At 32.7% G+C, this 60,948-nt stretch overlaps 4 protein-coding genes across 6 annotated transcripts; 1 reads left to right on the top strand and 3 right to left on the bottom strand.

Moving 5' to 3' along the window:
- The first annotated feature begins 1,510 nt into the window (after window positions 1-1,510).
- LOC132269258 (uncharacterized) lies at window positions 1,511-9,157 on the top strand. 2 transcript variants are annotated; one of them, XM_059770393.1, is made up of 8 exons: window positions 1,511-1,818; window positions 2,687-3,440; window positions 4,007-4,473; window positions 6,982-7,169; window positions 7,282-7,348; window positions 7,463-7,588; window positions 7,673-7,708; window positions 7,791-9,157. In XM_059770393.1, the coding sequence occupies exons 2-6, from the start codon at window positions 2,768-2,770 to the stop codon at window positions 7,502-7,504; spliced, it is 1,437 nt and encodes a 478-aa protein (XP_059626376.1). In that variant the 5' UTR covers window positions 1,511-1,818; window positions 2,687-2,767; the 3' UTR covers window positions 7,505-7,588; window positions 7,673-7,708; window positions 7,791-9,157. The 2 variants fall into 2 exon arrangements, with proteins under 2 accessions (XP_059626376.1, XP_059626375.1); XM_059770392.1 differs by having other exon boundaries at window positions 7,673-9,157.
- Window positions 9,158-10,955: 1,798 nt separating this feature from the next.
- LOC132269259 (transcription factor RF2b-like) lies at window positions 10,956-15,056 on the bottom strand. The gene is made up of 4 exons (XM_059770394.1): window positions 13,396-15,056; window positions 12,464-12,596; window positions 12,212-12,296; window positions 10,956-11,615 (listed from the first exon to the last, which is right to left on the bottom strand). The coding sequence occupies exons 1-4, from the start codon at window positions 13,932-13,934 to the stop codon at window positions 11,245-11,247; spliced, it is 1,128 nt and encodes a 375-aa protein (XP_059626377.1). The 5' UTR covers window positions 13,935-15,056; the 3' UTR covers window positions 10,956-11,244.
- Window positions 15,057-15,251: 195 nt separating this feature from the next.
- LOC132269260 (RING-H2 finger protein ATL74-like) lies at window positions 15,252-16,794 on the bottom strand. Of its 2 annotated transcripts, none has more exons than XM_059770395.1 (2): window positions 16,712-16,794; window positions 15,252-16,237 (listed from the first exon to the last, which is right to left on the bottom strand). In XM_059770395.1, exon 2 carries the CDS (start codon window positions 16,128-16,130, stop codon window positions 15,585-15,587), a length of 546 nt encoding a protein of 181 aa, XP_059626378.1. In that variant the 5' UTR covers window positions 16,131-16,237; window positions 16,712-16,794; the 3' UTR covers window positions 15,252-15,584. The 2 variants fall into 2 exon arrangements, with proteins under 2 accessions (XP_059626378.1, XP_059626379.1); XM_059770396.1 differs by lacking the exon at window positions 16,712-16,794 and adding an exon at window positions 16,397-16,701.
- Window positions 16,795-41,784: 24,990 nt separating this feature from the next.
- Window positions 41,785-43,552, bottom strand: LOC132269257 (cytochrome P450 71B10-like). The gene is made up of 2 exons (XM_059770391.1): window positions 42,635-43,552; window positions 41,785-42,493 (listed from the first exon to the last, which is right to left on the bottom strand). The coding sequence occupies exons 1-2, from the start codon at window positions 43,535-43,537 to the stop codon at window positions 41,879-41,881; spliced, it is 1,518 nt and encodes a 505-aa protein (XP_059626374.1). The 5' UTR covers window positions 43,538-43,552; the 3' UTR covers window positions 41,785-41,878.
- Between the last annotated feature and the right edge of the window lie 17,396 nt (window positions 43,553-60,948).

Raw genomic sequence — 60,948 nt, 5'->3', positions numbered from 1 at the left:
GTAGTACTTACTGTATTAGTTATTACTACTTCCTCTTTAAATTTAAATCCAAAAGAATAAAAAGGAATTAATTGAGGAATCTCATTCAGTGGGAAAAAATCCTCTCCAAGTACTCTCTCACGATGACATTCAGTGAGTGTCTAAAGGGAGGAACTAGTAATGGGCTAACCTAGGCTATAGCCCAGGTCCAATTGAAAAAAAAAAATTTAGTACTATTGTTCCCATAAGCCCATGTACTGCTAATTCTCTTCCTATCAGCCTAACCCAATCTATAGTATTTCTATAAATAAAAAGAGTTATAAAATTTACAAAGGCCAAAGCCCAACAAATCAAACACATTATTAGTCTATGGAAGAAGACTGAAACTCTTTGTGTGTAAGGCACTAAGGCATAGGTGGATGAATATCCTGGCTTATTATTGTTAATCCAGTGAAATATTGAATTTTATTTTTGTTTAAAAAAAAAAGGGCTTTGTTGATGATTTGATAATTTCTTATTAAATTGGGTAAATTTACTAAATAATGGATTAATAACTAGTCAGGGGTGGAGCACATAGGTCTTACTTTCTAATGTGAATTTATTGATAAGGAACATATATATCTTGCATTCTTGTAGTTGTTTGTTTTAATACTTGTATGAAACAAACTTCAATGGATTTTTTATTGTGAAAATATGTTAGAATTTGGAAGTGTAAATGCATGATAATTATGTATTTAGTGCATGGATGACATACTAAGTAATCATGAGTTTAATTATTTTTAGCCCTCCCCACTGTGCAATCCTGGCTCCGCCCCTGTGTTTAACAGTGATGATTAACACCACCTCCCTAACATAGTTTTATGATCACTATCACTAAGTTAGCGCCAAATCAACAAGTCAAGAGAAAAAAGAAAAAACTTTTGTTTTATTATATGTATTAATATCACTCTATAAATTATATTTTATATAATATAATATATAAAGTATATATTACGGAATATTATACAATTCAACTTTACGTTTAAATCCTTTGATTGAAATTAAAATACAAAATAAACATAAACATGCTTTAAAATAATTAAAAATAAAAAAATAAAAAATATATATAGAAAGTGCCACTCAAACAAAATTACAAGAAATAAAAAATTATAAAATTATGAGTTACGAAGCGAGTATATCACACTATTCTCAAAACTTCTTCAAAGCTGGAATAGTCAGTCCCGGTGGTCTTTTCCGAATTCCAAGATTAGGGTTATTACTTGGGATTTTTACATATAAATAAGGTTAAGCCCACATATTTACTCATTGATTATAGTTTAAAAAAATGAATTTGAGTGAAAAGATGACTTGGCATTAGAAATTTTACTGTTTTAAATTTGTGTCGTCTAAAATATCCTTTTTAATATTAAGTACATTTACCTTATTACCCTTATTTCCTTGTCCATTTTACCTTCTTGCCACCCTCACATATAGGGCAAATCATTTCAGCCTCCCCCAACTCCGAACCATCTCTATTCTCGTTCTCACCTCTGAACTTCCCCCCCCCCCTCTTTCTCTGCAACAGCAAACTACAAAATCGACAAGAATTAGAAGTTCAAAACCCATATATTTCAGTTTATCAATTTGTCTGCAAGAATCAAAAGTTCAAAACCTATTACCTATATCAAAACCCATATTGGCATATCATTTCAGATTGATCAAAAAATCAAAACCCATATCTTTCAGTTCCAATCGCCCGCTGTTCCCGTTCGGGTTCGCCGTTCGCAAGCTTCAGCCGCTGGCCCGCTGTCTCTCAACTCTCAAGCTTGTCCCTCTCTCTCTCTCTGTAACTGCTAACTTGTATGTATGGGTTTTGTTTTAAATTTTTAATAAAATCAACTAATTAAGGTCTGTAATTCTTGTTTTGCAAACTAAATCCTATTTGGTGAAATTTTTGTGATCTTTTTTATATGATTTTTTTTTTTTTTTTTCAATATGAAGTAACAAAAATTGCATTGCATTTTGAGGTAATCACCTTAATATACATTTTATTTCAGCAAAACAAATAATAATTTTATTTTTTATTTTTTATTTCTATATTTGTTTTGTTTTGTTTTTGTTTTTTTTTTTTATTTTATATGGAAAGCAACAAATGGATTCTGCAGGTAATCACCGTAATCTACGTTAGAATCTAACCTGCAGAGATTGAATCTAAGGGTGAGGGCTCTGTACGAATGGATTAATGTGAGGGTTAGGGCTCCTCCAATAGCTTAAATTGGGTTAGGAAATAAAAAGGGTTTTGAACTTCTGATTCCGGTAGATTTTGCAGTTTGCAATTGGAGAGAGAGAGAGAGAGAGAGAGAGAGGGGGGGAGGGGGGAGGGGGGGGGGGGGGTTAAGTTCAGGGCTGAGAACGAGAATAGCGATGGAGGCTGAAATGATTTGCCCTAGATGTGAGGGTGGCAATAATGTAAAATGGATGAGGAAATAAGGGCAATAAGGTAAATGTACTTAATATTGAAAAAGGGTATTTTAGACTATACAATTTTAAAACAGTAAAACTTTATGTGCCCAGTCATTTGGTCCAATTAATTTTTTTAAAATTATAAAAGTTTGTAGGTATGGGTATTAATCTCATTTATATGTAAAAATTTCTTATTTTATTTTATTTGTTTATTTATTTTTTTTGCAAGTAAAAATCCCTTGTTACTTTCCTCTTTATCTAACAGACACGAGATGATAGCATGAAACCATAGTTTCCGTTTTACAAACGGATCAGGGTTTTCTGGGGTTCAGTTATTGAATCGACAATGGACATGGACATCGCTCGTTGGGTTCTCGAATTCCTCTTTAGGCAGTCCATCGATGACTGCTTACTGAATACTCTCGTTGGAGCCCTTCCTCTGTCCGACGACCATCCGAGTTTGAAGAAGACAATCCTTGTGCGAAGGATCGAGTCGGAGATCGAAAGCGTCTCGGTCTCGGAAAAAGTTCTCGAATTGCTCGAACTCATCGAACAGCTGGACTACGAAGAGGGAATTGCGGCTTCAGAGGCCATGAAAGCTGCATACTGCGCGGTGGCGGTGGACTGTACGGCGAGGTTTCTCGACGGCAACAAGGACGAAGAGTGGGGCTATTTTCACGCAGTCAAGAGAATCTGGAGGGATAGGTTCCGGGAGATAGAGAAATGGGAGAATATAGGGTTTGTGTCGGATGAACTTCGGAGTTGGAGGGATAAGCTAGAGGCTGCAATTTGGGATGCGAGTGTTCGTGAAAATCTGCGAAAGAGGAAGGAAGGGAACCATGCTGTGGAGGCTGTTCGAGTTTATGTCGCAGAAGTCTGGGCAAGCATGGGTCCTCCATTTCTTGAACTGGTTGCCCAAACAATGGGTTATGATAAACTGAAGGTGCTGGGCATGAACAAAGTTGGGGAGAGAGTGACAAGTTTGGCAGATGCAGACCACAACAAGAAGGGCGAGAAAGGTAATCCCATTTATATAAACTTATTTATTCAAAATTGTTACTGTTTTAGGGGTTAGTTTCAGCATTGTCTTAAATTTTACATTTTACACCATCAACTTGTATGATTATTGATGAATAATTCATTTGAGTCACACATAACATTATGTATGGCTGTGTTATGCCCTAGGTTGAATTCGTTATGGTCATATATATATAATTAAGAATCTCTTGAACTTCAATTATCTGTTGGATATATTATACTCTTTCTCTTTCTTATTATTTGGTTACCTGTGGGTTTTACTCTTTCATTGATCATTATATATTGCAAGGAAGTAAAGTAAAGTAAAATGCCACCTTCTTTGAAGGTTCATGCTTTTTTGTTTTATTCTCGTGTCAATCTGTTATGATGTCAAAGCAATCAATTTTCTGGCATGGAATGGTTAATTGTATGTCTTTACATAACACGATTGTGGTTGTGCTCCTGTGATTATTTTGTTGGTAAGAGTTTTATTTTACCAGGCTTCTTTCTAGAATTTATGAGTTTTGCATTTATATTTCTGAATTGAGGGTTCTTGTTCACTTTTCAGAAATGCAGAAGGGTAACACGCTTCATAAACGCAAGAATGCCACTGGTCGATGCTCTAGAGGACCAATCTCGAAAACAGCTAGAGGAGTTCATATTACTGATAATGTGGAATCAGACTCAGGGACGACATACAACAAATATGATTGCCCCCCTACCATTATAGTTAATAAGATACAAGAAGAGCTCAGATCCAGTTCTTTGCAGCTACAAGCTATGGTGAAAGACCCTCTTCCTGATGCATTAAAGCTTGCTGAAGCTATAATAATGCAAAGAGGAAAGATGAACCACAAGCCTATGGTAGAAAATCAGAATAAGGTTGATGTACATGCTGTGAATACCTCTGTTGACAAGAGTGCTGAAGTTGCTGAGGCCAATGAAGGTAACATTGGGAATCAGTGTTGCAGCCATCAGAATGAGGCGCCTAGGCCCAGCTTAATGTCACGGAATGGTACTGCTTGCACTTATGAGGTAATGTTTTCCTGTTTTTGTTCTTTTTGTTCTAAATTTGTTTTAAGTCTAATGGTAAGTGGGTCTTTTGAGCAAATTTTTGATAGCATGTATATATAGAAAATTAAAGATGAACAAAATGTTGCCTAGCTAAGAAACAACATATGCATAAAGTGTGTGTCAAGGAAATGTGAATGTTTAGATGGGTGTGTGCAAGACAAGAATGGTAGGTTTGAAATGAACACATCTGTGCAATGGCTGAATTATTACCTTTGAAATAAAATGAGAAAAAAATGATTAAGCTGGTCCGGACATGTGCAAGGAAAATACCAATTAGGAAGAGTGATATGGTCCACCTTGAGGATTACATTTGGGTAATGGAAGACCAAAATTAACATGGGTAGAGTTAGCTAGTAAAGAATGGAAGAATAGGATTCTCATAATCGATCCCAAGTTGTTGGCAGAGATTTTATTGAGTTGATTTGAGTATGTTCATTAATATTACCTGTAATTTTCTGCTTGCTGCGTTATATTTTATGTCTTAGGTTGTTTATTTGGTTCTCAATTCTTCTAAATTCCATATAAGTTTTTAATGTTTATATTTTACACAATTATATGCTGAGCTGTTGATGGAGTTTATCTTTTGGGCTTTGGTTTGAGAATCTTTGTGAATCTCTGATTGTAGCTGCAAGCGTGTGTATGCAATAATCTGTCTTTGGCATGAGGGTGCATGTGTTAGTGAACAACGTGGAGTTCCATTTGCATGTGTTTGGGGAATTATGAGATCTCAAAATTAGCTCGTTTGCAGATTACAGTACCAATCCAAGAAACAAGCTGTTCACATCAGTTCCTCTAGAAGTATATACAATTTTTTTTTTTTTTTTTTGTATCTCAAAAGTCCAGAGTTTGCATGACAATTGACAGTGGTAGCATATGCAATCCAACAATAGAAGCAGCTTGGACTACGAGTCATCTGCATGGATTTATCATATATAATTCTAAAATTTTCTCAAAGCTCATAAAGCAACACTATTTTTAATTTTATTTTATTATGTTCGCAAAAGCAAAAGGCTTCTCTTGGATGTTGCTACCATAATCCGAGAAACCTCATATGTGGTTCATCCTTTTATGTGTACCAGGCTGATTTATAATCTGAACATCAGAAGATCAAGCCAAGACAATTTAACTACGGGACTGTTAACCTACACGTGAAACTAAAAGATGCCAAATGACACTGCTTAGGCTTAAAAAGATTTAACAATATTAACAGAAGTCACTCCTTCCAAGACTTGAGATATCCACTAATCCTTCCCCAGCCTCACCCACCCCCTTAATAAAGATTTATTTTAAATCTGGCCTGTCTTCCCGGTTTAGATTTTACCTATGAGAGAGAAAGAGAGAAATTTCCTTTGTTTTGGAATCTAGTCTACTCATATGTTCCATCCTCCCACATGTTCAATTTTTTAAATTTGTGTGCCGTGAGCCTGTAATAAATATGCTGTAACCCTACTTCTCATTTTTACACAGTTATTTCCTGATCACCGATATCGTCTTACCAATATCAGTACTACCATGGGGAAATTTTGGTAATTCATTATGGTAACCAGCATGGTTCTTTATCGAAAGTAACAAGACAGTGTTTTCAATCATTAAGCATTACTTATTGCATTATCATACATTCAAAGCAACATAATAGCTAAGAACTCCATGTTACAATTTCTCGATACCTTCGTTATGAGCTTTACTCAATTTCAAATTGTCCCTGTCACAATAGCAGACAACTAGCATTAGATTTAGTCTGGATTCACTTGACTCAACACACTAACGGATCCACATATAAAGGTAGTACTCCGTAGTAGCTATTAATCAAGACAACGTCAATAGGGACAGGTTGATATTGGTGGATAAGATCCTTTCTATCTGATGTTTATGGTTTATTAGGTAGATTGTCTCGAATACTAGGCCTGCTATTTATTTCTCATGGCCATTTGTGCAACAATGATTATGAAATTGTGTATTTCAAGATTTTAGTAATAAATAGGTAGAATTTTTTTTTTCTACAGAAGGTAATAAGCCAAAATATGAAGTGTGAACAACATCCTGATGGCGGACAAAGCCTACAAAAGAGTAATTAAAGTACCCATGGTGATACTTGACATCTGATCTGATATGGTTTCCGTTTTTCTAATGCTTTCAGGAAGTTATATTGAAATATGTTGCATACATCTATGGATGAAAAGATAATCCGGTGCATGTTCCCTTGGGTAAAAAATCAACAATAACTGCGTGAACTAAACCTATGACACAGACGCACATGCACAAAAAATAAAAATAGAAATAGAAATAGAAATAGAAAATAGTTGTGTTGCACTTTCATGGTTGGGAATTTTGTTGGATCAGCTTTAATTTCAAGGATGTAGTGATTGCTGGGCATGTTTTCTCCTTTAAAAGGTTGCGTAACATCGGTTGTGTTAATTTATATAATATTGGAAATAAATATATATTAACACAATTTATTTATTTTTGCAGTGGGATGATTCTATTGACAATTTATCTGAAGGGTCACCTGATGGTCAGAATAGAGTTCACTTACCCAGCCCAAATAGAAGGATTGTTTCTCCTTTGAAGAAGTATGAAATGCCAAAATTATCGAAGAGGAGAAAAGCTAAGAAATGGAGTCTAGTAGAAGAAGACACATTGAGGACTGGTGTGGCGAAGTATGTGACTTACTTTTGTAAAAAAATTCTAGTAATGTTCTTTTGTTTTTGTTTTTTGTTTTTTTGAGTATGTTAATTTTAACACTCATTTGAGTATATGTTGTTTTTGAAGGTATGGTGTAGGAAACTGGGCGATCATCTTAAAATCCTATCCTGATGAATTTGAAGAGAGGACAGCGGTATAGAATTTCCTGTTTCGAACATTTGTATTTTTTTTTTTTGGTATTGAAATCCCTATATTTGCTTCAACATTTGTTTTTTATTGTACTAATATGAGAGGTTATTTTGTTCAGGTTGATTTGAAAGACAAGTGGAGGAACATGACTCGTTATTGACTCTTCTAATCATAGTCTCTAGCGTTTTGTATCTTTTTGTCTATGCTAAATTCCTATGTTGACAAATTTGAAGAGCGGACTGAGGTGAAAATTTTGGATGGTTTGCTTCAATAAATCATTTTTTTTCCCGTATAGTCGTGTACTAATATGAGAAGTTATTTTGTTCAGGTTGATTTGAAAGAGAAATGGAGAAAACATGACTCGGTATTGACTCTTCTAATCATGGTTTGCGTTTTTTGTTTATGGTCTGCAGCTTTTTATATGTTTTGTATATTTTTGTGTATAGGTCTGTTTTGCAATATCTCTTCTTTATCCCGCAACTCATTATGTATCGACAAGTTGTATAGATCTCAAACTTAGGGGCCTGTTCAGTCCACAGAGGTTCATTTCTTCCATTTCATACTGCCCGATGGACTTCTAACCTCCATGCCGTGAGAGAACCCATCACTCCACTATAGAACAACCTGAAGGCTCACATTAGAGGGTAAAGAATCCAGTCTGCAAAAATAACATTAAAAGCAACTCCAATGCTAATCCCCTCAACTGTGTGATGATTGACCGTCACTTGAATGAACGGCTCAGATTCAAGGGCTTTGTGTTGATGTTAAGGAGGAGTAGGAGAAATAGGACCTCTTCGGACCAGTTCAGAACTTTGTATTTTGTCTCCTCTAATATGTGTACAACCTATTGACCTTCTACCTCATGACCCTTCTGAAGAACTCTCTGTTAAATTAACATACTACTTTGGGGAAAAAAAAATGCACTAATTAGAGGAATGCTCTCGCTAGAGCTCCCTCATTAGAAGGGTCCTGAGTTCTTCATATTATTTAGGGCAAAGTGCTTACACTGCGTCTCGTACCCCACACGTGGAGAAAGTATCCCTGAAGTTTCACTTTGTGCAAATAGGTTCCATCCAAATTATCCTTTTACATATTAGTAGTATTTTTTAAAGAATTATTTTGTGAAATGATCAAAAAGGATAATATTATTTTAACTTGTTTTTTGTCAAAATAATATTTTAACATGAGCGCTGGGTCTGGTGCGGCACAAATCAGAGAGCTTTCAAGCATGGAGGTCCAGCGACCCACAGTTGCCGAAAACAGTGACCATGGTCGCCGACCTTTGGTCAGGCAGGGTTGCCACTATCTGACTATGGTCAGGCGGCGACCCTTCTGTCTTTCTTTTGCTCCATTTTTGTTCCTTTCCAAAAAAATTCTTCATCCTTACCTCACCTCAAACCTCCATTGATGGCCATAACCTCCAAACCACCTTTGGACCTCCATTGATGCTCAAAACAGTCTCAAAAAGCTTACAGGCTCAATGAATTGCAAGGATTCAAAAGAAATTGAATGAATTGCTAGGATATTGCAACAAACCTATATGCTCAATCCAACAAAAACCTCCAAAAATTAGTCTGAATCCTTCCCTAGAAAAATAATAATAATAATAATAAAAAAAATAGAATAATGAATTAGTGAATATCATACTTTGTAATCGTCATTTTATTGTATAATCCTTTCCATGACTGATACATTAATCTTCCCAAAAAAAAAAAATAAAAAAAATAAAATGTACCTTTGAATAAGTATGGACGCGTTTCCCTTTTGAACGCTCTTTTAATATATTTTATTTATCAAAAAAAAAAAAAAGAAAGTATGGAAATCATGTGATGATTTATCTATGAAAGTCCATCTGCTTGTTGCTTCCAAATATGTATAAGCAGCGGTGGGTTCATGAAAGTTGAGGAATGTTGTGTTCTGCTGGCTGTTTTAGTAGAGAACCTTCAACATTTTTGTTTAATTTTGAAGAGGTTGAAAATTTAATCAATGTCTGACTTATAACTGGCACAATCTTTTGTCCGTTTCATTTGGTGTTTCCGAAAAGTGGATTTTTATAGTCTCTTCTTGTCTTGATTTTTGCTTCTTTGCTTTCTGTACATACAAGGAACAATCTTTCTCTCATAATAGGATCAAATCTAGCCTTATTTCATGTAAATACCCAACAAAATGAAAAACGTAGCCACAAAACTTTTTAGATTAAGTTTAAGAAGTATAGGCTTAATGAATTAAACCACTGAGATTATTAATGTGCACATAACAACCTTCTACTATGTGATTATTAGCGTACACATCCTTTTGGACATTTTCAAAAGAGTAAAAGCATTGTAACATTATTTTATATTAGATTTGTGTTTAAACGGGTGTTTTCGTATAATGTTCAAAGAATAGGAAATTATTAGCACACTTTTAAAATAGGAGTTTTCTGCACTTCACCCTATTATTTATTTACTAAGTTGAGATAATTGTTTGATATTTTAAAAAATTTAAATAAATTATTTAGTACATCTCAATTCATTGGTCAAAATCGAACCTCAGGGAACCAAATAGTAGAGGGGTGAATATGATTGATTCTAAACGTTGGAAATAAGTAGCATTAGCTAGTTTCACACTTGTGACTTGTGAGTCGGATAGAAGCGGTTAGCCACACTAGGCGGTGGTTATAGGTAGCTAGGTCAAGAGGCTTTTTCGCTTAACTTGAGATTAGTTTGATCAACAAACAATTTCCTATGTAAAAAAAAAAAAAAACAAAAATACAATTTACCATATTTATCATAATAAAGATTACCTTATCAAAAAAAAAAGAGTTAAAATACGGTATAAGTATAGTAAAGTATGTGTTCACAATTCTCTTTTCTTGTTTCAAAAATGTTAAAAAAAAAGAGTATGTTCACATATAATATTGTTTTGTTTAAAAGCTGCCTTTTAAAAATTCAATGACACGTATATTTTCATTTCAATACTCTTTATTTTAAATTTCTCTTATGCTATATATATTTCCAAAAGAGATATAAATAATTCTAGAACATTGAAGAGTTCGTAAAAAATGATAAATTGGAGAAGATTGGAGAAGATTATAGAAGAGTAAGAGTTTGTAGATTTGAATATATTTAGGTGGGGAATTCTAGAAAATAAAACTCGGATACCTATATATAGGTAAGCATCCTTTTAAATTTTCGTAAACACTTTCATTAATACTCTTATAATAATAACATTAATGCCTGCTCGCTTCAGCACTTTCACTCTATACTCTAATTTGAACAATTGAAGACTAGTTTTTTCGAAAATTTGAAACGGTTCAATCATTACATAGTAGAGTGTGCATGTCTAAAGCAGAAAGAGCATGGTGAATTAATAGTTTTGTGGTTTAGATACATGGATAGTGGCACGAGTTAAAAACCAACTGATAATACTTTAAATTCAAATCTAAAAGGGAATTTTCGCAATGGGGTAACAATGAAACATACATCATCATTGTTGGAATGATCTATGATGGTTCAATACACTTCAACAAACCTCACAAAAGAACAATGGTAATTACATGAAGTTTACACACTCCAACAAGATATGTTGGGTTGGCATCATGTAAACGACTTTTGCTAGCTCAGTTCCAGAAAAAAAAAAAAACAAAATTCCATGTCAAATACGAAGAAAACTGGTGAGCGCAGTGAATAAAACTTAAGGACGCTTCCTTTCTTGTGAAAAACCCCAAGAATAAAAGAATTAAGAATTGATCCCAGCAAGATATACACGCAGAGCCAAAAAAAAATGATACAAAAGAATTGTACCTTCTCTATTTGTATTGATGCAAGCCTATAGACAGTTTTATTGTGAAGGCACCGCCTCGACCAATTGTTGGCTTTTTACTATGTGGTGGAGCTACTTTCACCAATTGTTGGCTTTTTACGATGTGGTGGAGCTACTTTCACTAGCAGAAAGTGAAGAACCTTCAGTCTCCGCGACTTGTGATCCTCTGTTACTGATATCTAGCCCCTGCAAGCAGCTGAGAGGATCGTTCTGTAAAATTTCGAGGGTCTGGGAATGTTCTGGATGCAGGTGGTGAGGTAGCACGACGTGCTGCTGGTCACTATGAAATGGCAGCAACTGGGAAAGAACAGGTGCTGGTTGTTGTGGAAGTGAGAAAAGGGTTGATGGTGAGGCTGAGGGGCTGTATTGCATGTGCATCCCCAAGTTCAATGATTCCGAGGGAGCAACTAATTCCCCAGTAGCTATCTTCAGCCGTTCAACTTCTTGCTTCAGTGCTTCATTCAGAGCTGTGTGCATAACAATTCATCATAATAATCAAAATTTCCCAGTAAAATCAATTAAAATGAACCAAAAATTTTATTTAAAAAATCTAACATCCATATGTTCATGAAGTTTGTCCAAAAAACAGATTGCTGGATAAAATTGCATGAACTCATCATGTTCAAGAAGCTGGTCAACATATATTAGACATTCAAATATCTATCTACCGCTGTAAAAGAGAACTGATGAGAGTCCACCACTGATATATAAGTTTGTTGTGCAAGACCAGAAGGTAAACCTCAATGTAATCACTAAATTAAAAAAAAAAATCAAATTAGAATGTCACTTTTCATAGTCATAATAGCAGTTCTAGATCTGCTTAATTAACAATGGAAGTAATAATAAAATAAATATAACATTAATCACATACATGCACACACAATGGAAGAGATGCTTATCTTCACCACTGGCAAGAACATAATAAAATGTTACTAACTTTCCATACAAAAGGAAATGCCCCTCGCAGACCAACACATGCACATTCAAGAAAAATGCAATAGGAAGCAACTGTTTTTTACTTTTTGTAATCTTCAAAATAGTACTGAAGTTTGCATGAACTTACCATCACGGAACCGAGCTTGATGCTCCATGGCTTGTAACCGAAGCTTAAGTTCTGTGTTTTCAGTAGTCAGGCCAGCCGTGTCTCTCTAAATGAGAAAGCAAGAATGCATCAACAGACGGAGCGTAGTGTGTGTATGTAAATCACAATTGAGGTAAAATAAAGTATTACAAATTCAGAATAAACTGCAATTTTCATAATGAAATAAACCAATTTTGGACAAACATATTACAAACTTAATCTGTCAAGACATACCTGGAATAATGTGAGTTGTGCAGTAAGTGTGGTGGCTTCTTCTTGAAGGGTCTGAACTTTTCTCTCGAGTTCTACAATATAACGAGCCTTCCTCTCTTTTGAGCGGGCAGCGGACTGTCGATTTGCCAAAATTCTGAATTTCACACACCAACACATGAGCAGAAACTCCAAAAATGCATGATATTCATATTAGCAAGTGATATGCTTTTATGAAGATCAATACATAAGCTTGCATATAAAGAATTTACTCTCATTCAACATATAATTAAAAATCCTATAACTTGTGTATGCTAGTTTTAGAGGTAGACAATGGTAGTAGAAACTACTTGTACAGTTGGACCTGATTCAAAACAGAAACTTTATTCCAAGCTAATACAAGTCATAAGATAAATAACTTTGTAGGTCAAATTTCACAAACAAGTGAAGTTTGTCTTGCATAGACAAGATTTGGAGCACATTCAACACAATTTCCCTTTATTATATCTCATTCTCTTCTTAAAAAATAGTCACTCAGAGCTATATTAATTAGGTTATTTCTAGCAACAATATTATAATACTAGATAATAAAAAAAATATATTGAATAAGAGCGTAAATTACAAATTGACCATAAATTGTATAACCATTTCAATGTGACCCACCAATAGGGATTTTCTGTTTTTTTTTGGGCTGATCTAATCCAGGTGCTTCTTTATCATCATCAAAGAATAGGATGATTCGGATAGTTATATATAATTATACAAGATTGAGGACAGAGGGATTCATTTTTTTTTTTTTTTGTCGTCAATAAAAAGTAAAAGCTACATTTGAACTTTAATGAATTTTTTTTTTTTGGTTTGGTTACATGTAATTTAAACATTACCATTGTTAATAATATTGTTAATTCCACAAAAATCTCAAACCAAATGAAAACTAAAAAAAAAAAAAATCCAACCTCTTTGCTCGCTTAGGATCGACTGACCAAAGCTGAGCCAATTGCTCAGGAGGAATTGCTTTCCTGGACTCCCTTATTTCACCAAACGCGCCCTGTCCTCTTTTCGACAACCCATCCACTGAATTGCCATGCTTCATGTGCCTACTCATATTTTTCTCTCCCTCACCACCACCGCCGCTGCAACCATTCCGCTCCGCCGAATTGCCGCTGCCGCTCCCTTCGGTTTCCCCAAGCTTCTCGACATCTATATACGTGGCAAACAGCTCGTCCACGGACCCGGCCTCCTCCACGCTGGCCGAGGAAGACCCATTGTAGGGTCGGCCGGAAAAACCCATCTCGTCGTCGGGAATCCGGTAATCGAGGTCGGAGTGAGTTCTCCGGTGTTGGGACCCTTTGAAGACGGCGGCATGGTGAATTGGGAATGGGGGTGCGGTAGCTGTAGTTGGTGATGGGTAATTGGAAGCGTGTTGAGAGGAGTTTGAATTGGAATTGGGGTTATTGAGGTTAGGGCTTGCTGGGTTTTGCATTTCCGTCGACATTGCCTAACCCATATGTCTATTATTTTCCTTCCTCATTGCAGTGATGAAACAGAGGACGGAATTGCCAATGAATTCTTTTTCCCCTGCTTCTTCCAGTTTCCACGGCGTAAAGGTAAAAAAAAAGATCAATTTTGAGTTTTCTGATAGAAATTACTTCCTTTCCTCATTGCAGAGAGGAGAGGAGAGGAGAGAGGGAGGGAGGGAGGGAGGGAAGGAATGGAAGGTCGGAATTGCAAATTCTTTCCCTTCTCTCCTTCCCGTTGCCACAGCCTAAATTGTAGAAAGATACGTTAAATGACACCTGATTGGACATGCAGGGTAATTCCCAAAAATGAAAAAAAAAAGAAAAAAAAAAAAAAAAGAGAGAAAAAAATAAATTAATAAAAGAAAATTGATTTAGGCCGAGTGAGCATGGGCTTGCACAAAAGCTAGATCACCGTACTCAAGTCATTACAGAGTTCAAGAGGATTAGATGTATTGGATCATATATATATATATATATATTATTTTCTTATTTTGAATGGTAACATTCATGTCACAATAAAATAATTTTACATATTTTGTATTTTAATAACTAAAAAAATAATAATCATAATCATGCACCATTTACCTGTTGGTAGAAGGATAGGAGTTCAAAAACTCCGTATTTTATATGAACATTTTTGTGACCAATGTAGTTTGATTTTTATTTTTCTTTTTCTTATGGACATTGTGAAATTGACTTTGAGTTCATTTAAATACATGTATTTTGTGAATTGAAAAATATCCGTCACCAATTTTTATTTGATATGTGAGATTCATTTATTAAAAGATTTAATATATATTTTTTCTTTGGGTTCAATTTTACTATTTAAATTCAGGTACTTGGGAGAAACACTTCATATATATACATATTTACCACCTTCATAGATGAAATGAGATTAATAAATTTACCCCAAATAATAACAAGATTATGAGACTGCCCAAAACAGAGCAAGCAAACAAGTTTAAACCCACAAAGACAGTCATTAATTCGAGATGGAATTGAGGTACTTGGGCAAATTGTCATCACTTAATGGGTCATTCGAAGTTGGAACAATTTTAGATCCTTTGATTGCCTGAAATATTCTGATCTGAGGCAGAGTTAGCCTGTCAATGGCCGATATATGTCTGGAAAATAAAAGCTCAGACTAGAGGAGTTGCTTTAAAGTATCAAAATTTTCATCTTCTATTGATGCAATTTTTTTTTTTTTTTTGGTCCTATAATTATTTATCAACGGTAAAGTCTTATGATTAATAAGGAATTGAAAGCCAAAAAAGAACAACAACAAAAAAAAAAAAAAAAAAAATGTATACAAGTGAACTAGTGACATGCTATAATGTATTTGGACATCTTTAACAAATCATCAACACACAAATTCTTCAATAAACAGAACTAAGCCTCTGCACTAAGGTTTTGCACATCTCCTATCAGCTAAATTTACTCACCTACGAACTCTGATCACCATAGCCAAGCTCAAATCCGACTGCAACTCAACTCAACTAATGTTTTGAAAGCATTGAATCGGAGGTTTAAATTTGTAACCGGAGAATTTCAATACACCGATCTAGCGCTTCCAAACGTGAAGTCTTTTCCTAACCATTTGGAATAGTCTAACAAACCGTCAATGACTAAATTCTGACACTCACCTCTATATTAGAACTCGATGGATGTTCAAACAACAATTGCCTACATGTTGGACACGATGAGTGTGACACTAACCATGTGTCTATGCACTTTACATGAAAACTGTGATTGCATTTGGGCAGGACTCTGACCTTCTCTCCTTCACCGAATTCTCCAAGGCAAATTGGGCAGTCTGTTGCCGCAATGTTGACTCCGGAATTATACACCACCACCGGAATCTGACCCACCGCATCCTTCTTCAGCCCCACCGACGCTAAACGGGCACCAACCTGATCTGGAGTCTCAAACCCAAACCTTGGGGTACACCGTAGAGCACAACGCACAATTGAGTTCAACCCAAGAGCACATATCAATGCACACAGCAAGGCTGCTAGAATTATGACCATGTTGTTGTCGAAGTTGTCATTTCCGGCGTATGGGCCCGCAGTCCGGCTTGATCTGTTGGTTGGCAGGGCCGACGATAGTTCGGAGTCCAGGAGGAGGCGATGCAGGTGGTATTGTTTCACCATCATGTAGACCACACAACACATAAATATGTTGAAACCAAATATGGAACTCAATACTGACGCCTTATTTCAGCTTGGACTTTACTCAATTGCGAACCAAATATGATTCTCTTCTCTTTTCACACCCTGAACTGTAAAATGGAAGTATTATGGATTTATGAAACTGAATCAGACTACATAATGGGGTTTACTATATCAAGAAAGATGTGCTTGCATCAAGATGTAGTATAGATATAAGATGCATATATATATATATATATATTGGACTATTTGTGGGAGAGAGAGATTACCATTTGGAATGTTTGTTTTTCTTTAGGTCTTAAGGACATTAGTGGATGGGAGGGAGAATTAATCTTTAATCCAAAAAATTAAAAAAGAAAAAAGAAAAAATGTTGGAAGGATTCCAACAAGATAGAAATATGTTGAAGGCATCAACTTGATCACAAAGGATAAGGGAGAGAATGAATAATGACTACTTTAGATTTGGTGTTATCATGAACATTTTGGGACCATAGAACACCAAATCAATTGGCCTCTTGATATAAAATGTGGTCCTCTCTTGGCCGAATTGAATTTTGAGAGAGAGAGAGAGAGTTTTCTCTTACCTCGTGTGCTCCACCATTGCTAAAGTTGAAGGTCCCAGGGGACTAAAGATCTACTCGTGGCCATCCACATATAATTACTTAAAAGAGTTCTGTGTGGCACACAAGAGATGTACAAATTGACAAATTAGATATTTTCTATTGGGGAAAGGTAGAGTAACATTTGGACCGTTTGGTTTGGTGAGCTTTCAATTCTTCAAATTATTTTAGGCATGGGACAAATGGAGTGGGATTCTTTACTATACAACATATATGTTGTATCGTATTAAACGAATCTAAACACGTGAATGTGTAAGTTGAGATTCGTCTAAGTAATATTATACTATAAAGAATTCTAGATATAATAGTATTTTGATTAATTACTGAAAAAAATGATCTTATCCTGCCCCTAATTAAATATTAGGGCTCTGGAAGCTTAGCTGCATGTCCTGCTCTATGATTTTTCAGACTGTTGAAAGTGATTGAATTGTAATTTGTGCTAATCTGCATCTTTCCATCTACATCAACGTGAAGAATACGTTATGTTCTATAGGGAATTATTGCTGATACTTTTTAACCATCTCCGTTTGCAAGTTACAAAACTAAGCTAAAGAATTGATCAATTTAGGTTGAATTCAATAAATAGTTTGGAAACTTTTTTATTAATGTGATTTTGTTTTTATTTTTAAATTCATGACTCAGTCTAAATGGCACCTTTTCAGTTCAAATGAAATGTGAGGGTTTGATTTTGTAATAAGACAAATAGAAAATAAACAAAATCAAAAATCAAAGCAAAGGATTCATTTTCATTTTGATAGGAAATGAGAAAATTAAATTTTATGTTAGCTTACATGTTTGAAGAGTTACTGAGATTCCAAATATAAATGATTTACGTGATTTAAATCTAAGTTCATATTTTAAAGTTAAGATTCATATTTGGTTAGATCTGCGTTTTATATATGAATTCGTGGGAGAAGATTTTATTCACGTCCACTCCATTTTAAAATTTGAATTCAAAATTAAAATATAAACCCGTTAAAAATAGACTTTAATTCAAATTTAATCTATATCAAACTCAGTCCACTTCAATTCATGTATAAAACTCAGTCAATCACGGCAATTCCAGTAAAAACAAACTTATTTTTGGAGAAGACAGCCATGGCAAAATTGCAAAGTCCAAGCCTCCAATGTCATTTAGTCCGCCGCTAGTATTGACATATGATTTGGCTGTCTTTTGGTTAAAATGACAGGCGTCATCACATTAGAGTGTCTCTATCCTTAGAACACGGCCACGTGGTACACTGATGGGCATATTGGGTTTGTGAGGGCAATGGACGTCCCATCACGAAGGAGATAGGTGGCCCACTTATGTCTCATCCGGACCAAAGTAATTGATTGCTAGTGGACCTTTCTCATATCCCTAACAAGTAGAGTAGACCCACTAGTTATTTATAGCCGCCCAAGGCCCAAGGCCCATTCCTCACATGAAACTTACTCCGTACATTAATTCTCCATTACATATGATTGTAACCTAGGAATAATACTAGTAGTTAGAAACTAATTCATATGTGTGTGTATATATATATATATACAGACATACATACATAACGGGATCCGAGCGAAAGTGAGAGTATTTTGACAAATGCGCGGAGCTTGAGTGTCACACATTAAGAAAAAATATGTGACTCAGGCTAAAACATGTATTATTAAAAAAAAGATAAAAAAACCAACATTATCAACATTTTTTATTTTTATTTTTGGAAATTTCTTTTTATGAAAATATTACACTTAAAAGGGAGGGCAATCAAAATTTTTATTTATTTATTGTTTTTAATAATAATTGTGGTGTGTGAATGTATTTTTAAAGGGTAATTATGTTATTTATTTATTTTTTGAAAAGATGAGTAAAGAAAGTGAAATATGAATCTCATTCTCCAATAAACAAAAATAGAGTTAATCTTGAGAAGGAAAAAAAGAAAAGAAAAAGATAGATATAATGGACATTTGAAATTTAAACTGTTGTAAACTCGTAGGTTGTTAATTAAAATGAAAAAGAAAAGAACTAGTGAATGCCATTAATCTATAAAAATAAGACAAGTTTCAATTTTAGTGGGAGTAATAATAAATTTTTATAAGTATATATATTAAAATAAAAAACTAATAGGGTATAATAGAAAAAAAAAAAAAAAATTAGTGGTGGCAATTGCCATTACTGAGAGTCACTCATAGTAGATCCGTAACTGTAACCATTGATCATTCACTAACTAGAACTTGGTACTCCTGAATATTTCTTTTTCAAAACAAGTGTACCTTTTTCTCATTAATTAATTAATAAATAAAGATAACATATAACAAGTAAAATCGAGCAACGACATTAATAATGGCCATATGAAATAATAATAATAAAAAAAATACTTGTCTGGAAACCAATGAGGAGGAACCTCCTCCACACCAATATTAAGGTAAATTACTTAAAAAGGGATAGGATGGTTAGTAGGAGAATGAGTCGAATAAGGTGAATTCATGACAAAAGATGGAGGACTGCTAGTAGCATGAGCCCTGGTGGGAGTTCTAGGGGTTATCGGACTCCTTGACCTTGATGACATCACGGTGCTCCGGCCATAACCCCGATCGCCGCTCCTCCTCGGCCCCTTCTCCGCCCACTTGAGCTCTTGCTGCTTCACCGTGCTAGGATACCTCATACAACAACCTACGTGTCCTGCTCTTTGTATGTACCTGCATGTTTTAGTGAACTACAAAAATAAGAAACTAGTAATATATATATATATATATACTCGTTCATTATTTTCAGGAGAATTTATATATATATACTCGTTCATTATTTTCAGGAGAATTTATTTAATCTTTTTTAATTTTTTTTATTTTATATATAGTTGTGGTTGTTCAGACAAATATAAATTTATTTAATACAAGGTATATAAGAATTTCAAATATATATTGTAACCTTTGTCGTCAAAGTAAAACATGTATGGGTTGGTGGTGACTGGTGAGGACCACGCATTAATGTTTGCCGGCTTTGGCCGGCCTATTCTTAATTTAATCATATTATTGAATCCTTAGCAGCCACGTGTACATGAATCGTTTAATCCAAGATACTAATTAATTGATAAAATCGTTAATGTTGACAAGACGTCGATTATCATTGTAATCGGAGAAATTCAAGACCTACTAGGCCAGGCCATCATGTCTAGAATAAACTAAGGAGATTCGAAAAGACCTAACTAAGCTCAATGAATTGTATCTAATACTATCATTTTAATTTAATCAATTGTATTAATTTATTCAAAATTCTGACCCGAGTTGGATTTTGGTCATGTATTCTTGACGTACACATCAGCTAGCTGATGCATCTCAAATTATCTTCTTTATGCATAATGTAACATGATTTGGTTTCTATTCTAAACCTTTGAAAATATTAATTAGAATGAGTCTGTTTTTGTAGTTACTTTAATAAATAGAATTTAATAAGTATTTTTGTCAATTTTTTAAAAGAATAATTTTTTTTTTTTAAATGTATATGATAATTATTAATTGTCACATGATTGTATAGTTCAGTAAAAATATTTATTTTATTTTCCTAATTAAAAGTGACAGAATACTCTAATCCATTCATTAAGCTGAAGCCATTAAGGCTTTTGATAGCGTGACCTGGGATCAAAACATAAACCATATTTGAAGCTAAAGTATTAAATAGGCTAAAATATTCGACCTTAAAATTATTATTTTTTATTAAATGTATTTGATAATGCAATTAAAAATGCTTAAATGTTACTGTAATTACTACCTTTGGCTGAATCTTCTCCCCAAACACTCGACGCACTTTCTTCCTTCCGGCATCTCTCCCATGCCTACGCTTACACATGTCCTGCAGTACACTCTTCCACATACCTGCACACAAGTAATTTTCAAATCACAATACATATATACACACACACACATTGAAGATATATGCTAGATATTATTCTATATATATATATATGTATGCATGCATGTACCAGGCATCGATGACCGAAGATATAGATATAGACACTACAGATGGTGCATATTTTGGAGTGAGGAATCCCAGGGCGGTGTCGTCCACCTCTCTCCTGAATTGTGTTCACGGAAACCGTGCTCATCACGCTAACGTCATCTGCATGTCCAAACCCGAAGTCCCTTCTGGGACTATACGGACTTCCATGATGATCACTACGATGATGGTGCGTGTAACGATGGCCGCCTTGCGCGCCATTGTCTCCACCCATATGGTGGTGCTGGTGGTGGTGATGGTTACCATCGTTGTTACCGTGGTGGTAGTGGTGATGTGTAGGTGTAGGCGGTTGTTCTAAGCCGTCTGATCTGCTGGTGTGGAAGCTAGTAAATTTGGTTAACGGCACTGATGGTTCTTCCCTCTTTGGATTGGTTTCGGAAATGGGGTCCATCTGGGACGTCCTTTTCTTTTCATGTAGTTGTTTGACATCAGCAAGGTCTTGAAAGGTGAGGTTCACTGAGTCATCTGGGACTCCCAGATACAATTCTTCTAGCTCTCTTCTCGCCTTTTCCAAAGTAGCCTTATCCCCCATTAATTAGTCCTCTGTAGATATAAAGAGAGAAAGCGAATGCACCTATTCCTACTCTAGTCTAGAGAGAGAGAGATTGTGAGAGAGAGAGAGGAGGAGTTGTAGAAAGAAGGAGAGGGGCCGTTTATCATTATGTAGAGGGAGTAGATTCGTTAATAAAAGGCCAAGATGGTCGGCCGGTCATACTATAAAAAGTAAAAATAAAATAAGAGTTTACTTACAGTTAGGCATCACATGTAAAAAATAAAAAATAATTAAAATTTAGTTTATGAGTACTCATCTTAACCTGTCACACCTTTAATTATATGAATTAAATGAAATTATGATCTCATTAAAGTTTATGTTGGGAGTTATGTTAAAAATGACTTCCTAAATTATAGGCTTTGTTTGGATAAACACTAGAGAAACAAAAAGAAAAATTAACATTAGTTATAAGAGAAAATAAAGCATATTAATATTTTGAATAAATTATGAGGAAAAAGAAAGAAAATAATAGTACTATTATTTGAAAAAGATAGAGAAGAGAAAAGAAACGAAAGGTTAAGAATTAAGTTACTATCATAATCCTTTTATAAAATGTTATACAAAATAGGGGTAAAATATTATAAGAAGGTAGTTTTGGTATTATGAAAATATTACTTATTCAGTATCCTTTCTTTTCTCTCTCAATTCTTTCTTTTCTCTTCACTAAAAGCTACCTAAACATGATTTTCAAAATCTTTTCTTTTTCTTTTATTTCCAAATCCCTTCTAATCATTCAATATAAACAAAGAATAAATGACGTAATAGAATTTGAATCATCGAATTGAAGTCTGTGAAATTCAAGAAACAGATGTGGCGGAAGAAAATCCAAATCCCTTTTGTGTAATCATTCAATTTTGAATCTTTTTTAATCCATGCAATTAACTCCCACATTTTATTTTTTTAAGAGACTCAAACTCCCTACATTTTAGATTTTAAAAAATGGAATCACCATTAGATCACAGACCTCCATGTTCAATTTTGTATCACTGAGTTTTGAATGCTTGGATTAGCTAATCCAATTTCGTAGAAACCAAATTTATAAAAATCTAATTTGGCCATGACGTGTCCAATGGTCTAATTTTTTTAATAATAAAAATAGAGTATTGGATACGTTAATCCTGGCGATAATGAATAATTTAAAACAATCTTTTCATTTTTTTCCTCCTGGCCAAACACAAAAAAGCAGGGTTTGTGACAACCCTTAACCTTAATTACTTAGCCAGTAAGCGGATTGAAAATTTGTCATGGCAGAGCTTAACGCGCGTTGAAAATTGTCTTATATTAAACGTGGATAGTATCAATCCGGCTAGAATAGGACAATGTCTGGCCGGACAATTATTAATAGTAAACTTTGATTTTCATGGTCAATTTTTTTGTCTTGTTTGGATAGGTAGAATCGATGAATATCTAAAAGGATATATTAAGATAATTTTAACTTAACCGTGTTTGCTCTCTCCCAATAGGTGACCAAAAGAATAATGCGTAAAAAGTTCACCTTGATACGACCTCAAATCAGAATTAAGTTGTAATCAACGAATTACGTACTTTCTTATTTTTAGAAGTCGAATTGAACATTTTAGTATGGAGCTAGATTAAATAGTTAGATCCCGTTTAATCAGATTAAGCCAATATCGTCTTTAAATTGCATGAATATAAACTTTTTCAGAGAGTACCATTCACGTTTTATAATAGAATATAATATTAGAAAAAGTTATGCTTGATGAGTAAGTCTGAACGTAACCCGAACAACTCTAACTCGGATAAAAAATAAAAAAAAAGGTTTTAGCCGTGAGCAAGTACTCTTCACTATAATTGAGATGAAACTTTGGAGTTGAATTTATTTTGAGAGAAATTTTTGGACAAAGATTTTACTAATCCAAACAACTCAAAATGCAAGAAAGTTTAATTTTTTATATGTATTGTTAATATAAAATAAAGTTAAAATTATATGATTTATCGTATCAATGTATCATAAATATTACCTTAAAGTTTGACATAATTGCTGCAGAATTTTAAAATAATATTATAAAGTTTAATTTTAGTTAAAAAAAAATAATAAAGAATATAAAATTTTGAGTTTCCACTAGGGATGTCAATTTTTACCGCCCCGCCGGGGCCCTGCCTCGTTAATAACGGATATGGGAACACTTGTTATACCGTTGGGACGGACATGGATACAAATTTTGTACCCGTCGAGGGTCACGGGGAGGGTAAGGGTTCAATATACATATTCTAGGGGCCCCGCCCCGCCCCGCCCCGCATATAACTATATTTAATATATATATATATATATATATTAATAAGTTATTTTAGCGGCTTACCTAATTACCCATCACTTACAATCCTAATTTGGGATGTAAACTTGGTATTAAATTTGCTTTTGTTTTGGTTATAGTAGAAGTTGGAGCTTAGAACTTCTTGTGATTTGGTTGTATTAAACTTTTATTTTTGCTTATTATGTTCTCTGAATTATGTTATGTGCATGTTATTTTTTTTATTTTTATTAGGATACATAATTTTATTTATGTTGTGTCATTCCTAGGCTTTGCATAAAGTGGGAGAAAAAAATTTGTTAGTAGGGCGGGCACGGGGGCACAGTATTTCCTAACGGGGCGGGGTTGGCTATGAAAATCCAACCCGTCGTGGGTCTCGGGGCGGGCATGGACTTGACAAAAATTAAAAGGGGCGGGGCGGGATTTAGGGAAACCCGCTCCAAACCCGCCCCGTTGCCGTCCTTAGTTCCCACGCCCCCATCCCCCAGTCAAAATTGTACAAAGAGGGCTTAGGGCCAAGACAGGGCAAGAAGCCCAACGGGCCCAAATGCAAGCGGAATGGAAAGGAATATTATTAACTCTAAATTTTTAATCAGCCAAAGTCTAAAGAAAAACCCTACTTCTTTCGTCGAAACTATACAAAGAGGGCTTAGGCCCAAGGCAGGGCAAGAAGCCTAACGGGCCCAAAGGCAAACAAAATAGAAAGGAATATTATTAACTCCTCTAAATTTTTAATCAACCAAAGTCTAAAGAAAAAAATACTTGTTTGGTGATTTGAGTAATTCTAATTTTATGTCACGCTTATGTATCTTATTTATTAATAGGTTATTAAAATTTTGAATGATTTGATAAATTTAAAATTTTGAATGATTCGATAGATTCGGTATGACGCAATGGTTTATTTATTTATTTATTTTTTATTTTTTAACTTCAACTTGGCACAGGGTAAGGTATTAGAACCTTGGGCCTGTTGTAAGCTAACCCTCGACCTGTCCAACCCGCCTAAGTGCCACCCCTACTTTGCATAGGTTAATGACAAAGATGTGCTACAATCTCATTGTATCTATTTTCTAGCATTGGGATAACGATTTGTCTACTTGCTACTCTTCCCTTGATGAAAACGGAATTCTCTTTCCAGTACATAATGAATGGTGGAGATCACCTCACAAGGGAGTGAGCTCCATATCTCATGTGAGGGTGATATCTAACCTTTTCATCCGCCTTCCAATATACACGAAAGGGGTGATTATTAATTTTTTTTTCTTCATACTAATTGAATATTAATATTACTAATTAACAAGAGGTTGCAATCCCAAGCAGCTACCAAGAGAATAGAGGAAAGGATGGGTTGCAACAACCTAAAACCCTTTTCTACTGATGAAACTAAAGCTGCTAATGCATGGGCAACAATATTTTCATTCCTATACACAAAATCAAAGGAACAAGACTCAAATTTAGCTGCCATAAACCTGATATCTTTGACTATTTTGATGATAGCTACAAGAGCTGACGTAGGACCGTTTTATTATTTAGATTTTTTAATTATTTTATTTTTATATATTTTTTAATAGGACGTGTAGTTTTATTTAATTTCTTTGAGATATTGTTTTCCTTTTGCTATTAGGTTTCTTTATGTTTTAGTTTTCTTCTAGAATTAGGTTTTCTTTTATTATTAAATATTTGTACTGCTAAGTGCAGAATTAACCTTTTATTCATTCAATTATCAAATAATATATCAGATTTCTCAAAATTCTCTTTTCGTTTTGTGAATTCAAAACACCTATCTTGTAAATTCAAGGTGCTTCCGCTTACGTCAATAGAACCCTTCGTCAGATGCATTTTGATGTCTAGATCAAGTTGATGGAAGTCTCGGCTATAGCCCATTGTCATATAAGAAATTGTGGTATGCACTGCACTTTGTAGATGACCTTGAACAAAGTCCACATCTCCATAAAGAATGTGAACCTCAATAACCTCCTTACTTCTCGCATCCTCAAAAACCCAAACACTTGCTGTCTCAATATTTGTCAAACACCAAAGCTTTTGATTTTCTTCTCCAAAAAAACCCCATTTTTCCAATTGAAGTTCCCAATTTAATCATCAACTCAAATCCATTGCTACTGATATCTCTTTGTGTGTAAATCCATTCAATGGTAGCGTGTATAAATGGAAGACGCATCAAGTCCATCATGTCATAGATGCCTCCATCACATATTTTAACACAAAGATCATTAAAATTTTAACACAAAGATCATTAAAAATTGGACAGCAAAGCAAATCATCCAAACTAACAACAGACAGCCTGTCAATTTCCCTTGGCAACTCAAGAAGAAAGAAATTAAGTCTTTTCAACCTTTGAGCATACCCAATGACAACAAAGAAATTATTCTGACCCACTTCAATGGACTCCAAATTCAGAAAAATCAAATTAGAATGGTGACAAAATTTAGGAGTCATTCTTGTCGTTGGACAATTGTAGAGAAATTCAGATACCCAATTCCGTTTGAACTGTCCAACCCCATGAGAAAGATGACCACTAATATAATTGCCCAAACGTTGTAATTCAATGATTTTGGTAGTACCTGTGAGGCACTTGTTGGGTAGTTCAAGTCTTGTCACCTTAACTAATGCAGCATGTTTCGTATAATCATCTTCCTTACCCTCATGCACACCATTAGCAACAATAATGGCCACGTGTGCACTTATCATTACTAGTCTGCTCTTTGAGTCAGTTATAACACAATCAGTTACCATACTTCGTAAATTCTCCATGTCTACACTAACAACTATTGCTGTCATGCAACCTTTACCGAACGAGTAATGATAAGAAAATTGAAAAGGAATCTCTGAATTAACATCGAATCTAACGTGGTTGGCTAGTCATTTGTTAAATAATTATATTTTGAAAACTGTTTAATTAAATGAGGTAGACAAAACCACATCAGATTCGGTGCTTATTTAGGATTAATTCTTCGATCTCCCTATCATTATTTTTACTGAATATTGCCCCAGCCACAACTTCATTATTTTCAGTACTTATTATTTTTTTTTCTCTCTTCTCCTGCTGTCTGTGGCTGGTGTACGTATACTATTGCTTGCTGGAAGTCACATGGAGGAATAGACTTTGCTGCAGCTACGTCCTTGTCTTCATAGTCAGACTAAATAGATGATCCTTCACTGACTGGATGTATGACCACTTGGACATGTACATTCAACTCAGAAATTTCGTTCTCCCCATCTTCAACTGATCCATGTTGCTTACTTTTATCACAATCTTCTGCTTTTTTCTCCAATTCTTGGGAACTACCATGGGATTGCAATTCTTGGACAAGTACAACTTTTGGTATGATTTTTTCTTGTTGTGTAAACCTTTTAATTGGAGGAGGATGTTGAGTTTGAGATAATGATGAATTGGCAAAGGCTTGAACCTTTGTACACCTCCATCGGTAATCCTGGTATAGCATAAATTGGATCTTCTCATACTCGTTGTAATACCCCTGATTTTAAAAGGATAGTCTCGGTATTTTTTAAAAATTATTTTAATTGCATTTAATTATTTAGTTGATTTCTTGGCTAATTGTTTACTTGTTTAATTGATTTAATTATTTTTTAAATGTGTTAATTGATTTAATTGTTTAAATGAAATTGTGTGTGATGATGTGTATTTATTTAAGAATTTAATTATTTTATTTTATTTTTATTTTCATATTTTTAGGGAATTGGATATGGATAGTAGTAATGGACCAACTAATTGGGCTCTATGGACTACTTGGATAAGGGGTTTAATGGGTACGGATAATTACCCATGTATATGTATATTTAATAAATAAATAAATAAATATATATATATATATAAGGAAAGTCATATATATTTATATATTATATATAAAAAGGATTACACATAGATTATACGTACCATATATTTTAGTTACCTTTTTAGTATTTAGATTTTATTTTATTTTTATTATTAGTTTGGCTTGGATTGGGAAAAAGATTAGTGTTATTTTATTTGACTATAAATATATAATTATAGGGTTGTGAAAGAGGTTAGAAAATATATTACGTACTATATTTTAGAGAGAGAAAGAAGGAAGAGGAAGGAAGAGAAAAGGAAGAAGGAGGTTAGGGTTTTTTATCTAATCCCTAAAGGCAAGTTTTAATTCTTCTCTTCTCATTTGATTCATACCCTATGCATGCTATTTTAATTCTAGGTTCTTTAAATAAATTGATTGGATCAAATTACATGGATTAATTTAGAAATTTCAGTTTGTGCTTTAATAATGGATTTTGATTATTCTTTTATGATGAACTGGACATTGTTGGTGACCTTGGTTGTTAATTTAATTTGTTTTAATTTTACTTGAATTAATGCTCACATGTGTCAGTATTGTGTATATATAAATATGAAATCAAAAAAATTTATTTATGCCTAAGGAATGCACACGAAAGATTAATGAATCAGTGTTGTGCAAAAAAAACATAAACTAACTCATGCTTATCAGTTGTGTGACTAAAAAATTTCTTCATGGAGGCACGCCGAACGAGGAGGGAGAAAGATTATGCACGCAACACATGCAATTGAGTGAATCAGTTTGATGATTGTGGCTTGTAGTTGAAATTTTATTTATTTTATTTCTTTGTTTTCCTAAGGCATACACGCCACACGAGGAAGAAAAAGGGAACATTTAACAAACTGTTAGATTAGGTGAGTAAGAATGAATCTTGTATACATGAAAAACATAAAAAATAATTGGTTATGCATTAAATATTTTAAATGTTATTTTGATTAATGTTAGAATATTAAATTAATATTTGTTGTTTTTGATTGATGGATCTAAATTAAGTATTTATTTAATTTAATTAGATCCATTAGGAATTGGAATGCATGATTTAAGTTTACATGCTAAGTATGGAATTTAATTAATGTTAGAAGGATAACTTAATTAAATATTGTTGGATTAAATTATTTTGATCAATTGTTTAGATTTAAATTAATTTAATCAGAACATGGAGATGTACAATTTAGTTGATATGCATGGTAATTTCTTGTGTTGTAAATTAAATTATACTATTTGAAATTGATATGTTTACTCAAGTAAATGCAAAGAATGTGTTTATGATTTATATCATATTTTTGGATTATTAGATGTAAATATTATTTACATTATTCTTGGATTGGAAACTTTTATTTGGCTATTTTATGGATTAATGCACCATTATGGGATGGGGGCATATTAGGGACGGATTAACTTACTAGTTAAGTCCTACCTATTTTTTTAATAAGGGAACGGATTAACCACAGTGTTAAGTCCTACTTATTCGTGTCAGGTCAACGGAATAGTTGGATAACATAGTATTGAAATAATAATTGGATAGTTTATTTTTGATGGTTGGATAGGACGGATTTTAAATATATAATTATACACCATGATATGAGCTTGAGTCTCAGGATTAGTGGTTAGGGTGCGTATATTGCCAGGGATGTGTAGCTAGATATAGCGTAGTTGTGTACCCTGGTAGGTCTAGGTACTCATGCCCACTATATGTGCGTTTTGCATGTTACCTACTATTTAGGTTGAGACAACTTTATAGTCTAGTGAGGTTCCTTTAGTGTGTATATATATCTATATATGGACTATTTAGTTATTGTTGAATTAATTAGGATGTGTACGTGTATCGGGTCTCTGTTTGGGATGTAGTAGATTAGAACTTGTATGTGGGCCTGATCCACCATTATTTTTCAGGTGTTCGTCAGTTCCAGTCGTCTTAGAGATTGTTCGTGCCGAGCAGAGACAGCCATTCATTCTTCCGACTCTACGTAGGACTCTTCTTCATTAGTAATTTATTATTTTTTTCGATTCAGTTATTTCAGTTAGGATATTATTAGGGGTCCACAGTATGGATTCCCGAGTTGTAGTTTAATTAATTACTGGTATCAGAAGATTGGAGGATTTTATTATGGGATTTTAATCATTATTTATTTGAGGATTTTTAAATAAGAATTTATTATTTAGTTTTCCTTTCAGCTTATCTATTTATTTTTAATTCATCTTGTATTCCAATGCTTGTTCAAATATTAATTGTTTGATATCTCTCGAATCTGTGCTCGGACTTGATCACCCGTGGCTCTAGAATCGAGGGGTATCACACTCGTCATAATCTAGTGGAAGAAACTTGGCTTTCAAAAGTTATTTCATCTCCAACCAAGATCGTATTTAGTGTTTTCCTTTGTCGTGCACAAGTAACCCGCAACTGTTCCCACCAATTAAAAGCTATTCTCTTCAATTTGTATGTGGCGAGTGCCACCTTTTTATCCTCTGAAATTTTCATATAATCAAATAATCTCTCAAAATCTTCTAGCCAATCTAAAAAATCTTCAACATGAAAGAGACCATCAAAACTTTTAGGAGGAAAATTCCTAGAATCATAATATCCATAATTATGATATCTTCGTGCGCCTCTATGATCTCCAAACACCTTTTCTTTATAAGCTGATTGACTATGCGGAGGGAAGGTGTTGCAATTACGAACATGATGAACACGATCTACGTCGTTGCGCAACCTATTGTTATCGCGGTTTTGCTCTAGACCCAACTTAAACCTAACAATCTTTGTTTGAATATCTTGCAACGTTTGCTCGGTTTTACGTTGATAGTCTTGAAATTCAGCTAAAAAAGGAGCCACTTTCTGTCGATCTTCGTCGCCAGTGATGTTGTCAAGAAAACAATTACTTGCCAACAGACCAAGAAAAGACAAGGCTTTGATGATACCAACTGACGTAAGCGGAAGCGATAAATTTGTTTACGAAACAGATTACCTTGAATCCACGAGGTGGGTGTTTTGAATCCACATAACGAAAAAAGAATTCAGAAAAATATGATATATTATTTGATAATTGAATGAATAAAAGGTTAATTCTGCACTTAGTAGTACAAATATTTATAATAAAAGAAAACCTAATTCTAGAAGAAAACTAAAACTAGCAAAAGGAAAACAATTACTCAAAGAAATTAAATAAAACTACATTTTCTATAAAAATAAAATAATTAAGAAATCTAAAAAATAAAAATTACTAAGTATGATAAAACTGTCCTACATTAGGGGCACTCTCAGAACCCTTTAAACAATCCATCAAAACCTTTGCACCTATGCTTCAGGGACTAGCGGTAAAATTTACACAATTCAACGGGTGTATGTATATATCTATATCTATATCTATATCTATATTATTATTAAATGTGCAAAGAGTTTCAGTGTTTCAGTATGTCAGTATTTATTTATTAATATAAAAAAAGAATTTTTATAAACAAAAAATTACCAAAAAATTATTTCAAGAGTTTAATTCAAATTATAAATTACCAAATAAAATTTATAAAAATTAATTTAAAGAGTTTAAATAAAATTACAAATTACCTAATAAAATTCTTGTCTCACATTGGTTTTAAGTAAAAAGGATTACATAGAAGCCTCCTATAAAACTATAGACATAAAGAAATAATAATCACACCTTCCTCAACCTTTTGGCTAAGATCAAGTGTAGTACAATTTTTTTTTGGCTCGGCTTTTTGGTTAATCTTTCTTGGTCTTTTGGTTAAGATTAAGTGTAGTACTACTTTCTTGACCTTTTGACTTTCAAATTTTTTTATTAATATAAAATTAATTTAAAAAGTTTAATTAAAATTACAAATTACCTAATAAAATTCATTTTTTTTTGTACCATATTGGTTTTAAGTAAAAAGGATTACATGGAAACCTCTTATAAAACTATAAATCTAAAGAAATAATAATTACACCTTTCTCAGCCTTTTGGCTAAGATCAAGTGTAGTACTAAATTTTTTTGGGTCGGCCTTTTGGCTAACTTTTCTTGATCTTTTGGCTAAGATCAAGTACAGTACTACATTCTTGATTTTTTTGCTTTCAATATTTTTTTATTAATATAAAAAAAGAGTCTTCATAAACAAAAAGTTACCTAAAATTTATTTTAAAAGGTTTAATTCAAATTACAAATTACCTAATAAAAATTAATTTAAAGAGTTTAATTCAAATTACAAATTACTTACTAAAATTTAATTTTCTTGTCCCACATTGGTCTTAAGTAAAAAGGATTACATGAAAGTCTCTTATAAAACTACAGAGCTAGAGAAATAATAATCATACCTTTTTCGGCCTTTTGGCTAAGATAAGATCAAGTGTAGTACTACTTCGACCTTTGTGCAAAGAGTTTCAGTATTTCAGTATTTATTTATTAATATAAAAAAAATAGTTTTTATAAACTAAAAATTATTTAAAGAGTTTAATTCAAATTACAAATTACCTAATAAAATTCATTTTTTTTATCCCACATTAGTTTTAAGTAAAAAGGATTATATGGAAGCCTCTTATAAAACTATAGACATAAAGAAATAATAATCACACATTTCTCGGCCTTTTGGCTAAGATCAAGTGTAGTACTAAAAAATTACCTAAAAATTATTTTAAAAGGTTTAATTCAAATTACCTAATAAAATTTATAAAAATTAATTTAAAAAGTTTAATTCAAATTACAAATTTCTTAATAAAATTCAATTTTCTTGTCCCACATTGGTTTTAAGTAAAAAACCTCTTATAAAACTATAGAGCTAGAGAAATAATAATTACACATTTTTCGGCCTTTTAGCTAAGATAAGATCAAGTGTAGTACTACTTTCTCGGCCTTTGTGCAAAGAGTTTAAGTATTTAAGTATTTATTTATTAATATAAAAAAAGAGTTTTATAAACAAAAAATTAACTAAAAATTATTTAAAGAGTTTAATTCAAATTACAAATTACCTAATAAAATTTATAAAAATTAATTTAAAGAGTTTAATTCAAATTACAAATTACCTAATAAAATTCATTTTTCTTGTCCCACATTGGTTTTAAGTAAAAATGATTACATGAAAATCTCTTATAAAACTATAGACTTAAAGAAATAATAATCACACATTTTTCGGCCTTTTGGCTAAGATTAAGTGCAGTACTATTTTTGGGTCAGCCTTTTGGCTAACATTTCTTGGTCTTTTGGCTAAGATCAAGTGTAGTACTACTTTCTCGACCTTTTGGCTTTCAGTATTTATTTATTAATATAAAAAAATAATTTTTATAAACAAAAAATTACCTAAAAATTATTTAAAGAGTTTAATTCAAATTACAAATTACCTAATAACATTTATAAAAATTAATTTAAAGAGTTTAATTCAAATTACAAATTACCTAATAAAGTTTATTTTTTTTCTCCCATATTGGTTTTAAGTAAAAAGGATTACATGGAAACCTTTTATAAAACTATAGACATAAAGAAATAATAATCACACCTTTCTCGGCTTATTGGCTAAGATCAAGTGTAGTACTAAATTTTTTTGGGTCGGCCTTTTGGCTAACCTTTCTTGGTCATTTGGCTAAAATTAAGTGTAGTACTACTTTCTCAGCATTTGGCTTTCAGTATTTATTTATTAATATAAAAAAGAGCTTTCATAAACAAAAAATTACCTAAAAATTATTTAAAGAGTTTAATTCAAATTACAAATTACCTAATAAAATTTATAAAAATTAATTTAAAAAGTTTAATTAAAATTACAAATTACCTAATAAAATTTATTTTTCTTGTCCCACATTGGTTTTAAGTAAAAAGGATTACATGGAAATCTCTTATAAAACTATAGACCTAAAGAAATAATAATCACACCTTTTTCGATTTTTTGGCTAAGATCAAATGTAGTACTAAATTTTTTTGGGTTGGCCTTTTGGTTAACCTTTCTTGGTTTTTTGGCGAAGATCAAGTGTAGTACTACTTTCTCGACCTTTTAGCTTTCAGTATTTATTTATTAATATAAAAAAGAGTTTTTATAAACAAAAAATTACCTAAAAATTATTTAAAAAGTTTAATTCAAATTAAAAATTACCAAATAAAATTTATAAAAATTAATTTAAAGAGCTTAATTCAAATTACAAATTATCTATTAAAATTCATTCTTCTTGTCATACATTAGTTTTAAGCAAAAATGATTACATGGAAGCCTCTTATAAAACTATAGACGTAAAGAAATAATAATCACACATTTCTCGGCCTTTTGGCTAAGATCAAGAGTAGTACTAAATTTTTTTGGGCTAACCTTTTGGCTAACCTTTCTTGTTTTTTTGGCTAAGATCAAGTGCAATACTACTTTCTCAGCCTTTCGGTTTTCAGTATTTATTTATTAATATAAGAAAGAGTTTTTATAATTAAACAAAAAATTACCTAAAAACTATTTAAAGAGTTTAATTCAAATTACAAATTACCTAATAAAATTTATAAAAATTAATTTAAAGAGTTTAATTCAAGTTAGAAATTATCTAATAAAATTCATTTTTCTTGTCCCATATTGGTTTTAAGTAAAAAGTATTACATGGAAACTTTTTACAAAACTATAGACCTAAATAAATAATAATCACACTTTTTTCGGCCTTTTGACTAAGATCAAGTGTAATACTAAATTTTTTTGGGTTGACCTTTTAACTAACCTTTCTTGGTCTTTTGGCCAAGATCAAGTGTAGTACTATTTTTTCGGTCTTCTAGCTAACCTTTCTCGGCCTTTTGAATGGGCAAAGAGTTTTAGTCTTTCAGTATTTATTTATTAATATAAAAAATGAGTTTTTATAAACAAAAAATTACCTAAAAATTATTTAAAGAGTTTAATTCAAATTACAAATTACCTGATAAAATTTATAAAAATTAATTTAAAGAGTTTAATTCAAATTACAAATTACCTAATAAAATTCATTTTTCTTGTCTCACATTGGTATTAAGTAAAAAAGATTACATGAAAGCCTCTTATAAAAGTATAGACCTAAAGGAATAATAATCACACCTTTCTCAACTTTTTGGCTAACTTTTCTCGATCTTTTGACTAAAATCAAATGTAGTATTACTTTCTCGGCCTTTAACCTTTTCAAATTATAGAAAGTCTAAAAATTATTACCTAATAAAATTCAAATAAAATATAAAAATTATTACCTAATAAAATTCGAATAAAATATTTATTAAAACTCTAACATGAAATACATTTCAAATATAGAAACTCTAAAAATTAATACCTAATAAAATTCAAATAAAATATTTATTAAAACTCTAACATGAAATATATTTCAAATTATAGAAATCTTAAAAAAAAAAGAATTTCTATAAAACTCTAAAAATTATTACCTAATAAAATTCAAATCACCTATTCTATCTATTTGTTGTTTCTAAAAAATATGTACTCTCTCTATATATAAGTCTTTTTTTGCCTTGCTACACAAAATATATTTCAAATTATAGAAACTCTAAAAATTATTACATAATAAAATTTAAATAAAATATTTATTAAAACTCTAACACGAAATATATTTCAAATTATAGAAACTCTAAAAATTATTACCTAATAAAATTCAAATAAAATATTTATTAAAACTCTAACACGAAATACATTTCAATTTATATATTTCAAATTATAGAAACTCTAAAAATTATTATCTAATAAAATTCAAATAAAATATTTATCAAAACTCTAATGCAAAATATATTTTAAATTATAAAAACCCTAAAAAAGAGTTTCTATAAAACTTTGAAAATTATTACCTAATAAAATTTAAGTTATCTATTCTATCTATTTGTTATTTTTTAAAAAATCTATACCTTTTCTATAAATGTCTTTTTTTGCCAACCTGTAATTATATCAGTTTTATATGTTTTTTTCCAAGGTACATGTAACTCCTAGATTATGCATTGTTTTATTATTTTTTATTTGTCTCACCCCCATATCATGCATTGTTTTATTATTTTTTATTTGTCTCATACCCAGTCTGGGTGAGTATAAGCTCAATAGAAAGTGTCTAAGACACACTTCTTATGGCCCCGTGAATCTACATATAGAATAGAAAACAAGAGAACGGGATAGGGGTGGCAAAAATCCCCAACCCGGTGGAGAACCGCCCCGCCCCCGCCCCATTTAAAGCGGGTTTGGAGAACCGTTTACTTAAATGGGGGTGGGAATAGGGGTTAAAAAAAAAAAACCGGCCGGTTTTGGGGCGGTTGCGGGGGACTCAGATCCCCGCCCCAAAACCAGCTCCGATTAATATATTAAATTACTAGTATACCCTTCCATGTTAATATATTTACAAAATTAACCTTCACTATATATATATATCGAAACCCTAGATTTCACTTTCAGTTTCAGACTTCACTTTCAAACGCTATATTTTGATAGTGGCTGCCGGCACTGATAGATCTGACCATCGATTTTTTTCAAAATCCCAGTATCTTGTGGTTTCTTTAGTGGTCAAAGGTTATCCCAAAAGGTATTCCTCTAAGATCCCCTCAGATTTGCTACTCTTTTTAGGTCTTGGCTTCATAGATTGGTAATTTTTATACATAGATTTTCTGTCTCTCTCCTTTTTTGGTCTGTTTCTGTAATAAAGATTGAACTCACCTACATGGATTTGATGGGTTTGATTCAGTGTTTTCCACCTTTGTCTGGAGGATTTAAAGTGATTCTTGGGTTAGGGTTAGATATTGTCTTCATCTAGCTGTATATCTTTCTTTCTCTATACACAGAGATCCAATAGGCAATGGTTCTATATTTTTTGTTTTGGTTTTTTTTTTTTTTTTTTAAATATGTTTGCTTCTTCTTCTTGATATTTTTATCTAAAATACAGAACATTCATTTTTTTTCCCGATAAGTTGGGGTTTCTGAATATTGTTTCCATTTTATGAATCTATTTCCATGTTCTTTCTCAATCTATGACAACTTAGGGGTTTCTTTTATTTATTTATTTTATGGCTGATTTTATTGTGGGATTGATACGACAATGATGTGGTTCTGTAGATTTATGTGGTGCTGCAGATTGATACGACGATGATATGAATCTATTTCCATTTTCTTTCTCAGATTTATGTGGTTCTACAAAACTTGCGTAGAATCAAAAAATCAAAAAATCAAAAAATTTGAAAATTTTAAATTTAACCGGTTATGGGGCGGGGGCGGGGGCGGGGCAGCCGGGGGCGGGGCGGGGGCAGTTATGGGGATTAGAAGCAAAAACTTAAACTGTTATGGGACGGTTTTGGGGGTACCAAAATTAAACGGGGGCGTGGATGGGGAATGAAAAACCCGCCCCAAACCGCCCCATTGCCATCCCTATACCCAGATCATGAATTATTTTATTAATTTTTATTTGTCCCATACCTAGATCATGCATTGTTTTATTATTTTTTTGAGTTATGAATTCCTTTATATGTCCATGGCTTATGCCTTCCGAATGTGATGTCCTCTGTTGAATAACCCTCAGCATTTGAACCACTGAAGAAACTGACTATTTGACTGGCCGAATTCAGAACGATAGAACTGAAGTTGTTGAATTAAAGTTTTTTAGTAACACCTTCAGGAGCTTGAAGTAGTAAGCTTAGAAACAATGAAATTTAATTTTGTGAACTTCAAAGAGCTGAATAAGTAATTGATGCAAAAAAAAATATGGGTTAGTTATCGTTTAATTCTCAACTCTCCATGTATATGTTCTTTCTTGTACATATATAAAAAAAAAATTAAAATTAACATTAATATTTTATTTTTTATTCTATTTTTAATCTTGCTAGATGCTTTGGGAATTGTTATTGAGGTATCTCCTTCATTGAACATATGTAAGAAGAATAACAAAGGTATAACCAAAAAGCGGAAAGTCATTATAATGGATATGAGGTACGTCATTACTATATTACATATACAATCATAGTTATGCAAATATAATATAATAACTAAAGTAATTAATCTTTATTACAGTTCAAGGACAACTACTTTGACGTTATGGGATGATCTTGCTGAGAATGATGGAAACTTTATCATGGAGCTAATACAAGAAAGATCTATCATCACAGTTACACATGTGGCAATCAACATCTACAAAGGTAAATTATCATACAAATTATTATTATTTATATTATATATTATTAAGTAAATCTATAATAACAAATTTTTACAAACAACAATGTATATTACTGTCTTCAAACACAAAAAGAATCTACATTGCAAATTAATATAGATATTGAAAGTGTCAAAGCATTAATATATTGATTCGTTATTTATTATAACTTCTTTTACATTATATATACACTATTTGTAGAAAGAGAACATGTTTTTTGTTTTATTTATTTAATTAATTATTTTACAAGATAATTTATATGTGGACAGGTCCAAAGAGAACATAAATAACAAAGATATAACAAGTTTGATTTCCAGTACAAAAGATCAAAAATTTAATGATGCTGAAAAGTCAAACTTCAAGACATAATAGGAAAATCTACAATGTCCTTTGAGGTATTAAATTTCAGTATATTTCTTAATCTTCTTTAATTGTGTATCACATTTTTATATTCAATTTATATATTGAAAAGTTATATTTTGTTGTACAACCTGTAGAAAACAAATTACTCTTTCGAAGCAACAATTGAAAATGTCGTCAATGATTGCGAATCGTGGTACAATGCATATGAGAAATGCAACAAGAAAATTAAAGTTGAAAAAGATAGAGTATACTGTCCTCGATGCAACACAACAGACCCAAAATGCTTTCAAAAGTATTATTATATCTTAAAATTAATCTTGTTATTGTATTTATTTCAATGGTTTAATAATATTTCAAATACATAATTCTTTGTTTTTACTCATGTGCAAATTCATGATGATAATTAAAGTGCGAAGTATGGAACATATTGGAACACTTGCAACCCTAACGGTGTTCACTAGATGATTGTCAAATATTAATAAATTGTTCACTAGATGATTTACTATAATTATAAATTGAGGTAATTTTCCATCCTTATTGATAAAATTTTAATTAAATCAAAAAATATTTACTTGAATTTCTCAATAGCTCTAAATTCTCAATAGCTCTAAATTATATTTTTTCTTTTTGCAAGACATGGATGAATTCGGCAACAAAGTGACAAGTTGCAAAGGAAATTTTTTTCTTTTTCTGGGGAAGATAGACAATACTCAATAACAAGTCGTAAAAACTTATTTTGTAGTGGAAGAATTAAAAGAATTGATAATTGACAATGATTCATTTCATGAAGAAATGAAATATGCAAAAAAGATAAAGATTGAGAAATAAATAATTTAAGAATACTTTTATTTTTAAACAGTTATAATTTTGGATTTTCTAATATATTTTGTTTCTTTTGAGGTGACAATTATTGCAATCTAAAAATTGTTGGTACCTTTTCAAATTTTATAATATATAGAATTTTTATATAGTATTTATTTATAAATATTTTGTAAATTATAGAATTTTATTTTCATATATTTTTTAAATATTTATAATTTTCATTCATATATCAATGGAAAATCTTATTTTGTTTCTTTTGAGGTGACAATTATTACTCTCTAAGACATTCTAAGCCTAAAACTATTTTGCCTATTTTTTTTTTTATAAAATTATAAACAATTAAAAAATATATGAAATTATAAATTAAAAAACATTTATCACATACATTACACATGTCTTTTACTAGTATATATATATATATATATTATTGAAGGGATAAAAATTCTCCCTTTCAAGTCTGTGTCGTATTGGGATGGATAAAAAGATAATTATTAATGTAAAATGGGTTGCCGGCGATTATGAAATTCAAATTTTTTTTTTTCTTTTACTACCCCTGCTTTTATACCGGCCAACTAAAGTCCACAAATCACCCCAGCGTATAGTTATTACTCATTTATTACTACACTAGGTTTTTTGTCGTACTATTTATCACAGTATTACCGAATCCCTCAATCATTATTTGTTTGCATTATTATTTTGACTTCCTTGACACTCTTGTCAACATCAATTCCCTCAACTTCCAACATCAGTTTCCTCAACTTCATAAAAACGCCAATCAATTGCTCATCCGAATAATGCTACTTAAGCAAACCCGATCAGGTTAAGTGTAACTTTGATGTTTCATTTTGTTGGAATTCGTCCATGGGAGGAGGTGGGGTAGTCTTCTGTGATTGTCGCGGCATTGCTCTTCACGCTATTATTTATTTTTCGACAGTTTTTTTTGTTTTCGACACCGATTGCTGAGTCTCGTGCTTGTCAATGTGCAGTGTTTTGGGCATTGGCTTTGGATTATAATTGTGTTTGGTTTGAATATGATGCTAAGACTGTTGTTGAGGGGGTGCTAAATGACGCTTTTGTTTTGATATTTGACGAGATTTGCAAGATTTTCAGTTAGTGCCTTTGTCTCATGTCTGTCGATCAGGTAATAAGGTTGCTCATACTTTGGCTAACCTCTCCTTACATTCGTTCCAGGCGGATCATTTTTTATCGCGGATTCCATATTCAATTCTAAGCATTGCTTTGGCGGATGAATGCTGTGGGTTAGTTTAGGTGGTTGGGTTGCTGTTGTTTTTGAGTCTTTTGGCTCCGCTGTCAGGACAAAAAAAAAAAAAAAAATTAGAATAATACTACTTGAACAAATCAACAACATCATAGATAGGGGAAATAGTCATTCCGTAGACCCAAGAATCAACGGATAGAAATAGGTGTCAAGAATCAAGAAATCCTAAGGGGTTGGATTCATTGTGAGATGTTAAAGAGAGAGACAGTGGAGAGAGAGCTTGGATTGAAAGGGACAGATCGACAAAGACATGCGAAAATTAAGAGTGATTTATTATTATTATTTTTTTATTTTAGGTCAGAACAAAGAATCACTGGTAAATAAAAAAAAACACTAAATATAAAACTTTTCAAAACAAAACTAAGATTAACAAAAATCTAAAGCTGGAAAAGGTGTTAGTGAAAATGGAAGTGTTAGAACTCAAGAAATCCAATTATTTTTCTTTATCTGGATTAAACACGCTTACATAACAGTCTTATATTTAAAAGTCTCATTAAATCTCTGAAAATTTTGAAAATTTTATGATTGACATGTGACGAAACACCACCACTCTTTCTCTACTCACATTCTCCACTCCTGCACCTTTCCATTTCTCATCTCCTCGATGCACAGAAACAACTCCTACGAAAATTGGGATGAACAAGATAAAAATGTCAACCTTGTTTACCTCGTGGTAGTCTCGAATCGAATTGATACAATAACTAAACCACTGATTAATTCTTATTTATATCAACAAAATAACAGATAAATATCAAAACATAGGTGATGACACTTTCTAATCATTACGTTACTCCTGCCAATTATGCTTGATGGGCACAAGGTAAAGAGGTAACTTCTTAAAGACGTACAGGTAAAGTTACTTCCTCTTCCAAGCTGCTGTAATATCTTCAATCTTCATCCCAATTGGCAGCAGTAGAGAAGATTTACAAGCACAACAAACTCTACTGCTTACTTAGACCATTGTGGTACAGTACATATTAAAATATTTTGTTATGCCATATAAAAAATCTCATCTTCAAATGGTTGTGTTTTTTTGTACACAAAGGTAGGTCATTGCTTTCTTAGACATCATTGAAAACACCACAAAAGATATAACCACACTAAGGTGAAAAATTACTTTTTGTAAGTTTGATTTGAATTACAAATGTCGTGTTATTCAAGTGAATGAGTTGCTTCCCATGATAAGAATCCGTGTTCGAACCTTGCACTTTACCTCTCCCCTCTAACAATTCACCACTAACTCCTAACATTCTTGCTTTGAAAAAAAAAAAAAAAAAAAAAAAAATGTTTGACTTGAATTGTTCCTATGAATATCATGATTAAGCCTTCTATGATTTAGTAAAAAATTTGAACCGTCAATCTCAATAAACTTAAATTTTCTTGCTGCACTTGAAGTGAGTGTAGACTTGGAAAGAAAAGATGTGTAATAAAAAACAAAATTTCTATTCCTAATACTTACTCAAAATGAGGTGACAGTTACATCTTTAAATTAAAATATAAGTCATTGATTTTGGAATTGTCTCCATCTCTCACTTAATGCTATGAGATAGATGTAAGTATCATCCGAACCACTCCTTCCAGTAGCTTGACTCTGTTCTAGTCCATTACTTTGTTTTTTCTGTTTCTTTGTTTTGGCCCATTTTTTTTACCCTTTTGGGGGCATGTGGTTTCAAATTTCACTCTTATAACTAAAAAATTTGGGACAGAGGGCGTAAATTTTATTTACCCGGAAAATAAAAATAAAAAAAAGCTCAAACACACACACACACGCACAAACCCGGAAGAGATGGTAGAAAAAAGTTAAAAAGTATAAAAAGAAACTAGTCCATTCTTATTTATATGCATCGGTCATAATACACACTCTCCGATTAATAACTGCGATGAAACAGTGTAAACATTATCTTACTGGAAGTTATATTTGATGGGCACGAGGCAAAGAGGCAATTTTCTATAGACAGTAAAAGTGCCTTCCTCTTCCAAGCTAATATCTTCAATCTTCATCCCACTGGGCAGTTGCCAATCAAAGCGGTAGACAAGGTTTGCAAGCACAAACTCTACAGTTGTGGTTGCCATTACTAAGCCCGGGCAGATCCTTCTACCAGCTCCAAATGTCAAAAACTCGAAATGCTGACCTTTAAAATCAATGCAACTATTCTCAAACCTCTCTGGGATGAACTCTTCAGGCTCCTTCCAATTTTGGGGGTCTCTATGGATTGCCCACGCATTCACTTGGATCCTTGTTTTCGGGTAAACATCGTAGCCACCAATCTTGCACTGCACCATTGTTTCGTGCGGTAGTAGCAGCACAGCCGGAGGGTGTAGCCTCAGAGTCTCTTTCACCACCAATTTCAAGTAGTCAAGCTTTTCAATGTCGCTTTCTTCAACTATTCCCTTCTTCCCAACACAATTTCTGATTTCAGCTTGTAGTTTCTTCATCACTCGCGGGTTTCTGGATAGCTCTGTCATTGCCCACACAACGGTAATAGAACTGGTGTCTACTCCAGCAAGAAATACGTTCTGAAATATGGACAAACCAAATCAATAAGAGGTAAATTCTTTGACGAGATGTTCGGCTGCATAGAATTGGAATATGCGGAGAATATATATATATTTCTTACATACATATTACTATTTTAGCAATATTAGCTAGCTCCTTACCACAAGTACTGCCTTGATACTATCTTTAGTGAGACCTCCAGCCATGGTTTGATCCTTTAATAGTCGAATCAGGACATCAATGATATCTTCATGCTCAGGCTTTGGCCGGGCAGGATCAAGATGCTCGTCAACCATCCTTTGGTAGAATTTATCGAAGTTGTGGAAGCACTTCTCCCTCCTAGCATGAAATCCAGTGAAAACATCTACAATCCATCCAAAATATGGAAAGGAATCTGCTGCAGAGAAACTTGCCATCATGGTCATGGCTTCGTGTATGGCGTCTTCAAGCGAACCAAATTCGAATTGTTTCCCCTCATATGTCCTACCACAAACAATCCTACATACCATTGCATCCGCCAAAGAGAACATCTTTTTGGTGAGATTGACCTCATTTGGTGAAGCCTCGGAGACGAAGTTTATGAAACGAGCCATTTCTTGTTTCCTTACGAACTCGAAGGATCTCACCCTTTTGGAACTGAGAAGCTCTATGACACAAAGCTTACGCATCTCTCTCCAGTAATCACTATAGGGAGAGAAGGCAACGTCTAAGAAATTGTAAGAAATTCTCCTTAAGCTTTCCGTGGGAGGCCTAGAGCAACATTCATGATCATGAGTTTTTAAGACCTCTTTGGCCATTTCAGAGGAAGAGATGACAAGAGTTGGGACTTGACCAAGTTTTAAGAGCATGATAGGGCCATATTTTTGGGACAATTTCCACAGAGATTGATGAGGGGCTTTCCCAAGTTGGTGAAGGTTGCCTATGATGGGAAGACGTGGAGGGCTTGGAGGAAGATTAGGTATTTGCTTCTCTCTGTTTTTTGGCTTAAGAATGAACAGACACAGAATTGGAAGCAACAATAAAAATAGAGGAAGCCACTGCAAAAATAGTGGATGGAAAGCCATTAGTCCATAGACATGATTAGGGGTACTCTAGCCTCCACTATATATATACAGGTTCAAGATGCTTCTGGTTTTTTTTTTTTTAATTTTATTATTATTATTTTACGGAATAAGTGAGATTGAGTTTCGCTTCATCGTTTTTATGTGATAATAGTATCAGAAATTTGATTCTATTTTCTTAATTTAATAGACTTGAATTGACACGGAAATTAAATGTGCAGTGTTCTTGTTTAATCTCCAATTCGTTTATAATCAGATTAAATAAACTGTGTCAAATTTATTTCTTTGTTTAAAAAAAGAAATAGGAGTAAGTTGTGACATTATGTTAGGGTCGTGTGTTAAATCTTGACTCGCTTATTAAACGAATTACTCATAATTTCAAGATAATCAATTTATTGTTACATTATTGTTCATTCTTGTTGTAGTGCTTGGTCGAGAATTGTACTACTAACATATTTGCAGACACTACCAAACAATATTATTTTTCCGGCAATCCAAAGCATGAGTTTTAGACCTCTTAAGAGTCGAACACAAGTGTCTGGATTGCACCGGGAGGCTTTATAGGGAGAGCACAGGATTAAAGAACGGTTTAAATTAAATTAAATATTTTCTTATGCTATATATATGTATATATAAAGCTTACTTAAGCTTGATTTGAATTGTTCCTATGAATATCATGATTAAGCTTTCTATGATTAGTAGAAAACTTGGCACTGTTAATCAGAACAAATTTCAACAAAAAATTTCTGGCTGCACTTGAATTGAAAGTATTGTACATTGAATTGAGTAATAAAAACAAAATTTCTGTACTGATCTTATTTTTTGGAATGATATATCCTAGCCAAACTACTGATATCATCATATTCATTCCGTGTACAATTTTTTTTTTCCTCCGCAAATGTCATATTTAGAAAGTTTCACGTAGAAACCGGAAACAATAAAATCACAACTCACCACCATCTCAATTATTTCAAAGAGTTGTGATATATATATATATCATGATTTGGATCTTGAATGATATAGGTTAATTTTTTTTCTCTTTGTATAGACATTTATATATATGGTAACGAATTTAAGAAAAGTACCGATCTTTCAATGAAAAAAAAAAAAAAATTCTTCATAATATAGTTTAATTATTATTATTTTTTCATAATACAGCTTTATTATTATTTTTTTCTTTCTTGTGATCAAATTTGAATTATAGGGAATAGAACTAAAGTTTTTCGATTAACATCACAAAAACGATTAGCTTAAAAGTTTATTGCAGATAGGAGAATACGACTAATTTCATCCAAAAATTTTAAGTGCATGATTATATTCCTGTAGTAATAAATAATCATTTACTTTTCGAAATCAATTCTTTCCAAGGAAAACTAGAGTTTTAAATAACAAAATAGTATATTTTAAGAATTAAGTAAAATAATTACATATACATTGAGAACTTTTGTTCAGATATAAAATGCCCTCTAAACTCTTTTATTTTAAAATACTAAATTATCAATAAATTAAAATAAAACAATTAAAGGAAAACATGAGTCATATTTGAAAACAACATATGTTAGTTAATTGAATATTCATCAATTGTGCATATATTATTGTAACAGCTTGTGTTTATGCATAGAAAGAGAGATTATGTTTCAGAAAGTGTAATTGCAGTTTATAGTTCACCAAATGTGTGTGTATATATGTATATATAAACATGAACTTAGCTTGTTGAATAGGGATTAAGGACCAAAGATTGAAGAACCGGAGAACATCTGGGTATAATACATGTGTACAGATTTATATATATTGCAAATACACATATAATTCACCAAAATGAATTTATATATATATGTGCTAGTAAAGATATAAACATGTGTATACCTCTGTGTGTGTGTGTGTGAATTCAATTAGATTAGCTTAGGGAAGAGATTAGGGACGATGGATTAAAGAACATTGAGCATTTCGGTGTACATGTTCCTTGAATATACTCTCCATATGAATATAATTATCAATGACTTTTTATCTGCTTTACTTTCTTCAATGACTGAATAGCAAATTCACTGTAACCCTCCATAATTTCAACAACAGTTTGTTTACTTCTTGTTCTTCTTCTTATGGTTCTCTCATATTTTCTTTATTCCTGAATTTTGGAGTGGTTTTTTTTTTATTTTTTATTTTTATTTTTTAATTTCTTGAGTGAATAAATTATTTAATTTAAATGGATAATTTGATATTTGGGAATGATAGCTTGGATGTCATTTTGGACTGGAACAATGGTTCTTAATGTATATGGGGATTCGAGCACTTATTATCCGCACCATTCACACTCTCATTTTGTCGCACCATTCACACTCTCATTTTGTCTCTTTAAGAATTTGAATTCTCACTAGTCCTTGGTGTTTTTAACATTTTAAATTAGAATGTCATATATATATATATATGGCAACTGTTTTGTTAGTGGCCATTTTTATTTTAACTTTTCTTTTTCTTTCCTACTTATTTTTTTCTTAGTTATATTTCTTTATTTATTTTTTTCTTACAAGACAATAATAGCTACAAGTTAGATTAGTAGATGTAGAGAGTCGAAACGTGACACTCCTAATTATTTCCTTACCTTATATAGAAATTATTTTTTTTTATTTTTTCTTTTTATTTACTTACTCTCTCGGCCAATTATAACTAGCCACGTCACCTAGCACATTTGTTATGGCATTTCCATTGGGTAGCCCGATTATGAAAGCCCGCCGAAGTAGGGAAGAATTTAATCTTTTGGCCCGTCAGTAAGATTGCCCAATTCTATGTCTTCAGCCCAATTCAAAAAGGGAAAATTATATTTTGGTGACCAAAATTAAACATAATTGCTATATAGTGACCTTAAAGTCAAGAAAAGGTGAATAGTGACCAATCTTTGAAACTTAATTGATATTAAGTAACCATTTAAGGATAATTTGGTCAAAAACACTTAAAAGTTTAATAAACATTTTAAAAATAAATTTTAGATGACAAAATTGTCATCCAATATAAATAATAAGTCATTGAATTCATCCTCCTCCTACTCTCTCTCTCTCTCTCTAATCAAACGTTTTCTTTTTTTCCTTTTTAGTTTATAATTTACCAATTTAAAAAATTAAGATTTCTTTATCAACATTATCTTTTTTTCACCTTTTATCTATTTTTCAAGGCTCTCAGCCATCTAATATTTTCCTTTTTAGTTTACAATTTACCAATTTAAAAAATTAAAATTTATTTATCAACATTATCTCTTTTCCATCATTTATTTATTTTTCAAGGTTCTCCAGCATGAACGTTCATAACATTTACAGTGGCAAATCATATTTTTGAAACACCCTTTAACAGTTACTAAAATTATGAAATTAATCAACAATAGTCATTATTTCTTGAACTATAACTAAGTAGTAATAAAAATTCCTAAAAATTACAATCTTGTATCTTAAGAAAGATCTCTCAGACAAATTAACTCGTAAAGTATAATAACTATACCTTGAAAAAAATGAATTAGAAGAAAATTTACAATTTTCTCGTCATTTCTCTTAGAATCTTGAAGAAAATGATGTATAATATCCATCATCAGTTCTTTCCCATCTTGATCTTCTCTTCAGAGACTTACCCTAATAATCTGTCGTCTTTTTGTTAGTCAATTTAAGTAAGTGTTTATTTAGGGTAATGTATAGAGTAAATTTGTCTACTTACATAATAATATATTATAAGAATGCTATTTAGGTAATAAACCATCAAATGGTCATTTAATATCACTTAATATCAATTAAGTTTCAAAATTGGTCACTATTCACCTTTTCTCGACTTTAAAGTCATTTTATAGCAATTATATTTAATTTTGGTCACCAAAATATAATTTTCCCATCCAAAAATAGCCATGAAGGAGGTCCATCTGTTTGGGTTCATCAATCACGCAAATGCAAATTACAGTTATAGGATCAATTATAGGAGAAATCTTATATGGAAGACTTGTAGAAAGAAACTATCATAGATGGAAGATTCGTGGGGGCAAGCAAGGTGAGTCCAACCCTAATTCTTTCACCAAAACTTGTATAAAGAGGGACAGAAATCTTCAATAAAGGATATATACATTAAAACTTCAATCTCTTGTTTTCATTATTGTTAATTTTTTTTAAGTGTGTCGCTCTTATTCTTCGACTTTATATAGTTGACGAATTTTTGCACTTACACTTGCCTTATATAAAAATTATCCTATTTTTCTTCTTTATGAAAGATTCATATCCAATATTTTGACATATAAAAGTTCAAATTTTAATTAGAGAAATGAATGATCAGGTCAAGTATTCTCCAATGAGAACGCCGTCAATAAACTTCATTCATATCTATTTTTTTAATGTACCTTGAATAAAAAAAAAAAAAAATGATAAACATCATCAATTGGATCTTGAAAGCCGTGGCAGCTAATTGCTGCCCCTCTCTCTCTCTCTCTCTCTCTCTCTTAATTATTTATTTATTATTTATTTTTTTTTTTCCAAAAAAAATCACAAGGTTTTGTTTGGGTAGGTAAAAATAACTAGAAAAGATAAGAAAGAGACAATTTTTAAATTTTTTTAAAGTTTGGATGGATAGATAGAAAGAGAAACCTAAGGCTCTGTTTGATTAGATGAAAATAACAAGAAAGGAAATGAAATGAAAAAATAAAAAGAAAAGTGAAGTAAATGAAAAGAAAATTGATTTTCTGGTATGTATTTGGTTAGGATGAAAAATTCTTCAAGATAATTGTAGGAAAATATCATATTATAGTTTGAATACCTAAATTACCCTTACTTTATAAAATAATAAAGAATTAGTAATAAAATATATTTAAAAAATGATAAAGTCACCTTTTGAATTATTATTATTCATATATGATGAAAAGCAACTAAGAATGGATGTTAAGTTAATTAAAAATTTATCAATAATAAAGTTGTTAGTCGATTCCAATTCTTTGAAACCTAGTAAAAATTTGTTATTGTTTCCAAATATAAAATGAAGTTCTTGGGTAAAATAATATCAATGAAGTTGTGGGGTAAAATAATAACACTAAATAAAAAGGTGATGTTTTCATTGTGTGGAGGGAAAAAAACTCCCTCCAATAAGAAGCGTACACGTCATCACTACACATATCTACATTCCAAGGACATATAAGGCCCGTCCGGATCAAGCCCAAATTATATTATCTTTCAGCCCAATACCACTTACGTTGGACCTTCAACACTGGATGAAAGCCTTAACCAGCCCAATATCACCTCATTGGAAGTACCGGCCCCTTCATGAAGTCATCCAACCCATATTACATCCAGCCCAAGTACACCATCTATGGTCCAGTCCTAATAAGAAAAGGACTTAACACGAAGGAAGTTTCCGTGTGAGAGATATTTTACATAGGAAGAGTTATACAAAGAAAAGAACTCCATTTAAGGAGAATATTGTACATGGAAAAGGATTGGAGGACAAGCCATGCGAGTCCTACCATGATTCTACTATACTATTTGTGTATAAATAGAGGCCCAGACCTCCAATAAAGGGATCAAGCAATTCTACGCTTTTCTATACACTGTTCTTATTTATTCTTATTGTTTTTTGAGTGAGTTGTTTTATTTTTCTCAATCATTATTGGTTGAGCGAAATTTTGCACCTACACTTTGGCGCCGTCTGTGGGAATCGTATAAAAATATACTCCCACTTGTTCTTCAAATCAAATCTTTAGTCGTATCTGGAATGTCAAACGGAGAGTCAGCAATGAATCAACAGATAGAATTGATGCAGAAGATGCGAGAGGAGTTCTTGCACCAATTTGAGACACTCCGGTAAGCAAACGATACGAGTGTCGCCCAGATAGCTGCGCTTCAGCAGCAAACTCATACGCTGCACATGGCAATGGCCAGGCTAACGCCACAACCACCACCAGGCGATGCTGTAGCACTACCCCCCACCCAGAATTTACCTCCAGTTCACGAGCCTCCGGCCAACGGGACACCACCCAACGGGGCTCGACCTAATGAGGTTCAGCAACAGCAAGGGACGAGGTTCGAGGCGGTTGCTTCGGATAATCTCCCGCGTCGCACACAGGACGAATAGGCCGAGTCCAGCCATAGGCTTACGGTATGGTCCAATGGCATTCCAGATGGCGCACGCGTACAAGATGCCTTCGACGAAAAGAAGCTATTAAGAATTCAGACACCAGCCGAGATGGCTAGAGAGCACAAGAACTCCTTGGTCAAGATTACAGACGATGTGTACCTCTTAGAGAGACCAAGGAAGTTCACTATGCCATCCTTCACCCAGTTCGATAGGGCAGGAGACCCCTCTCGACATCTCGATCATTATGCGCAAAAGATGGCACTGGACGATCATAACGATCCGTGGATGTGTAAGGTTTTTCCTACCAGTTTAACCGGAGCAGCGTTAGAATGGTTCATGAATAGGCCACACAAGTCTATCCCTGATTATGAGACCTTGTGCACTATGTTCTTAACCCAGTATTGCGGAAATAAGAACCAGAAGAAAAGTATCGCCAGCCTTTTCACCATAAGGCAAAGGAAGGGTGAAACTCTGCAAGATTTCTTATCCAGGTTTAACATGGAAGCCTCGGAGATAACAGATTGCCACCCTGCCACGGCAATCGAAACATTTAAGTTGGCAATGATCCAGGGAACCAAGTTTCACATATCCTTGATCAAATATTCCCCCCCGGATACGCAGACTTTGAACGCTAGGGCACAAATCTACATTCGGTTGGAGGAAAACGTAGCCCACCGTGCACAGCATGCTACCCTCGTCACAGTGGAAAACAAGTCTCGAGAGAAAGCTGCAAGCACAAGGATGCAGAAGGTTCCTCATGCCGCCACACAAGTCACCCAAGCGCCTGAGAAGAGGCAAAGGACAGAGGACAGGTGTGATACCCCCGAATTTTCGAATGCGGGTTGGCCAGACTCAAGCCCGAATACCCGAGGATATCAAAACAAATTGATAATAAACGAACACAGAGTACAAAAGAATAAAGAAGAATAAATAAAATGATGACAAGAAACTAAAATGATAATCTAATAATAAACCTCATAATATATTTTCATTAATTAATAAACTCTTATGATATAACTGATCCTCCAAAATACAACTCGGGAATCTATACTGTGTGGACCCCTAGAAAATCCAAACTAAGCAAATGACAGTAATCTAAAATAGGAAACTGAATCATAAAGGAACTCTTATGTAGCATCAGAAGAATGAAGTAGACTGATCCCCGCTCAGTACGAACAACCTCTACTCGTGACGAACACCTGAAAAATAATGGTGGGTCAGGCTCACAAACAAGTTCTACTCTACTACAGTCCAAGCAGAGATCAGATACACGTATACATCCTAGTCAATCCAACAATAACTAGTAGTCCGTATATATATATATACACACTAAAGGAACCTCACTAGACATAGGGTTGTCTCAACCTGAATAGTAGGCAACATGCAAAACGCACATATAGTGGGCATGAGTACCTAGACTTACCAGGGTACACAACTACATTATATCTAGCTACACATCCCTGGCGATATACGCGCCCTAACCATTGATCCTGAGACTCAAACTCATATCATGGCACCATACTTATATATATATAATCTAGTAACCATCCTATCCAGTATAAATTAATCCTCCATAAGTCATTCAACTTGTTCAGCTGACCTGACTTGAATATAAGTATGACTTAACATTTTAGTTAATCCATTCCCATATATAATAAATTAATCCTCCATAAGTCATTCAACTTGTTCAGCTGACCTGACTTGAATATAAGTATGACTTAACATTTTAGTTAATCCATTCCCATATATAATAAATTAATCCTCCATAAGTCATTCAACTTGTTCAGCTGACCTGACTTAAATATAAGTAGGACTTAACATTTTAGTTAATCCATTCCCTTATATAAAATAGGTAGGACTTAACTGATAAGTTAATCCATCCCTAAAATGCCACCGTCCCACACCGGTGCATTAAACCATACAATCCAACAATTGATGTAACAATTAAGGAAATACATCAAACATTCCATAAATAACTATCATAAATATGATATTAAGTTATCACATAATAGGAATGACTTATTATTTATTTAAACTTCCAATATCATATGTCCTATACAAACTGAATCTTATATATGATGATATTTTATTATACCGTTAAATAAGGATTCTCTATATCCAATTCATCCTACACATTTAATCTCAATTGCTAAAATATTTTAAAAGATTAAATCCATTCGTTTGTTTAAAACATTCAAATAGCAAACATCATTATGATTGAGTCTATTTAAATTTATTAAAACCCAAACCTAGTCTCTATTTAATGTTCAGGAATTCTAGACATGTTTCTACGTTTTATCATTCCACAGATATGAAAAATACATAATTTAAACATGTAAAAATTCACATAAGAAATCAAATCAAAATCATGTATTTTATCAATTCATAACACAAGAACAGATATGAACCAATTTCATAAAACCTATGTTCTAACCCAATTAAACATGCATAATTATTTAATTTTATGTGTTTAATAAATCCTGGAATTTCCTAGGCATGTACAGAAACACAAATCAAAGGGAAAGAGATAGAAGAAGAACTTACCTTAAACTTTCGGATCGAAAGTTAAACTTCTTCTTCCTTGATCTTCTCTCTACAGGGTTTTTCTCCTCATTCTTTCCTTTTCCTCATTCCCTCTCTAACACTATCTCTCCAGTATATATCACGTAAATATTTCTAACCCCCTTTTACAACCTATAGCTATATATTTATAGGTTGAATAAAATAACCCTAACCCTTTTCCCAATCCAAGTCAACTAAAAAAAAAATGAAAATAAAAATATTAAAAAGGTAAGCAAAATATGTTACGTATATAATTTATGTATATGTTTATTAAATAAATAAATTATACACATTCCATTATTTATTAATAGATTATCCAATAATATTTAAGTTACCATAATATTATAAAGTAACTTAAAACATAACACGTATCAAATCTATGTATATTTTTATTATTTAAATAAACATATACATCAGATTAAATATTACTACCCAAATTACCACAAAAGTAATTAATAAATTACTTTCTCTTTTATATATATATATTAAAAAGGTAAGTAAAATATGTTACGTATATAATTTATGTATATGTTTATTAAATAAATAAATTATACACATTTCATTATTTATTAATGGATTATCCAATAATACTTAAGTTATCATAATATTATAAAGTAACTTAAAACATAACACGTATCAAATCTATGTATATTTTTATTATTTAAATATAAAACATATACATCAGATTAAATATTACTACCCAGGTTACCATAAAAATAATTAATAAATTACTTTCCTTTTTATATATGTATATAATATATATTTATATATATACATACAATATCTATGGGTAATAATTCATACACATCCAACCTCCTATCCAAGTAGTCCATGGGACCCAATTGGTTGGCCCATTACTACTAACCATAACCATAAAAGAAAAAGAAAATAAAATAAAATAATAAAAGAAAAGAAAATATTTAATTTACAATTAATCAAAACACCATTTAAGCACATAATCTAATTAAACAATTAACACATAGACAAATACAAATAATATATAGACACATAATCAAATAATCAAGTAATACCTAATTCAATTAAACACATAAGCAATTAGTCAAATAATTAATTAAATAATTAAAAAATACAATTAAAACAAATAAATAAATACCGAGACTATCTTTTTAAAATTAGGGGTATTACATTCTTCCCCCCTAATAAAAGGAATTCCGTCCTCGGAATTCGCCCTTACTTTCTTCCGTTATGCTTGGAAACTGTGAGCGAAAAACATCCTCATATTCCAAATAGACGCAACCTCACTATAAGGGCTCCACTTAACTCCAATATACCAAGTGGTATACAGAGTTCCTATATTTTAAGAAACACAATAATCATACAATGCGTAGGTTGTATCAATTAACAACGTAATCCTTCTATGTCGACAAGGGAATGATCTACATACCTCAAAGTGCCATAGAATATACGCACAAACTCCTATGCACCCAGCGCTAATAATTTGGTAACGCTAATTCAGAGGTGACTGCCTCAATTGCGAAACACAATCTTCTAAAAGTAAATGTAATAAGTAAAATTGACCTTTCTCCAAAAATCGCCTTTCTTCCTACATAGAAAACAGAACGAGCAAACTACTCCCTGATAGAAAAACTCTAGTATACGAGTTCAACTATTTACAACATCCTACTGTTGCCTCCCAACCGCGCGCAGTTCAATATAAAGGGAAGTATCTATTTCCGATATATTTTTAAATGAAGTCGAGGTCTGATTGTACAACCCTTACTTCTATTTCCAACCAACAAATGAGAGGTATGCATTGTGAAAGATACAAAACCTCCAAAGTTGTCACACTAACCTCCTTGTGCCAACAATATCACAGACAAAATTCCGACAAGTGAAGTAAACACTTCCAATAGTCCATGAAAATCTAGGATATACGCCTCAAACATATCCTTTATGGTCTAATTTAATCTCTCGATTAATTCCTCCGTTTATATATATGAAGTAGAGCTGCTGCTCCAAAATCTTCATAAAGCTCCTTCGAAATAGCACTTTGCATCCACTAATATGGACATCCACATGCTATAACACCACTATCACTGAATTATATAATTACTATGAAGTTCTAAAATAAGCATCACTCAAATTTATGTCCTCAAGCGATCTTTCTCAATCCACTACTCGGATTCCATATGAAAAATTGAAATTCCAAATCAATGTCGATCCTTCCCACCAACTATCACTCCTATTTAGTTCAACTTCCATATTTGTTATAGGAAGTGGCTAAAGATTCCTATGATATCTAATGATCAACTTTCCACCTTTGTAGCAGGTTTTACACTTAGGGCAATTATATACACGTCCCTATCCGTACCTGTTCACCAAAACTGACATTTGATGTCGTGATGTACCTTCTAACCGTCTGGGTGTACCAAGAAAAATTATAAATTTCCATCTCAGTCGCCCGACAGTCATATCACTATTTATAGAAACTACTAACTCCTCCTCCAGTACCTTAAACTCCATCTGAGTAAGGTAACACCTTCTCTAGGGTCAGCTCCGATATTCAAAATTGACCTCCTGAACTACCTTGGTAATAACAAGTGTTATTATTCACACTTTGCATCCATCTAAGCCGTCTCGTGATTCGTTATATTCGTATGAACTGATATCTTACCAGCTCGATCAAAATAGACAAAATGAAACTGATTTAATTTTATCAGTCAACCAATATCCCATCTAGAATCCTGACCTTTGCATCAAATCAGCAATTCCTCAACTAAATCCGTGAAAATGCTCTATCATTTTCACTTCAGTATAGAAAATAGCTGCAAGAATCCAGTGATCTCTGATGGTCCATCTCTACTATTTAATAAATATTAGACTTAGAGAAAAAACACTATATTCCTCTTCCTGCCTGTCCTCCAAACATCTGCTTCATATTGTGAAGCATCATGTTTCTACTAGGGTGAATAAAGAACTAAGAGTTGTGAAATTCAATCCTTGCATCCTCCATCAAATTTGTCTACAGAAAGTACCGTTAGTCCGGTATCACCAGCATTCGTCTGTACCCATTGTTTAAATTGGAGCATCTTCAAAAGTGAATTCTGTAACTAAATCTATCCACCACTGATCCGTGATAAACTTGCCGATATTAAAAATCAATCGGTAATTCAATTTATCAATAGTTAACTATGACTTTAACTCAACAAAAGTCAACAAACTACGACCTTTCCATACATACCATGCACCTCATCTTTATATAAGTATTTGGTCTCACCATCTTGTCTTTGACACACTCTGCTTCTTTAAGACAAGTTAATGACAATCTGACTTCTTTATCTAACTTCAAAAGAATATGAAATCTTCCCATCCTCTACATAAGTCATCAATTTCCTTGCAACAGCTAATTGTTGCAAATTGTGACTAAAAAAATAATTCCATATTATTTATGGAAATGAAGAGACTTAGTTTCCTCCTCCATGTGCAACACCGGCAAATTCCTCCCAATGACACACCCTCTTGAATAAATTCTTGATTAAGAATTTACTGATGAATATTTATTCAGTCTCCTATCCTCACTCGGTGTCATTCCAATAAGTACTTAATCCAGTACTAAATCCTCCTTCTGACTTGGTAACAACTTCTGAAATTTTCAAGAAGATGTTCAGCAAATCCAGCACCTCTGATATATCATCATGGCGTTTTAGTGATCTTTATTTACCACTACCTCACGCATACCAAAACATTAACAATCACCAATATCATGGCGTTGTAATATGATACGAATCCATACCTAACGTAAAGTATATCAAATTAATCGTTCTAGATTGTTTGACTCGTAGTGATGGTTTAATTATCCCATCCCAAAACACACCATAATGACACATGTCCAGGTTCAATAGATTGGTTAGATTTATGTGTATCTACCAAATCCTATGACCGTATGCTCACAAATTTAGCTTAAATAGTGCTATGACTCTATGTTATTAAAACAATAATTGGTTGATCACACACTTATGTCCCCAACTATACCACATACCAAATCCCGAGTAATTAACAAAAAAATAAAATAAAACACGTATGATAAACACAATAGAACAAAATATACTTCTACTTAGGACATCGTTCTTTCTAGAAAAGAAAGTCTCCTTTGAAATCAACCTTACTAGATTGTTTTAAAATTTCCTTTTATAGCTTCGTAAATAATCATTCAACCTCGAAACATATCCTTTAAAATATCGCTTAAAAGCACAAATATTTTCCTAAGCAAATACCAAAGGCTTAATCCTCATCCTCCTTATATGCGGAATGTAAACTGTCTTACTTGACTTTATAAATTGAATTAGAACGTCACAACATAATACCAATGCCTTTTTGTATGTGATTTAAAAATTATATATTTCGTTCTGATAAGAACACATCCGATCCCCAAACTCCTGAACAATACTTCTTATAGAGATGATAAGAAAGATTTAATTATTTGTAGATTGATCAACCCCAATTCTACTAATAACATTCGCTATACTACTAGCAATTCAGATCACCTCGTGCAATCATCCCTCTTCAAGATTTAGTACCCTCTCTATTGGATACACATAAATCTCCTCCATTAGGATCCTCTTCGGCTCCTACTCCTTGCTTGTCTCCTTTTTGAGATCAACTGAAGTCGTGTTGGTCCCGATATGGGGTGACCTATCACGTACACCTAAATCTTTCCTTGGCTTATACTTTTAAAGTAACGCCAAACGAACCTAAACCGTCAATCCTTAACTCTGCCTTCTGGCAACGAAATCGATAACATACTCCTCTACTCCTTTGGGTCTTTATTGCTTTCGCCTTTAACCCATCTTTTTTCTAGTGCCAACCATTTTATGACTACAGAATATAATTAACATCAGCTCCTCCTAACAAACCGTAAATAAAGTACAACAAATCCTAATATGGGCTCTAAGTTTTAAGAGACGCAACGCGGAAGTCATATAACGAAAGACACTCCTAAGGACACTTGAACCTGGAGTGCTCTGATACCAACTGTGATACCCCCGAATTTCCGAATGCGGGTTGGCCAGGCCCACGCCCGAATACCCGAGGATATCAAAACAAATTGATAATAAACGAACACAGAGTACAAAAGAATAAAGAAGAATAAATAAAATGCTGACAAGAAACTAAAATGATAATCTAATAATAAACCTCATAATATATTTTCATTAATTAATAAACTCTTCTGATACAACTGATCCTCTAAAATACAACTCGGGAATCTATACTGTGTGGACCCCTAGAAAATCCAAACTAAGCAAATGACAGTAATCTAAAACAGGAAACTGAATCATAAAGGAACTCTTATGTAGCATCGGAAGAATGAAGTAGACTGATCTCCGCTCAGCACGAACAACCTCTACTCGTGACGAACACCTGAAAAATAATGGTGGGTCAGGCCCACAAACAAGTTCTACTCTACTACAGTCCAAGCAGAGATCCGATACGCGTATACATCCTAGTCAATCCAACAGTAACTAGTAGTCCGTATATATATACATACACACTAAAGGAACCTCACTAGACATAGGGTTGTCTCAACCTGAATAGTAGGCAATATGCAAAACGCACATATAGTGGGCATGAGTACCTAGACCTACCAGGGTACACAACTACACTATATCTAGCTACACATCCCTGGCGATATACGCGCCCTAACCATTGATCCTGAGACTCAAGCTCATATCATGGCACCATACTTATATATATATAATCTAGTAACCATCCTATCCAGTATAAATTAATCCTCCATAAGTCATTCAACTTGTTCAGCTGACCTGACTTGAATATAAGTATGACTTAACATTTTAGTTAATTCATTCCCATATATAATAAATTAATCCTCCATAAGTCATTCAACTTGTTCAGCTGACCTGACTTAAATATAAGTAGGACTTAACATTTTAGTTAATCCATTCCCTTATATAAAATAGGTAAGACTTAACTGATAAGTTAATCCATCCCTAAAATGCCACCGTCCCATACCGGTGCATTAAACCATACAATCCAACAATTGATGTAACAATTAAGGAAATACATCAAACATTCCATAAATAACTATGATAAATATGATATTAAGTTATCACATAATAGGATTGACTTATTATTTCTTTAAACTTCCTATATCATATGTCCTATACAAACTGAATCTTATATATGATGATATTTTATTATACCGTTAAATAAGGATTCTCTATATCCAATTCATCCTACACATTTAATCTCAATTGCTAAAATATTTTAAAAGATTAAATCCATTCGTTTGTTTAAAACATTCAAATAGCAAGCATCATTATGATTGAGTTTATTTAAATTTATTAAAACCCAAACCTAGTCCCTATTTGATGTTCAGGAATTCTAGACATGTTTCTACGTTTTATCATTCCACAGATATGAAAAATACATAATTTAAACATGTAAAAATTCACATAAGAAATCAAATCAAAATCATGCATTTTATCAATTCATAACACAAGAACATATATGAACCAATTTCATAAAACCTATGTTCTAACCCAATTAAACATGCATAATTATTTAATTTTATGTGTTTAATAAATCTTGAAATTTCCTAGGCATGTACAGAAACACGAATCAAGGGAAAGAGATAGAAGAAGAACTTGCCTTAAACTTTCGGATCGAAAGTTAAACTTCTTCTTTCTTGATCTTCTCTCTACAGGGTTTTTCTCCTCATTCTTTCCTTTTCCTCATTCCCTCTCTAACACTATCTCTCCAGTATATATCACGTGAATATTTCTAACCCCCTTTTACAACCTATAGCTATATATTTATAGGTTAAATAAAATAACCCTAACCCTTTTCCCAATCCAAGTCAACTAAAAAAAAAATGAAAATAAAAATATTAAAAAGGTAAGCAAAATATGTTACGTATATAATTTATGTATATGTTTATTAAATAAATAAATTATACACATTCCATTATTTATTAATGGATTATCCAATAATATTTAAGTCACCATAATATTATAAAGTAACTTAAAACATAACACGTATCAAATCTATGTATATTTTTATTATTTAAATAAACATATACATCAGATTAAATATTACTACCCAAATTACCATAAAAGTAATTAATAAATTACTTTCTCTTTTATATATATATTAAAAAGGTAAGTAAAATATGTTACGTATATAATTTATGTATATGTTTATTAAATAAATAAATTATACATATTTCATTATTTATTAATGGATTATCCAATAATACTTAAGTTACCATAACATTATAAAGTAACTTAAAACATAACACGTATCAAATCTATGTATATTTTTATTATTTAAATATAAAATATATACATCAGATTAAATATTACTACCCAAGTTACCATATAAATAATTAATAAATTACTTTCCTTTTTATATATGTATATAATATATATTTATATATATACATACAATATCCATGGGTAATAATTCATACACATCCAACCTCCTATCCAAGTAGTCCACGGGACCTAATTAGTTGGCCCATTACTACTAACCATAACCATAAAAGAAAAAGAAAATAAAATAAAATAATAAAAGAAAAGAAAATATTTAATTTACAATTAATCAAAACACCATTTAAGCACATAATCTAATTAAACAATTAACACATAGACAAATACAAATAATATATAGACACATAATCAAATAATTAAGTAATACCTAATTCAATTAAACACATAAGCAATTAGTCAAATAATTAATTAAATAATTAAAAAATACAATTAAAACAAATAAATAAATACCGAGACTATCCTTTTAAAATTAGGTGTATTACAACAGGCTTACCCCTCTCCGTACTACCTTAGCGCGCCTGTTCCAAGAGAATAAGACGAGGTTCGCAACTCCTCAGCCCATGAAACAACCCTTGGAGCAGAGGGACAAAAGCAAACATTGTGCCTACCATAGAGATTATGGGCATACCACCAATGACTGCAGGTCCCTTCAGCGACAGGTAGAAAGCATGATAGCGAGATGAGAGTTGGTGGAGTATCTCGCCACGAAGGAGTACGTAAAACCTCGGGAGGTTAACCCTCGAGGGGTAGAGGGCGGTCAGGTAAAGGTTATCCATGCCATACACGGAAGGTCAGAGGATGATGAAGAGTCTGAAGAGTTGTACAGATCCAGGTTGAGAGAGGCTCATAAGTTACGAAGATTGTCTTCAGTAAACACGGTTGCGCCAGGCAGCATCAACATTGGATTCGGTAACAATGATCTGTCTAGAGTCCAACGCCCGCATGAAGACCCCTTGGTCATCAGCCTCCTAGTGGCGAATTATATGATCAGGAGGGTGCTGATAGATCCGGGAAGTAGCGCTAACATCATTACAAAAGCAGCCTTCGATCAGCTGGGGGTTTCACCATCGTCCATCAGGCCAACTTCCAGCCCCCTAATGGGGTTTGATGGTACTAAGGTGAATCCGCTTGGGGTGATCGATCTATCCATTACTGCAGTAAAGAGGACTCTGAAGGAGAACTTTGTCGTGACGGAGATTCATCCATCTTATAACCTCATTATGGGGAGAGGTTGGATCCATCGTATGAATGGAGTCCCCTCTACCCTTCATCAAGTAATGAGGTGTTTATCCCCAGATGGCAGGGAGGTCATCGACCTCTGGGGAGACCAGGTTGCTGCAAAAGAATGTTACATGCTAACGCTATATGAAGCAAAGAAGGCGTCGAAATCACCTCAGTCAGAGGCGAATCCCAAAGACGCAATCAAATAACAGTTACAGTATCCTCTGCCCAAGTATC

The sequence above is a fragment of the Cornus florida genome, unplaced genomic scaffold (genome assembly GCF_030987335.1).
Source record: "Cornus florida cultivar Cherokee Brave unplaced genomic scaffold, ASM3098733v1 CherokeeBrave_3.0.0_Hap2_Chr08, whole genome shotgun sequence".
NCBI classification, from domain to species: Eukaryota; Viridiplantae; Streptophyta; class Magnoliopsida; order Cornales; family Cornaceae; genus Cornus; species Cornus florida.
The sequence above is the reverse complement of the archived record's forward strand: the minus strand, read 5'-3'. Positions and strand labels throughout refer to the sequence as shown.

Excerpts from the sequence above, each read along its gene's own strand:
- LOC132269259 (XM_059770394.1), bottom strand. The coding sequence starts at position 13,934 with ATGTCGACGGAAATGCAAAACCCAGCAAGCCCTAACCTCAATAACCCC. Across the intron at positions 12,597-13,395 it reads GATCCTAAGCGAGCAAAGAG|AATTTTGGCAAATCGACAGT; the intron begins GTTGGATTTTTT and ends TGTGAAATTCAG. Across the intron at positions 12,297-12,463 it reads CACAACTCACATTATTCCAG|AGAGACACGGCTGGCCTGAC; the intron begins GTATGTCTTGAC and ends TTTCTCATTTAG.
- LOC132269257 (XM_059770391.1), bottom strand. The coding sequence starts at position 43,537 with ATGGCTTTCCATCCACTATTTTTGCAGTGGCTTCCTCTATTTTTATTG. Across the intron at positions 42,494-42,634 it reads GTATCAAGGCAGTACTTGTG|AACGTATTTCTTGCTGGAGT; the intron begins GTAAGGAGCTAG and ends TCCATATTTCAG.
- LOC132269258 (XM_059770393.1), top strand. The coding sequence starts at position 2,768 with ATGGACATGGACATCGCTCGTTGGGTTCTCGAATTCCTCTTTAGGCAG. Across the intron at positions 7,170-7,281 it reads TTGAGGACTGGTGTGGCGAA|GTATGGTGTAGGAAACTGGG; the intron begins GTATGTGACTTA and ends TTGTTTTTGAAG. Across the intron at positions 7,349-7,462 it reads AATTTGAAGAGAGGACAGCG|GTTGATTTGAAAGACAAGTG; the intron begins GTATAGAATTTC and ends TATTTTGTTCAG.
- LOC132269260 (XM_059770395.1), bottom strand. The coding sequence starts at position 16,130 with ATGTGTTGTGTGGTCTACATGATGGTGAAACAATACCACCTGCATCGC.